General features: G+C 45.2%; 1 long non-coding RNA gene across 2 annotated transcripts; it reads right to left on the bottom strand.

Moving 5' to 3' along the window:
* Window positions 1–25,680: 25,680 nt before the first annotated feature.
* On the bottom strand, window positions 25,681–71,468 carry LOC137535032 (uncharacterized). Of its 2 annotated transcripts, none has more exons than XR_011024393.1 (3): window positions 71,400–71,468; window positions 28,892–29,024; window positions 25,681–26,152 (listed from the first exon to the last, which is right to left on the bottom strand). It is a non-coding gene; the product is annotated as an uncharacterized lncRNA (long non-coding RNA). The 2 variants fall into 2 exon arrangements; XR_011024392.1 differs by lacking the exon at window positions 71,400–71,468 and adding an exon at window positions 37,886–37,959.
* Window positions 71,469–72,089: the final 621 nt, after the last annotated feature.

The following is a 72,089-nucleotide window of genomic DNA, read 5'->3' as shown; positions in this document are numbered from 1 at the left end:
CCAAAATCAGCTGATTGTCCAAATCGTATTTACCTATGAGCGTAATTGCAAAAAAGTATGGAGTTAGCAGATTAGGAAGATCTGTAATATGGAGTTATGCTGGGTCCACACTAGACACAGTTGCAGGACGGACACTGCAGTCCGGATCAGGGGAAGATTAGGGGAAGTACCACCGTACTGCAAACTGATGAAAGTGCATCAGTTTTGCATCAGTTTCCGTTCAGTTTTTCCCTGACAGAAAACGTCTCCATCATTAGGAAGGAGTGGGAGGATTTTTTTGGGCCAATCATAAAGCTCAGGCTATCCATTTTCACATCAGTTTTTTGCCTGTGGAGCTGGAGATGCGTTTTTCTCATTGCTTTCACTACCCCTGCGTGGATCCGTGGTCCTGATCCGTTGCGTGAAAATGCAGCAGATCCGGACCTTCCGTTCAGGTTTTGAAAACGGGTCCCCGCAAACGTAGACGGATCCGTTTTTTACTTGGGTGTGGCTGCTATTTTGAACATTAGTATCCGGGACTCCGTTTTTCATCAGGTTTGAAAAACGCAGCCACGGATACGTTTCCGGACCTAGGGCCATATGCAATTCATTTTTTTACCTGACTTTTCTCCCAGGAGATAATTTTTAATCTTCGATTAAAATAACTTTTCAGCACTTTACAACTAAAAAAGTACCAAAAAGTAGGTAAAAAGGTACTATAAAAATTAGTAAAAAGTAAAAAAAAATCACCTAGGAGAAAACTCAGGTGAAAAAGTGAATTGCATATGGCCCCTAGTGTGGACCAGGTCTTAAGCAATAAAAATAAATCAGTACCCATGTTTTGATCTGGTGGCACCAGTCATGGATACATGGCCATTTTTTGACAATGGCCATCAATAATCGGATACCCCAAATCACAAATTCAAGTAAATCCGGCCACGGCAGAATCGAAATCTGGTTACGCTGTAATCGGGATTTGAATCGAAGCTCCGGATTCAACTCGGATTTTAGCCGTGATTACATGTAGAATCCGTGATAACGGCAGTGGATTTTACGTTAACGTTAATAGCAAAGCCCCCATATACATGCTACAATCACCAAAATTGCATGGATTATAAAGGTGATCAGTGGCTACCACGTAAAAATGTTTTTCAAAAAGACCTTATAGTTTTTGAGTAAATCGATTTTAAAGTTTCAAAAAAGTATTTGTGGTTGAAAACCCGCCAAAACCCGCCGAATTTAGAGGTTAATAGCAGAGCCCCCTTACATGCTAGAAACACCAAATTTGCCAGATTAAGTAGAGCAGTGGGAACAAGGGGAAAACCTTTTTTTCAAAAAGACCTTATAGTTTTTGATAAAATCGATTTTAAAATTTCAAAGGTAAAAAGTATACATGTAAATGCGGTGAATACATTAACTGTCATTTACTGCATTTAGATGTATACTATTTTCCTTTGAAACTTTGAAAGCAATTTTCTCAAAAACTATATGGTCTTTTTGAAAAAAATGTCCTCTTGTTCCCACTGTTCTACTTAACATATCCTGCAAATTTGGTGTGTATATCATGCAAAGGGGCTTTGCTATTAACCTGTAAATTTGGCGGGTTTTCAGGTTATTAATCACGGCCGTGACCACGGCTAAATCCATGATCGTGAGCCGGATTTGGACCACGATCACGAGTGCATTCAGAACTGAATCTGTGGTCGAGAGGATGACTGAGCTTGTGATGAGCCCCACCAACATCAGTCCATGATTAATGATGGAAGAACCCGCTGTTTGTTTCCTCAAAACAATAGCCTGTAGCATTCCTTTTGCGTTAGACTTTTCATCAATATGACGTTTCAGGGACACAAAGGGCCCCTTTCTCAAGGTCAACAATACAATCAAGCCATGGGCCCCACCTGGGTGCTCCAGCACTCACTCTGCGACGTGCCTTCTCTATGCAGCAGCAGCCTACATTTTATGATAAAAAAAATACAGCTGTGTGCATATGACTGACAATAGAATGCAACTTTAGCAATTAAAATTAAATTGTTAGTCTTTCTACTTTTATGGATGAAAAAGACAGCGAAACAGAGATGAAGGTTGGTTGAAATCATGCATAGTCTAATGTTATTTTGAGGTGGAACAAATCAACTGGTGGAACGCTCGAATAGTCTTTTTATTCAATAAAAACACATAAAAATTGCACTTACAATAGTGAAGTGGAGTATGCACATGTCTGAGGCCACCTGTCACAAAGTGACAAGTGACGGCACGCACGTGCAGAGGTCTTCCCTCTCCCAGGTACCTCCACACTAATAACACTCTGGAGCCCTAGAGAGATATTCCGAGTGGACTGACAGGTGGCCTCAGACACGTGCATACCCCACTTCACTATTGTATTATGTTTTTTGTTTTTTTAATAAAAAGGCTAATACACTATTGGAACGTTACTCCATTTGTGTTCTACAGCTGGCACCACCCAGTATTTTGGAGCAACACCGAGTGTGACAACCAATCCCGAATCAGCTTACAGCTGTCACAAGCCATTGTACTCAAAAAGGAGCACAAGACTGGGCCGGGCCGAAGCAAAGGCTAGAGAGGCTCCAGCCTCAGGGCGCAGTGTAGGAGGGGGCGCAAAACTCACTCAGCTATCATTCCCCTATTGTGTCTATAGCAGAGAGAAATAAGAAAAAAAAAGGGGATACACGGCAGTGACTGCAAACCAGATAACTAGAGATTAAGGTGTTAGGAGGGTTGGTGGTCCTGAGGCCCCTCTTATTCTAATAGCAAACAGTGTGTGCTAGGTCGGCTGGGGTGGGAGGAATGGGGGGGGGGGTCAGCCTTGAGTGCTGGATGATCTTGTCCCGGTTCTGGCACAAGATATTGCTAATTTTTCTCTTTGGTTATTTTGAGGTGGAGGGAGAATGGTTTACAGAACACATGTATTCTTAGTAAAATTCCATAATACAAGTACGTACAGTTTGTACCGAGTCATCAGAACTGATCTGCTACCCTGTAGAGGAAACCTGATTGGCCAGAAGTTACATCCCACCCGTAGAATTAATCACGCCGTCTAACAAGGTGTCTAAAAAATCGGCATAACTCACAGAGCGAAAAATATCACCGTCTCATGGCTCGAGTCGGAATTCTCAGTGTAATTAAGAGAAATCTAGGTCAGCCGCAACTCGACTCAGATAATGATATCACTAGGAGAATACAGTCACCAGAAATAATTATCCACCAGTTCTATTAAATAGTAATAGTTCTCTCTCAGCATTGCCATTTCAAATGAGTGTGTGTGTGTGGTGGGGGGGGGGAGGGGGGCATTTTCTCTACCGTCCCTATAGCCTATCCAAGGCTGCGCTGTAATGAAAGCCTATTCGTTTCTTCCCCGGCCTAAACGCTGCCTAACAAACATGTAAGCATCCTAATTACCGGGCTTAAATTTAGCAACTGGTAATTAAATTGTGCGCTTTCACCGCTTTAATTGGCAGTTAATTTATGCACCTGAATTTTCAGGTGCTTATAAGCTACTCATTAAGAATGACCTCTAAGTAAAGTGGTGCCATAGGGAAAAAAAAAAAAGGTAAATGACAAGTTTGCTGATGCTATGTTTAGCGGGCCCGGCAATAGGAGATGTGTTTAAGTACGGTAATTTGTACCGGTTAAGCCGACCAGGAAGGACTTTGCAGTAAACGATGTGTATTGCTTGCAGGAGAGGCAGAGATGTTCCCTGACACAGAGTGACTCTGCTTTCCCGGATCACAGCTCTCAATAATTCCCTTAATCGTGCCAATATAAATAAGTAAAAACAGCTCAAGTCCTTTAGTCATCTTAGTAATAATGGAAAGCAAGCCACAGAAATGTAATTCATTAATATACAGGTATATTTTCTTATTTCACGGCTTTACTACTGCTAATGCTAATCCACATATACTGTGTATATATATATATATATATATATATATATATATATATATATATATATATATATTGGTATATATACAGTGCTGCCCATAATTATTCATACCCCTGGCAAATTTTTTGACTTAAGGTGGATCCGAGATGAAAAACGAACTAAAACAAGTAAGTTGGCTATGTATCTTATCTAAAGTTTAGATAGTTTACACAGCATATCTAGCTGCAAACAGCTTCAAAACTTTATGATTAGTTATTCCTGTGATACAATGAGGGCAGCCATGTTCTGTTTGTCACATTGTCACTGACTGATGGCTGGAGATGCTATCAGCTTGCCTGTGTGTAAATTCAGTCCCCTCTCCTCCTCCCTCCTCCCCTCTGCCTCTGAAATCTCTGTCTAGTAACCTGCTCCTCCTGCCCAGACTGAGCTCCCATAAGCCCTTGCCACAGTGCCAAGGCACAAAAGGAGCTGTGGGCGAGGCTTGTTTAGGTTATAGGGAATTAGAGTATTAAAACAAAACAAAAAAGTATTTGGCTTGAGGAATGCCCTATAAACTATATGAAAGGAACATAATTATGCAATGAGCAAAAGTTTATCACGGAGCCACTTTAAAGCTACTTTTATTCATACCCCTGGCAAATTTTGACTTAAAGTTACTTTTATTTACTGCAACCAAAGAGACTGCCAGGCAACTATTGATAAAAAGGAATTAAATATGGCAACCTCCAAATCCCTCTCAGTTCAGGGGTACTTTAATTTAGTAAAATATTGCACATGCATATTTCATTCATATCCTTTGCAAGTGATGCTCAAACCATTTTTAATGTTTTCCCATATGTTTTGCAAAAGAAGTAGAGTAGTAATCCATATGCTTCGGAGTCTCCGTGGGGTGGGAGTCTTACCTTAAACGACCAGTTGGGTCAAGAAGAATGGAAGGACCATCCTCTTTTTCATTAAATACACAGATTTGTACTATTCTGGGATCCCCCAATTAGAATGTATTATAAAGGCCCTGCTTATTGTGGTTGCTGGGTAAGGCCAATAGTAACAATACTAATGGTAATCAAAACAGTTACCAGCAGGACCAGTTCAAGCTCTGAGGCAAAGGTAACCCCAAGCTTCCCCTAGCCCCCCCACACACACACACACTGCAGTACAGGTAACTCCAGTGTGGTGGTGGTAGAGAGATGGTGGTGGCCTAGTGTGGTGGCCCAGTGTGGTGGTGGGGGGGCAGCCCAATGTGGTGGTAGGGGGTGGCCTAGGCCTAGTGTGGTGGCCCAGTGTGGTGGTGGAGGGGGAGGTCAGCCCAACGTGGTGGTAGGGGGTGGCCTAGTGTGGTGGCTCAGTATAATGGTGATGGGGTGACCAAGTGTGGTGGTGGAGGTAAGAGGGGCGGCCCTGTGTGGTGGCCCACTGTGTTAATGGCCCAGTGGCAGCTGCATAAACGGGGGCATCTGGCTTCTGGCAACCTATACTGAGGGGACATCACTGACTACCTATACTGGGGAACATTTGGCTATCTATACAGGGAGTACATCGCTGGCTACCTATACTAGAGGACACATTTGTGTATCTAATACTGTGGCCACCTATGGCTACCTAATATCATTGAGGGCACATCTGACTACCTGATACTTTAGGGGAATACATTCAGCTGCCTACACAAACACTGGGCTCTGTATGGACTGCCCAATGGTGTGATCTTAGCGGCATACACTGACTTGAATAAAAATAGAAAATCTAGCTCATTGGAGCAAAAGATACTGCAAAGGCTATTAACATGCATTAGTTTGGCACATTAATGTTAAGTGGTCTCATTAAAATAAACGAGTTTTAAAAATGAATTGTACTTTAGATGGGTTGAATGGTGCCTTTTAAAGCATTAGTGTGAATGGATGAACCTCATAGTCAGCAATATACTGTGATTTGTTGAAGAAATATAGCTGGAAAAGCCACAGTATTGATAATCATTGGGTATTAGTAAACCTGATAAGAGGGATGGCAGGGTTGTATTATGACCCCCGGGGCCCACATCTCTGCAGGGATCCCGACTGTCTGATTCATTGTTGTTGGCAAGACAAGAGATTCAGATTAAAGGGATCCAAGCAGTTTTTTTCTGCAGTTTGTACTGGTTTCTAATAGCTGTAGGAGCTGCCATTTCCCCCCTACCCTTCCCTCTGCCCTTATTTATCCAGGGGAAGGTGTGAACATAATCAAGTGTGTTTTCTCTAAACTGTTTGAAGTACAGTGTATTATTTCCCCACCCTCCCTGCTGATGAAAGCTTTTGTTTGTTCAATGCTACTGCTAATTACAGCAGTCCTTATCTGCCTGCGCTTGCTTTGGACAGCAGGCCACAGAAGAGAAGTAGGGCAGTAAAAGTCTCTAAGCATATCAGCTGCTTTGTTGGTCAGTGTGTACATGACGTCTGAATGACTTGTTGTTTGCACTTCAAGTCGTTCAGACGACCATTTTAAACGACAATCAGGCGTAAGGTTGGACATGTGTACGCACCTCAACAAACTTTTAAAGGATATGTCCGAGGAGATATATATATATAAAAAAATTACTTACCCAGGGCTTCCTCCAGCCGCAGCTGTCCTGTGCCCTCGCCGCAGCTCCGCTTCCTGCCTGTGGCCCAGGATCCCCTCCAGTGCAAGATGCCAACCTTGGTAGGTCAGCATCCACTGCGCTTGCGCAAGAGCCGAGGTCAGCATCTTGCACCGGAGGGGACCCTGGGCCACACGCAGGAAGCGGAGCTGTGGCGAAGGTACAGAATGGCTGCAAAGGGTGGAGGAAGCCCCGGGTAAGTAGATTTTTTTATATATATATATATATATATATATCTCCTCGGACAATCCCTTTAAATGTAAAAAGAAGAATTATTTTTTAATGTGCTATTGAGATGCCCTGGGGGCTAAAAATGCTCCTCAGTTTACTTTAAGTAGTGCCACGAGGGCATGTAGATTCATATTTCTTTACTGATATAACTACTGAAGGAAATTGACTTACATTACAGTCAGCATTGCTGCCAGTCAGGCCTGGATTTACCTCACAGGTGCCTGTAGGCAGAGATGTCCTGGCATCTTAAGTTTCACCCTCCATGAACCTATAAAACACCCAACGCACCGCAAGTGTGCAGGCTGTCCCAGCTGTCACTTCTCCCATCATAGGTAGCTTCAGGTGCCCCGTAGTATTAGGTAGCAAGAAGTACCCTCAATATTAATTAGCTAGAGGTGCCCCCAAGTATTAGGTAGCTATAGGAACCTAGGTATTAGGTAGCTAGAAGTGCCCGTGACTGAAGGAAAATCTTGTCAGTGGACTGCCAGAGACACTCTCATCAGGACTCTGCATAGGGAAAGAGGGAGGGAGGATGGGAGTGGGCCGCCTGTAGGCATGTGCCTACAGTGCCTTATGGTAAATTCGGCCCTGCTGCCAGTGGTAAGTGCAGAATTACTCCGCAACAGGTCATTTGGGCAGGTGATAGGCAAGCATCTATTAGACTCCTGTCTATCTATAGTGATCCCTCTCAAATCATTATTTGATCAAATAGAGATTTATCTGATCGAATCCTTCCACACACTGTGCACAGATTTTCAATGGATTTGGTATGGTGATGATATTAACTGAAAATCTGTGCACATTGCCTGCTGGGTCAGTCCTCCCTAGGCATGGTCAATGTGATGATTGGATGTAGGGTTATGCAAATTTTGTATGCAATAATATGCATCTTAAAACAAGACCAAGGTTGAATTTAGATGGTCATTTTTAAAGCTGCGTACATTTGCATATGAAATTTGCATAATCCTGCAACAACTTAGAATTATTTGCATCTCACTGACCATTCCTAGTTCACTAAAAATCAATTTGAAATCATTTGCGGCAAAAATTTCTAGCAGATTCAATCAAAATATTGAATTGGCATGGTATTGATAAGAAAAACGTAGCCAAAGGACCCAGAGCAGTAAAAAATCCCCAAAATCTCTTAAGACTGAACCACGTATGCGCAGGATGCTTACGGTGATCAACGTAATACAATACAATACAATACAATAACATTTGTAAAGCGCTTTTCTCCCATAGGACTCAAAGCGCATAGCTGTGTCTCAGATTAATACAGGGTTGCAGGCTGGGTTGTGTTACAGAGGAGATAGTCAGATGTTCATGAATGCCAGACTGAAGAGGTAGGTTTTCAGTTTAGACTTACATGCTTCCAGGGATGGAGCTGTCCTGATCGGGTGTGGCAGGGAGTTCCAAAGTGTAGGGGCAGCATGACAAAAGGCTCTGTCTCCAAAGGTTTTGAGGTGGACTCTGAGGGTGACCAAGGTGTTACGTCCTTTTGATCTAAGATTGTGGGGGGTGTGATGTAGTTGCAACAAGTCCTTCAGGTATCCAGGGCCCAGAGTGTGCAAGGATTTAAATGTCAGTAAGCCAATCTTAAACAGAATTCTCCATTTTATCGGTAGCCAGTGGAGTGAGCTCAGGGTTGGTGTTATGTGGCAATGGCGGGGTTGGCTCGTTAACAGCCTTGCGGCGGCATTCTGTACTAATTGCAGGCGGCGTAAGTCTTTCTTATGCAGGCCTGTGTAGAGGACGTTGCAGTAGTCTAACCTTGATGTGACGAAGGCATGGGCTAGGGTTGGAAGATCCTCTGAAGGAATTAGGTGTTTAATCCTTGCAATATTCCTTAGGTGAAAGAAGGAATGTTTCACAACAGCTGAGATTTGATTCCTGAAGGTTAATTTCCCATCAATCAGTACTCCCAGGCTGCGCACACAGTCTGAGTTGTTCAGGTCTGAGCTCCCTATCCTTAGCGGTGTTGGTTGAGACTGGGGCTGCTTTGCTGTTGAGCCCTGGCCCTCGATAACAAGAACCTCAGTTTTGTCAGCATTAAGTTTTAGCCAATTATTATTCATCCACTCCTGAAGCTCAGCTAAGCATGCGTTTATTTGTGGAGTAGGGTCTGTGACGTCAGGTTTGAATGACAAATATAGCTGGGTGTCATCAGCATAGCAAAGATATGTCAGGCCATGTGATGATGGAGCAGGAGCGATTTCACCCGAAGACCGGAGCCGCCTGCGGGACCGAGGAAGAGCAGAACCGGATGCTGGGTGACCTTGTGGGCTACAGGGGCTAGAGGAACTTCTAGATAAGTCCAAATTTTTTTTTTTACTGCTCAGGGTCCTTTTAAGTCTCCATGATGCTCGGCTCACACCAAAGCCTACAACGGTCCGATTCATGGAACGTACCACAATGGACATGTCAACTGATCCTATGTTAAAGGGACTCTGTAATAAAAATAACAGTATTATTACTCACTGGCTCCAGCCTGCTGATCACCTGACTAGAGTTGGGCCGAACCTCCGATTTTAGGTTCGCGAACCGGGTTCGCGAACTTTCGCGGAACGTTCGGTTCGCGTTAAAGTTCGCGAACCGCAATAGACTTCAATGGGGATGCGAACTTTGAAAAAAAAAAATAATTATGCTGGCCACAAAAGTGATGGAAAAGATGTTTCAAGGGGTCTAACACCTGGAGGGGGGCATGGCGGAGTGGGATACACGCCAAAAGTCCCCGGGAAAAATCTGGATTTGACGCAAAGCAGCGTTTTAAGGGCAGAAATCACATTGAATGCTAAATGACAGGCCTAAAGTGCTTTAAAACATCTTGCATGTGTATACATCAATCAGGTAGTGTAATTAAGGTACTGCTTCACACTGACACACCAAACTCACCGTGTAATGCACCGCAAACAGCTGTTTGTACTAGTGACGGCCGTGCTGGACTGGTGCGCACCATGGCGAGAGTGCAGGTTTTGGTGGCTTTACAGCCCATATGGTCGGCCTGGCTGATGTAGCTGAATGACAGAACAGTGACTGTCCAGCTGATCAAATTTGGTCTGACCACAATGAAGCAACGACCTTATTATCTTTTGTGTGCCCCCCGAGACACTCATCTAGGCGCCGGTCATTGCTTCATTGTGATACGCAAGCCCCTTCACCACGGCAAGGTAATGATCACGAAGGGGAATGGGCGCATGTTCATGCCTTTTCTTTTGTTGTTGCAGCTGCCCTCAGTGCAGCCAGAAAAATTAGGCAGTCATGTACACGCACCATAAAAATTATTACAGCGGCCGCTGCTAGCAGCGGCCTAAAAAATTCAGCAATCCGCCTGGAGTCCCGGACCCTGTTGGTGGTGGCGGAGAAGGTAGTGAAGCGGCCTGCAGGCAGGCATGCTGTGTGGAGGGACTGGGAGCGACTTAGTCTTTTTGGGGCAGGCCAGGCAGCCAGTCACACGGCGTGCAGGCAGAGATGCTGTGTGTGCGGGGACTGACTTAGTCTTGGGGCGGGCAGCAGCCCTCCGGGATCCATGCCTCATTCATTTTGATAAAGGTGAGGTACTTAACACTTTTGTGACTTAGGCGACTTCTCTTCTCTGTGACAATGCCTCCAGCTGCGCTGAAGGTCCTTTCTGAGAGGACGCTTGCGGCAGGGCAGGAGAGAAGTTGGATGGCAAATTGGGACAGCTCTGGCCACAGGTCAAGCCTGTGCACCCAGTAGTTCAAGGGTTCCTCATCGCTGTTCACAGCAGTGTCTACATCCACACTTAAGGCCAGGTAGTCGGCTACCTGCCGGTCGAGGCGTTGGTGGAGGGTGGATCCGGAAGGGCTACGGCGAGGCGTTGGACTAAAGAACGTCCGCATGTCCGACATCACCATGAGATCGCTGGAGCGTCCTGTCTTTGACTGCGTGGACACGGGAGGAGGATTAGTGGCAGTGGTACCTTGCTGGCGTTGTGCTGTCACATCACCCTTAAAGGCATTGTAAAGCATAGTTGACAGCTGGTTCTGCATGTGCTGCATCCTTTCCACCTTCCGGTGAGTTGGTAACAGGTCCGCCACTTTGTGCCTGTACCGAGGGTCTAGTAGTGTGGCCACCCAGTACAGCTCATTCCCCTTGAGGTTTTTTATACGGGGGTCCCTCAACAGGCAGGACAGCATAAAAGACGACATCTGCACAAAGTCGGATCCAGTACCCTCCATCTCCTCTTGCTCTTCCTCAGTGACGTCAGGTAAGTCAACCTCCTCCCCCCAGCCGCGAACAATACCACGGGAAGGTTGAGCAGCACAAGCCCCCTGCGACGCCTGCTGCGGTTGTTCTCCTGCCGCTGTCCCCTCCTCCTCCTCCTCCCCCAAAGAAACACCTTGCTCATCATCCTCTGAGTCTGACTCGTCTTCTGCACACGACCTCTCTTCTTCCTCCTCCTCCCCCCTCTGTGCTGCCGCAGGTGTTGAGGAAACAGCTGGGTCTGATGAAAATTGGTCCCATGCCTGTTCCTGCCATAACGGTTCCTGGTCACGCTCATTCGCAGCTTCATCCGCCACTCTACGCACAGCACGCTCCAAGAAGTACGCGTAGGGAATTAAGTCGCTGATGGTGCCCTCACTGCGGCTCACCAGGTTGGTCACCTCCTCAAACGGCCGCATGAGCCTGCAGGCATTTTTCATCAGTGTCCAGTTGTCGGGCCAGAACATCCCCATCTTCCCAGACTGTTTCGTTCTACTCCAGTTGTAGAGGTACTGGGTGACGGCTTTCTTCTGTTCTAGCAGGCGGGAGAACATGAGCAGGGTCGAGTTCCAGCGAGTGGGGCTATCGCAAATGAGGCGTCTCACCGGCATGTTGTTTTTACGCTGAATTTCTGCAAATCGTGCCATGGCTGTGTAAGAGCGCCTCAAATGCCCACAGAACTTCCTGGCCTGCTTCAGGACATCCGCTAAGCCAGGGTACTTTGCCACAAACCTTTGAACCACTAGATTCATGACATGTGCCATGCAGGGTATGTGTGTCAGCTTCCCCATATGCAAAGCGGCAAGCAGATTGCTGCCGTTGTCGCACACCACGTTGCCTATCTCCAGGTGGTGCGGGGTCAGCCACTCATCCACCTGTTTCTTAAGAGCAGCCAGGAGAGCTGCTCCAGTGTGACTCTCCGCTTTGAGACAAGCCATGTCTAAGATGGCGTGACACCGTCGTACCTGGCATGCAGCATAGGCCCTGCGGAGCTGGGGCTGTGTAGCTGGAGAGGAGAACTGCCACTCAGCCAAGGAGGAGGAGGAGGACAGCGAAGAGCATGTAGCAGGAGGAGAGGAGGTGGCAGGAGGCCTGCCTGCAAGCCGTGGAGGTGTCACAATTTGGTCCGCCGCTTTCTGCTTGCCATCGTTCACCACCAGGTTCACCCAATGGGCTGTGTAGGTAATGTAGCGGCCCTGCCCGTGCTTGGCAGACCAGCCATCCGTGGTCAGGTGTACCCTTGACCCAACGCTCTTCGCAAGAGATGACACCACTTGCCTCTCAACTTCACGGTGCAGTTGGGGTATGGCCTTTCTCGAAAAATAAGTGCGGCCTGGCATCTTCCACTGCGGTGTTCCGATGGCCACAAATTTACGGAAGGCCTCAGAGTCCACCAGCCGGTATGGTAACAGCTGGCGAGCTAACAGTTCCGCCACGCCAGCTGTCAGACGCCGGGCAAGGGGGTGACTGGCCAAAAGTGGCTTCTTCCGCTCAAACATTTCCTTCACGGACACCTGACTGCTGCTGTGGGCAGAGGAGCAGGAACCGCTCAAGGGCAGAGGCGGAGTGGAGGAGGGTGCCTGTGAAGGTGCAAGGGAGAAAGCGGCAGAAGTAGATGATGCACCTGAAGGAGGAAGAGGAGAAGGAGGGTGACTTTTCTTTTGTGTGCTGCTGCTGCTTTTGCTCAGGTGGCCATCCCATTGCTGTTTGTGCCTTTTCTCCAGGTGCCTTCGTAAGGCACTTGTCCCTACGTGAGTGTTGGCCTTTCCACGGCTCAATTTTTGTTGGCAGAGTGAACAGATGGCTTTGGTCCGATCTGAGGCACACACATTAAAAAATGTCCACACCGCTGAGCCACCCTGGGATGTGGGCACTATGGGGACCTCAGCAGCTGATGCTGAAGGGCAAGTTGGCTGGCTGTACATAGGTGGCGATACATGGTGCCGGACTCTGCCACCAGCTGTTTCTGACGAAGAGCTGCCCCAGCTTCTTTCAGCAACTTCTCTCCTCCTACTACTCTCTGACTCCCCCTCTGAACTGTCCCCCTCTTCATCTCCTCTATTGGGAACATACAGAGGATCCCTATTACCGTCATCATCGTAGTCATCCTGCCCAGCTTCGCTTGCCTCAGACAAATCCAAACTTGCACCATCAGTAGGTCCTTCATCCTCCTGACATGTTACATCCATAGTGTTGCCGCGTAACTCAGACATATTAGCTGGTGAAAATTCATCTGGCTGTAACAACAATGGCTGTGCATCAGTGATTTCAACACTAAATAATTCTTGCGAAGTGTCAAATGCAGCGGAAGTGGTGCGAGTAGTAGCGCTGGTGGCTGAGCAAGATGAGGTGTTCTGTGTCGCTAAATACTCAACCACGTCCTGACAATCTTGGGAGGTGATGGGACGTGCCTTCTTCCGAGCACTGTACTGGGCCAGGTCCACACGAAATTACATTTACACGACCTCGCGCAGACCTGCCGGGTGGCCTTCCTCTGCCTCTGCCATTACCTCTTCCTCTTCCTCTACCTGTTTTGTCCATATTGGGTATGCACGGAGTGGTATATCACACTGCGTGCACTCACGTAGGTAGGTGGGTTCACTTAACTGCACAGGTATGCGCACTGATGCGGTGGGTTCACTGAACAGAACAGGTATACAGTGGCGGGTTCACAGAACAGGTATGCAGTGGCAGGATCACTGAACACAATAGGTATGCAGTGGCGTGTTCACTAAACAGGTATACAGTGGCGGGTCCACTGAACAGAACAGGTATACAGTGGCGGGTTCACAGAACAGGTATACAGTGGCGGGTCCACTGAACAGAACAGGTATACAGTGGCGGGTCCACTGAACAGAACAGGTATACATTGGCGGGTTCACTGAACAGGTATACAGTGGCGGGTCCACTGAACAGAACAGGTATACAGTGGCGGGTCCACTGAACAGGTATACAGTGGCGGGTCCACTGAACAGAACAGGTATACAGTGGCGGGTTCACAGAACAGGTATGCAGTGGCGGGTCCACTGAACAGAACAGGTATACAGTGGCGGGTTCACAGAACAGGTATGCAGTGGCAGGATCACTGAACACAATAGGTATGCAGTGGCGTGTTCACTAAACAGGTATACAGTGGCGGGTCCACTGAACAGAACAGGTATACAGTGGCGGGTTCACTGAACAGGTATACAGTGGCGGGTCCACTGAACAGAACAGGTATACAGTGGCGGGTTCACAGAACAGGTATGCAGTGGCAGGTTCACTGAACACAACAGGTATGCAGTGGCAGGTTCACTGAACACAACAGGTATGCAGTGGCGGGTTCACTGAACAGGTATACAGTGGCGGGTCCACTGAACAGAACAGGTATACAGTGGCGGGTCCACTGAACAGAACAGGTATACAGTGGCGGGTCCACTGAACAGAACAGGTATACAGTGGCGGGTTCACAGAACAGGTATACAGTGGCGGGTCCACTGAACAGAACAGGTATACAGTGGCGGGTTCACAGAACAGGTATGCAGTGGCAGGATCACTGAACAGGTATGCAATGGCAGGATCACTGAACAGGTATGCAGTGGCAGGATCACAGTACAGGTATGCACTGGGCTGAGGGCTCACTGAACAGAACAGGTATGCAGTGGCAGGATCACTGAACAGGTATGGAGTGGCAGGATCACAGTACAGGTATGCAGTGGGCTGAGGGCTCACTGAACAGAACAGGTATGCAGTGGCAGGATCACTGAACAGGTATGCAGTGGCAGGATCACTGAACAGGTATGCAGTGGCAGGATCACAGTACAGGTATGCAGTGGGCTGAGGGCTCACTGAACAGAACAGGTATGCAGTGGCAGGATTACTGAACAGGTATGGAGTGGCAGGATCACAGTACAGGTATGCAGTGGGCTGAGGGCTCACTGAACAGAACAGGTATGCAGTGGCAGGATCACTGAACAGGTATGCAGTGGCAGGATCACTGAACAGGTATGCAGTGGCAGGATCACAGTACAGGTATGCAGTGGGCTGAGGGCTCACTGAACAGAACAGGTATGCAGCCAGGAAGAAGTTAAGCCTAACTAATCTTTCCCTATATGAGAGACTGCAGCAGCTCGCCCTACTCTCACTAATGCAGGCACACGAGTGGCCGTAATGGCCGCCGCTGCCTGCCTTATATAAGGGGGGGTGGGGCTCCAGGGGCTAGTGTAGCCTAATTGGCTACACTGGGCCTGCTGACTGTGATGTAGAGGGTCAAAGTTGACCCTCAGTGCATTATGGGGCGAACCGAACTTCTTCCGCAAAAGGTTCGCGTGCGGTACCCGCACGCGAACCACCTACGTTCGCGCGAACCACGTTCGCCGGCGAACCATTCGGCCCAACTCTACACCTGACATCTAACTGCTAAACAGCAACCAGCACAACTGCCATCTTCATGCTTGCTATTTACCCGCATCAGTGTTTTACTACAGCTAACATCTAGAAATATGCCTGAGGAAGGGGTCTAGATCCCAGAAAGCTTGCATCATTTAACTTTATCAGTTAGCCATTAAAAGGTATTACTTTTACAAAACGTTGTTTTTTTTCTACCTACATATAATAAAAATAACAAAACTCTAGGAAATACTTACCTCGGGAGGGGGAATCCTCTGGATCCTAATAAGGCTTCCCTCATCCTCCTAAGCCTCAGGGATCCAGCGGTGGCAGCCCCTGAAATACAGCTGCAAAGCCTGTCCATTGTGGCCCAGGCGCCTGCAATATTTACCCTCCCCAGGTCCAGCGCGGGTGCATTAGTGGCATTCCGGTGGGCTCCAGTGGAAAAAGCCACGCCCGATCAGGTCTGCTCTACTCAGCTATTTCCGCCTGAGCCCGATCGGAAAGCCGCTACTGTGCCTGCGCTGAATTATGCTAGGCAAATATTTACCTAGCCAGTGCTGCATCCTGGAGGGTGAAGAGGATGGGGGGAGCCTCAATAGGATTCAGAGGCTTCCCCCTTCCGTATAGGTTTTTTTAAGGATTCTCTTTAAAGGACAATTGTAGTGAGAGGTAAATGGAGGCTGCCATATTTATTTCCTTTTAAACCATACCAGTTGCCTGGCAGCCCTGCTAATCTATTTGGCTGCAGTAGTGTCTGAACCACTCCAGAAACAAGCATACAGATAATCTTGTCAGATCTGAGAAACACCTGATCTGCATTTGCTAGTTCAGGGTCTATGGCTAAAATCAGCAGGACTGCCCGGCAACTGGTATCGCTTAACCTCCTGGGCGTAACGGACGAGCTCAGCTCGTCCAGTAACGCCGCAGTGTATTGCTCAGGCCCTGGTGGGCCGATTTGCATAATTTTTTTTCAAACACGCAGCTAGCACTTTGCTAGCTGCGTGTTTGATCCGATCGCCGCCGCTCGCCGCCGATCCGCCGCTACCCGCCGCGAAAGAGGCCCCCCCCCCCTTGCAGACCCCTTGCGCAGCCTGGCCAATCACTGCCAGGCTGCACTATGGGGTGGATCGGGACTCCCCTTTACATCATGACGTCATTCCGATCGTCGCCATGGCGACGGGGAGCCCATGCAGGAAATCCCATTCAGAATGGCTATATGACCAGCAGGGGGCACCAGCGTGCAGGATATTCCCTCTCATCTACCCCCCTCCTAGCTAAAGTGCATGGGATACTACAATAATTAAAAACAATGGTGCATGAGCCAGCCTGGGGCCCCGGGAACTCTCACTGCCCGGAGCCCCAGAACCAGCATCTAACACCATATGTGAGCGCAGTCAAAACCTTGGAGCTGCCACCTCCAAGGCCTGTCTCCTACTGCTCTAAAAAAACTTACCAAACACACAATTGGAGAACCTCACTCCCAAACAGTTCTCTGCTGCTTTATAAAGCCTGCAGGCTGCTTATAAGCCAATGAGAAGTGCACACATAATACACCTAGCTTGCAGTGATAATCAAGCAAAAGCTGAGCAAGTCAGCCAATTAGTAGGAGAGGGCTTCAGTTGCATATAGACAATGGCTATATGACCAGCAGGGGGCACCAGCGTGCAGGATATTCCCTCTCATCTGCCCCCCTCCTAAGGCCCCAGGCTGGCTCATGCACCATTGTTTTTAATTATTGTAGTATCCCATGCAGTTTAGTTAGGAGGGGGGCAGATGAGAGGGAATATCCTGCACGCTGGTGCCCCCTGCTGGTCATATAGCCATTGTCTATATGCAACTGAAGCCCTCTCCTACTAATTGGCTGACTTGCTCAGCTTTTGCTTGATTATCACTGCAAGCTAGGTGTATTATGTGTGCACTTCTCATTGGCTTATAAGCAGCCTGCAGGCTTTATAAAGCAGCAGAGAACTGTTTGGGAGTGAGGTTCTCCAATTGTGTGTTTGGTCAGCATTCCCATTGTGTCCGTTGCAGCGACAGTAAAAAAACACATATATCCAGGCACATCACCTCTAGTTAGGACATTTAAATAAGTTATTAAGGAAAGGGAGGTGCTAAAGGGGGTGTGGTCAGAAAAACAGCAAAAGCATTAACCCTTTGCACACTCGCATACAAATGTCCAAACAAATGCATTCACGGATTCACTCACCCAGGCACCACAGTTATCCCTACAGCTAAGTTAAAAGCTGGGGTCTTCTTTACAAAGGAATGCAGGATGTGCGCGCCTAATCTCTAGATAGGTTTGATGCAATGAATGTTTGCATGTCTGCACTATGCATGTTACAGGGCCAGAGTTAGGACACCTACGTTTATCTGGGTACTTCTGCGCAGTGTAGGTGACTAAGCAAGAGAATGCATTCCTTTGTGAACTAAGACCCCGGCTTTTAACTGTGGTGCCTGGATGAGTGAATCTGTGAATGCCTTTGTTTGAACATTTGTATGCGAGTGTGCAAAGGGTTAATGTATTCACTGCAGCGACAGAGCGCAAAGTCCTGACCTGCATTATTTGTTCAGTGAATGGTGTCTCCATTGCAGAGCACGAATCTGTCCTAGTGTGGACCGATCCTAACAAAGATTGCATCAACAAATACCTTTTTCTTCTGTTTAAATGTGAACAAATATTTGACCGATAAAGGAAGTCAGCACTTAGAAAAATAAATAAAAAAATAAGAAAAGAAAATGGTTACACTCTAATAAATTGATAGCAAAGGAAAATATTTATCTTTACATCCTTCTCCTAACAACAGTAATCCTATTAAGCCTGGATGAACAATTACACTCCATAAAGAAATGCGTTTATGTTGCTGCGCACCAAAATATGGGACTACAATATCGTTTATGTATTAAGGCATTAGCTAGGAAAACAAATACAATTATGCTTTAATGTTTGTTCTGATAATAAAACATCATCTGGAAATTCACAGACCATTAAAAAATACACTGCATAAACAGTCAATTATGACGGGAGCTGCAAAATGTAAAACAGGCGCTATAGGAGCACAATGCAAATTTCCCTGCATAACACAAGTTTAAGGTGGAACGCCAAGCTACCAATGAAATAAAGTCCTGGCTATAACTGCATTTGCTGACTGTTTTGAAAACATTTTCTTAAATAATGTTTGCTTTTACGATGCCTACAGAGTTATTCTATGAAGTCTCATAAACCACTTATTCTATGAAGTCTCATAAACCACCTGGGACCGGATGATTCTAGCCTCTTAAAGGGAACCTTAACTGAAGTTGAAAGCAAGAGTTTCACTTACCTGGGGCTTCGACCAGCCCCCACAGCCGTCCTCTGCTCACGCCACTCCTCTACGCCTCTCCGTTCTCCCACCGCGGCTAAGTTTCGTTTTACACCAACTGGGAGTCGTAGCTTTGCTCGCATTCCCGTCTGCAATTGCGTCCTGTACATACGGACGGCAATGGGCGAGGGCCGCGCAGGCGCAGTGGCCTGGCGACTCCCAGTCGATGTATAACGAAACTTATCCACGATGGGAGAATGGAGGATCATAGAGGACAGGACGGCTGGGGGGGGGGGGGGGGGGGGGGACACGGGACTGGTCGAAGCCCCAGGTAAGTGAAACTCTTGCTTGTAACTTCAGTTAAGGTTCCCTTTAAAGGGAGTCTGAAACAAAATTAATAAAAACAAACAACCAGATAAAGTGTAGAGAAACCGAGAGCCCAATATAGTGTAGTATGTTAAGCATAAATGAAGTAAAGGTTATCGTGAGAAAATTATACTCACAAACATGGGTTACCACACAGGCAACCACTGTATAGGCAGGTGAGGAGATTAGACCTGTCCTCACTCAGGGATAAGAAGTCGCTCTCTGTAGATGTGAAAGGGGGTAGATCACCCCTCCACCAGGGGTGGACACGGTATAGCAGTAGGAGAACAGAGGCGCCAGCAGGATAAAAGTGGATAAAAGCTTTAAAATTTGCTGGGAGGAAGTGGTGGACTTACCTCCATAAAGCAGACACGAAAGACTGTCTGAATAGTAGTCACATTTATTAATTAGTACCCCAAAACAGTGCAACGCGTTTCGCAGGCCCAGCCCGCTTCATCAGGCAATAAAAATGGGGACAAGACAGAATTTCAGCAATAGCAGGTGTAGCGCCTTAGTGAAGTCTTCACTGAGGCGCTACACCTGCTATTGCTGAAATTCTGTCTTGTCCCCATTTTTATTGCCTGGTGAAGCGGGCTGGGCCTGCGAAACGCGTTGCACTGTTTTGGGGTACTAAATAATAAATGTGATTACTATTCAGACAGTCTTTCGTGTCTGCTTTATGGAGGTAAGTCCACCGCTTCCTCCCAGCAAATTTTAAAGTTTTTATCCACTTTTATCCTGCTGGCGCCTCTGTTCTCCTACTGCAAAAAACCAGATACTCACCTAAGAAGAGGGAAGGTTCTGGCGTCAGGAATGCCAAATGATGGCTTTTCCTGCTGCTGCAACACTTCCCCGCAGCGTTAAATACTATTCCCTCTCCAAGTTGTTGCAACTTGGTGGGAACTGTAATTTGGGGTCCGGCAACAGCGAGTTCAGAATTGCCCTTACACACCCCACGCAGCAATACATTGCTGCTATGGGCTGCCTGCTTTTGTCAAAGATACTTTTCCCAAAGATGGGCGGCTCTGTACTGCGCATGCGCGAGCGCATGAAAACGCGTGCTCGCCCATGCGTACTACAGAGTGGCCCCTCTTTAGGAGCACTTGAGCTCCCAAAGACATCTGAAGCCTCTCGAAGCGACAGAGAGCAGTCTCTGATCCATCCATTGGAGACTGCTAACAGGAGACGTAGCATTAGAATGAAGGGACCGTAGAAGGAAGGGGAAGGCTCTATAGGACCCAGAGCCTTCCCTCTCCTTAGGTGACTATCTGTTTTTTTATTTTTATTTTACTTCAGACTCACTTTAAAGACCAGGTTTACTTTAAACCCTACAGGGGGTTACTTAGCTCGGGAGGGCGAAGCCTCTGGGTCCTAATGAGGCTTCCCCCATCTCCCTCCACCAGCCCAATCCAGTGCTGGTAGTAGCCCGGAGCACAAACCAGCAATAATATTTACTTTTGCCTGCCGGCTCAGGCGCAGTAGTGGCTCTTTGCTGGGGCTTCAGCAGAAATAGTCGAGCTTGATGGGTCCACTTTACTTTGCAGGCACAGACGGCTCGCAACTGTGTAGTAGAGCAGACCCAATCAGGCGTGGCTATTTCCGCCAGAGTTTATTGGAAAGCTGCTATTGTGTGCGCGTTTTCTCCCTCTCGAGGTAAGTACCTCCTAGGGTCACTTTTTTCCCTTCAGGTGCACTTTTAAACATGTGATTGGCTCACAGTAATCATGCCAAGGAAATTGGCTCCTGACCATGATAACAAAGCTCAGCTGTCACTGTGAGAGCACAGCGAGCCGGCTGCAGTGATGGAACAGTGCCGCGAACCATGGGAGTGAAGAGACCACGTGGCATGGCTGTCTGAAATCTATGCCCTTGCAGGGATAGCAGCACCCAAATAGTGCATACATTTCAATGAGCAAGGTCCGGCAGAGTTTAAAGAGGAACAAGAGTATAAATATATAAGGGGTGAAAGAGCCCTTAACCACTTGAGGACCGCAGTGTTAAACCCCCCTAAAGACCCGGCCAATTTTCACTAAATTGGCCACTGCAGCTTTAAGGCCTAGCTGCAGGGCCGCACACCTCAGCACACAAGTGATTCCCCCTCCTTTTCTCCCCACCAACAGAGCTTTCTGTTGGTGGGGTCTGATTGTCCCCCAGATGTTTGTTTATTTTTTTATAAATATTTTTATCTTTTATTTTTAAATAAAAATGGTTATTTCTTCCCGCCAGCCAATCAGCGCAATTGGCTGTGATAGGCTTCAGCCTATCACAGTGGATTGCGTATGAGACTCCGGAGGGGACAGCCGAGTGACACGGCTATTCCCTGTACAGCTCTGCCTTAGATCGCAGCGCTGTACCCAGTAAATAGGTGGCGGTTTCGCCGACTAACAGTCTCCTAGCTGCGATCACCACTGGGAGACTGGAGGCGGTGCGGAGCTCCATCATTCATGCGGAGATCCTGCAGTAGCCGGCCCCAGGACTTGACACCAATTGGCGTTAGGCAGTCCTGGGGCTGCCGCCGCGGTCACGCCCACTGGTGTGAACCAGTCTTTAGGTACTTAATATAAGGCTCCGGGTTACAGCTGCCAGGATTGGTGGCTGAAAGCGGTAAAACCTCACCTTTTTGCCCGTAATCAGCCCCCATCACCTAGACTACCATAGCCATTTTTATCCAAAGTCTTCCGAAGCTCTGGCTACCCTTACTTCGGCTGATTTGGCACGTCCCGACTCCCCAGATCAGCACCCTATTAGGCCACAGCTGCCACCCTGGGGGCGGGCCAAAGTGACATGAGTGGGAGTGGCCACACCTTCAGAAGACTTTAGAACCCCCAATGCCCCCACGGTTGCTTGGGAATTCTCAGTCAGGTTCAGCTCTCTTGGAACATGCCCATGTATGACTCTGTATTTCTCAAGCAAATCATTCACTGAGCAGTTTCTATGGAATCCTAAGCAGGTTCTCTTCCCACGCTCAGAAGTAGGTGGGTAGAGAGATCATTTGCAGTGACAGGTAAAATGAAGTGATGCTCACTGGCAGCCAAGAGGTTGACCTTTCCCATCCAACTACAATCAAAGCTGATTCAAACACTAAATCTCAAGAGCACATCTTTCATTTAATTTTTTTCTCTAACCAGTCTGTATTAATATATGGTTAGACACATCCGGCAAACACATCGCTGTAAGACCAAATATAGGTTAAGTGCAATTAAGCATAATTTACCTTTGGCTTGCCGCATGGGCTGATTTCCGTGGAACAGATGTTAAGACATTTCCAGGTTGTGTTATCTTAATATCTGAGCTCGGTGACGATATACACAAAGATCAGACTAGCGTTCTGCCGAATGCTGCTCGTATTTTTGTCCAGGAAAGATATTCGGCCTTTCATTTATAATATAAAATCTAAACCAAATCGGAAGGGAATCAGTACAGTTTTTTCCTAAGGAGCCTTTTAAGGGTATCACTACCGTGAGAAACTGCAGGGGGGCACAGAGCTGTAAGGGGGCCTTAAAGGAATACTGTAGGGGGGTCGGGGGAAAATGAGTTGAACTTACCCGTGGCTTGTAATGGTCCCCCGCAGACACCCTGCGCCCGCGCAGCCACTCACCGATGCTCCGGCCCCGCCTCTGGTTCACTTCTGGAATTTCCGACTTTAATGTCAGAAAACCCCTGCGCCTGCGTTGCCATGTCCTCGTTCCCGCTGATGTCACCAGGAGTGTATAGCACCAGCCCAGTATGGTCTGTGCCTGCGCAGTACGCTCCTGGTGACATCAGGGGAAGCGAGGACACGGCAACGCAGGCGCAGGGGTTTTCTGACTTTAAAGTCAGAAATTACAGAAGTGAACCGGAGGCGGGGCCGGAGCATCAGTGAGCGGCTGCGCGGGCACAGGATGCCTGCGGGGGATCATTAGAAGCCCCGGGTAAGTTCAACTCATTTCCCCCCGACCCCCCTACAGTATCCCTTTAAGTTACTACTTCTCTCCTTCTAAATGTATTGTGTGTGTATATATATATATATATATATATTCTTTATACATTTATATTTTAGTCATATGGTTTGATATATAATATTTTTATATGCATATAACCGTAATTGTTTTAATAAGCAATTTCCAGTGCACAGCTGTGCCCTTTTTTGTAGGGTCTCTCATGTGATATACATGTGTCCTAGGGACATCCACTATAAATAATCCTGTATTTTAATTCATTTTTATGCAAATGAGATAGATCTAAGTGTGCCCTTGGTTGTGACACACACACATACTTTTAACCACTTAAGGACCACAGGCTTAAACCCCCTTAGTAACCAGGCTATTTTTATAAATCAGGCCATTGCAGCTTTCAGAGCTCGCTGCAGGGCCATAAAACTCAGCACACAAGTGATACCCCCCCCTCTTGCCGGCATGTTTGTTTGTTTGTTTATTAAAAATAATATTTATTTGTTTATTTTTAAATACATTTTACTATTTAATTATTTTTCCCCCAGCTTCAGACCCCCCCCCCCCCCCCCCCGCCTGCCAATCAGTGTGATCGGCTGTCATAGGCTTCGTCCTTTTGCCTCCCAGGGGGACAGCCGTGTGATCACAGCGCTGTGCAGAGTAAATAGACAGCGGTTTCGCCATCTAACATTCTCCTAAGATGTCGGAGCGGACGTCATTCATTCGTAGATGCGCGCACATCAGCACGCAATCTCCTGCAAAACCCCGCCCCAGGACTTCACGGCATGGAGTGGTCCTTATTATATTGAGGAGTTTCAATTGTTGTTTTAGGCACTGTAATTGGCCTGTGGAAGTGGGCTCAGACCCGTGCAACGCGTTGCCTGTGCTAAATAATATTCTTTATGTATACAAGAATTTCGTAATTGCGGTAAGCCACCTCACTGTTTTCGTTAGGGAGGCTGGCTGGTATCTTATTATTTTGGCAGTTAAACTGCCGTTGTGGAAAGTGCTTTCGAAAAAAAAATGAAAACCCTGAGAATCCCCCATGAGAAGGTGGACTAGTCCAAAACCTGTCAGATTTTAACTGCTTATTTTTTTTGCTGGAGTCAAATGACATAAAAATGTATCTGATTACTTTGAAAAAACAAATTCGATTTTTCATGCAAAACACATTTTTTATTTTTTTTTATCCTCATTGACTTGCACATTGCACAAAAAAACGGTGTCATTTTAAAATGCAGAAAAAGCATTAAACAGATATCCCATCTGATCACACGAAAATGCAATGCTATTGAAATACATTAGATGTGCAGGAAACGCAATTTCAAAAAACACAATTCGGGTGCAAATTTAAAACCTGCTTAACAGTGGTGAGCACGAATTTCATGTAATCTTAATTTTGCATCATAATTCGCACGCAATTAATTTGTTTGTAACAGTAATTTCCCTTCATTTTCATGTAATTTCCTGCCGAATTTAGCGGTTAACAGCAAAGCTTCCATACTTACTATCATCACCAAAATTACTATACATGTTTTTAAAAAGACCTTGTATTTTTTAAAAAAAATAGATTTTAAATATGCAATAGAAAAATGTTTTTTTTAAATGTCATTTTTCTGAGTTTCAAAACCATTTTTACTTTGCACTGAACACTATAGCTTTTTTTTTTATAACATTGCATCATTCTCTAATATTTGCAGTTTACACACTACTCAGCATTCTAAATGTGTTTACAGAGCAGTCTTGTGAACTATTGACCTGTCCTCTGGGAAGAAAAAGAAAATACAGTGACTGACAGTTGAGATAATAAGCTTCAGAAGACAGAGCTCTCTGTGAGGAGCTCAATGGCTTTTTTGCATAGATAACAACTGGAGTTTCTTAACTCTTTCTGTACTGGAAATAATATTAGACTCATATCTCTGCTGCTAATGTGTTACTGTATTTCTTAGCTGTACTACACATACAAATCACTATATCATATTTTTTTTTCCTCTTCAGTGTTTCTTTAAAATGGATGTCCTCAAAAACTATAAGATTTTTTTTCCCGACATTATGGAGACTTTGCTATTAACCGCTAAAGTTGGCACAAAATTACGCCACATTTAGCGTAAATACGCAAAATTACGAATGCGGTCGCAACCTCTATACCCTTTATTGCTACGCCACTTGTACATGGAATATCAACAGATGACATCGGTGGAGCGGGGATGAATGGGGAGAAGACAGGACAGGCTCTAAGGGACCCAGATCCAATATGTATTGCCAAACATGCTGCTCTATCAGGTATAATCGACCTGATTGTTTGCCGGTGCCAGGTCTCAACCGGACTGCTCACATGGTTTCAGTAAACTCCAAAGAAGAAAAAAGAGACGGCCCACCACTGGCTGCAATAACTTGCTGTTTATTCACGGAACAAGAACACCATCAGGTGTTAAACAGCGACAAAATGCAGTTACACAGGTATATGTACCCTCCCAGGTGCCCCACCCGAATAACCACATACTCCACCCTCATACCAATTAACCCTAAAAGTTCATGTCCTCCACCTAGTGCATGTGCTGTACAGTCCATAATAGTGTAATGGTCACTTGGCACTCCTCACAGCCTAGCAATATAGTAACATCAAATAACTGACCGTCAGTGTTGCCAACTCATCCCTTTAATTACTGACACATATGAATTATACAGGTTTTGTGGCTAGGTAGATGCAGTTATGACACTGATTATGTGCAAATAGCCCCAGAACCTGTATAACTTAGATGTGTCAGTAATTAAAGGGATGAGTTGGCAACACTGCTGACCGTGAATCTAGGCACTTCCAGCAGGGACTACCACATAACAACCTGTAGAGAAAACGTGTGGTTAAAATACAGTACAGATAAAATCGCATTCAACTACAAAAGAGTCGACATTTGAGAGGTAACCTCTCATTCATTCCTCTAGGAGATACAACGTCCAATAAATATATCCACTTAGCTTCTTTCTGTTTCAACAATTTCTCAAAGTTGCCACCACTTCTAGAAGGACTTGTTCCGTGAATACACAGCAAGCAGTGGCGCAACTAGAAATCACTGGCCCCCCCTCCGGATGCATCTCTTGCAGGGTCTATTGTTACGAGCCTGACAGCAAGTTATTGCAGCCAGTGGTGTGCTGTCTCTTTTTTCTTCTATGGGACCCAGAGTCTTCCCTCTCCATAGGTGAGTATCTATTTTTTCAGCTCGTTTCACATTTGCTTTAATACCTATAAAAGAAAAACAAGTGCAGTTATCAGCGTGTTTTTCCGCCTGGCTTACTGAGAATGTTAAATACTGGAACATTTCCTGATGGCTACATGACATTATAAGAGGAAGCTGAAGCCTCGAACATGTTTGTGTAATTTCTTCCCTGCTCTTTCTGGCTCTGACAGCTTGGCGCTGTGTGTTTTCGGTGCCATGCTGTCGGCCTAGATACCTGCTGATGATTTCTCAGCAAAAAGCCAACCCTTGTTCTTTTTACTGGTGCTAAATATTATTCCACCTCTTTATTACATAACCCCTATGGGGCCTATTACCAACCCCCAAGCCTAGCATAACCACTCAGGTACTGTAACTATTACTGTATATACTCCAGTATAAGCCTAATTTTTCAGCACACAAAATGTGCTGAAAAGTTACCCTATTGACTTATACGCGAGTCAGTTGAGCAGAATGGGTGGTGGAGCAGGTTTTGTTATGGGCAGAGGAGCGTAAGAATCATGCACTAGTGATCCTGCTCTTGCCAGCTGGCACCTTGCGGTGTCAGTGCCCCCCATCCCCAGCAACATGGTGTGCAGAGTGCGCTCCTCAAGACTACCTCTGTGTCCCCCGGCTTGTGGAGCAGAGCCAGTGGTGCAATGATCAGGGATTTGTCCTGTGTGGTATTTGCTGTCTCATATCTAGGATGCCATCTAGCCAACCATCATCCATGGGGCACATCTAGCTATGGGGAGGGTTGCCAACTTGTACTGGAGGCACATCTGACTACTGTGGAGGTGGTTATACTGGGGAGGGGGCTTATATGCAACTCAATCCTTTTTTTTTCTGGATTCTGAGGGAAAAGTGGGTACCTCGGCTTTTACGCGGGTCGAGCATATACTGTACCTTTCCAAACCTAACATCACCATCTGGTGCTAATTACTGTTCCCCCTAAACATGGGAGGAATAGTAATTCTTCCTATGGAATAGTAGGAATAATAGGAATAGTAATAGGAATAGTAATTCCCCCCACCCATGCTTATTAGTATTCTCCTCCCCAAGATGCTAAACGCTCCTCCAAATGTAACCCCCACCCCTAATTATTGCTTCCCAACAGAGAAGGATCATCCACCAGGGAACCCAGGCAGGTGCATGGAGCCAAGGGGGTGTCAAGAGGCCCACCTATCACCTTCCTTGACCATTCTCTGCTTCAGCTTACCAAAAGGACCACAAGGGAGCCCCAAATCTACTACCTTGCCTAGGGCCCCATTACATTTTAATCCATCGCTGCTCCCCACTACTTGCTGTTAATATTTACTCCCCCAAAGCGCTGAATACATTTCTAATGCTAAAAAAAATCCCTTTTGGCCTATTACCCCATTGCTATGCTAACCCAGACACCTAGCAGAACCCCTCTGTACTATCACCAGGGCCGGATTTACCATAAGGCACTGTAGGCACGTGCCTATAGGCGCCTAATAGTGGAAAGGCAGCTCACTCCCTTCCCTCCCCAAGCACCTCCCTCCCTCCTTCCCTATGCAGAGTCCTGATGAGAGTGTAAATGTGAGGCTACTCATCCTGCTCTGCATACCACCTCCCATCAGTCAGGGGCAGCTCAAGCACCTTAATACTGAGGTTCCTCCAGCTACCTAATACTTGGGGGCGCTTCTAACTACTTAATGTTGAGGGTATTTCTGGCTACCTAATGCTAAGGGGCACCTGTAGCTACCTATGAAAAGGGAAGTAAGTGAGAAGTGACAGCTGGGCCAGCCAGCATACATGCGGTGCGGGTTCGGTGGGAGTTTGTAGGTTCATGGAGAATAAAGTCTAAGGTGCCAGGACAGCTGTGCCTATAGGCTCCAGTGAGGTAAATCCAGGCCTGACTATCACTATTCCCCCTCCAAACCTACTATGTTATCCTGGCACTATGATGATAATTACTACTCCACCCTCCCCTGCTGCCAATTGCCAAATACTATTTTCCCATGCCCCTTTCACTCACAGGTGTTGAATCCCACTCCTTCCCCCACTTTTAAACTTAAAGGAATACTATCAATACGCAAGTGTTCTAAAATGACAATGTACAAATAATGTCTAAGTAGCTGTGTAAACATTTTCCTAATTTTCATGTTAAATATCAGAGGCAAAAGCTTTAATTCATTGTGTGTAGGATTTAGCTCTATTGGGACAAATTATTTGCAAAGGGGTGTCTGCTTCAATGCACAGCCACTGTTGTTTTTGCATATCAGACTACAGAGTATTTTTCCGTGAAACAAAAAAAGTATGAAAAGCTGTTGAGTCACTGACAATTATAAAGCCTCTTTCACAGTAGGACGTTGCGGTTTGATGCGAAATTAAAGCCGCAACGCAAATTGCAACGGCCCAAAAACGTCACAACTCAACGTAATGCCCCGTTATTGTCGCATACAGTAGAGCATACAGGCAATGTAAAGTATGCTTCCAAGTCATTACTGAGCATGTGCAAACAGTCCACTGCAGCTAATAACGTGTATAACGCACTGCATGCAGCACTTTCACTTAACGTGCAGCGTTAGTCACCAACGCAATGTGTGCACTGTGAATGGGGTATTGATTTTTCATTACAGTGAGTTATTCTGCGTTAAATGTTGTTTTAATGTGCAACTTTAACGTTGCACTGTGAAAGAGGCCTAAATGTTTAAAACAAGTTACATTTCCTCTGCTCTCCTGCAGACAGCTCAGAAATCTGTAGCAGCGCCCTAATTTGAAGAAGTGGCTGCTTCTTCTACCTCTTGCTGGTACTGCTCTTCATCCAAGATGTGTGGAAGAGGTCCATTGGTGGAAGAGGTGTCCAGGTCATCCTCCTCACAGCATGGATGGTCCTTTGAAGTTTTGAATTGTCGCTTGTGTGGACTGGAGCACCTGTGTACCAAACGAAGACAAAGCTTTAAACACACAGCTACATATCTAATTTCTCTGCAGTCAGCAGGACTACCTGTACGGTCTTCACCTGTGTATCTTGGTATCTCGGCTTTTTCACTGTGGTGCACACAATTTAATACATTTCAGTGGAGCAGTCATGCCACCAAACAGAACAAGTGTCAGCCTGCATGCGCTGGGACTCTTCGACCTAAAAACTCAGTGTTGCCGGTCTAAATGGCAAAACATTTCATTAATCAAAAATGAGTTTATTTATTTTAGTTCCAGGCCTTTGGTCTATATAACTTGGGAATCAGTATTTGTAAGCTTTAGGAAGCTATATTTAATACTCCCCTTTCTAAGGGAAGAGCTTCACCTTAGCTGTCAGATTTCACACGTTAATTTCCAGCCTTTGCCAGTGCAGACGTGGTCTGATCTCCGCTAGAGGCCGGCTATCAGGAGACATGCCGAACGCCAACAGCTGCTCTGACCAAGCTTGCGTATCTTTTGTTCTGATAGGAGCTTCAGAAATATCACTGATCAGTCTGTGTAAACATTCTCTTGTTACTTGGTTTTATTCATTCCTCTTCACGTATGCCTATGCCAGTATGCTGAGACCTTCAAGAACAAAATCAATTAGGATGGAAGGTAAAATAACGGGAAGAAACAGTTGCCTGACTTTCTGCTGATCTTTCATGTTCTAAGCGGATAAAACAGAGGTGCCAATCAGAATAAAACCCGTTCAAATAGTTAAAAGAAGGGAAAGTAGAAACCTACATCACCATAGAAGAATCAACAAAAATATTGTCATCAAAATTCTTTTATTGTGTACTCCAAAAATTGCAACGCGTTTCGTGGTTCTTAACCCATTCCGTCAGGCAGTGAAAACAGGAGCAGCTGCTGCTTATTTCAGAACAATTTTTTGGGTGCACAATTAAGGAATATTGATGGCAATTTCCTGCTGACAGATTGTAAATGATTCCCTCTGCAAACATAAAGTAACTTCTGCCCAGTGTCTGCTACAAAGTCAAAATAGAGGGGGAAGTATAAACTTACATCCCCATAGAAGAGTCAGCAAGAAATTGTCATCAGTATTCTATTACTGTGTACTCCAAAAATGGATGCCTCTCCACTGTCCTTGCTAAGCACTATCTAGTGCCTGACCAGTGCACAGGAGCAGATGACAGGAAGTGAATTCATCACCTTCCGAAGCAGGTAATTTGTGAGCCGGCAGCCAATGGGTGCCACGTAGACTGCCTTGTTAAAGTGGATCCGAGATGAAAAACTAACTATAACAAGTAACTTGTCTGTATATCTTATCTAAAGTTTAGATATTTTACACAGCAAATCTAGCTGCAAACAGCTTTAATAGAAAATGATTATTTCTTCCTGTGATACAATGACAGCAGCCATGTTGTTTGTAAACATTACACAGAGGTAGGCTTATCTGTATCTTGAGCACTCAGCCTGTGAAAAAAAACCAATTCCCCCCTCCTCCCTCCTCCCCTCTGCCTCTGAAATCAATGGCTAGTAACACCTCCTCCTCCTCCTGCCCAGACTGAGCTCCCATGAGCCCTTGCTACTACCAAGGCTCTCTGAAAACCTGTGGGCGTGGTTCATTTTGTTTATAGGGAATTAGAGTATTAAAACAAAAACAAAAAAGTATTTGGCTTGAGGAATGCCCTATAAACAATAGGAAAGGAACACAATTATGCAATGAGTAAAAGTTCACCTCGGATCCACTTTAATTGCAGCTAAATACTCTTTAGTTTGGGAGCCGTCTAGCACAGATATTGGCAGAGGGAGTATTTAGCGGTGGAAGGCAGAGCTAACTAACAAAGAAAACCCTGAGAATCTCCCATGAGGAGATGGACTAGTTGAAAACCTGTTGGTTGATTCAGTTCTGTCAGATTTTAATGGATTTCTTTTTTCGCTGTAGTGGGCCTTCAACTACAATTCTTCTGCTACGTAGGTCACACTTTAAAAAGCACATGCTCTCCACTTGTGCATAAAAGTGCTAAATGATAGTGGCGGTAAAAGGCCGGAACAGGTGCAATCTAGCATGGAGCTTTTTCTCTCCTAACAGTTTTAAATTTAGCTTGTACTATGTTTACAATATGCAGGTGCTGTTATTGCTCATTGTTATGTTATATGTTAGTTGCAGGTGCAAAGGCTTGTACTGTAGCCAGCCAATGTTACTATAAAGCTTTGGTTGCAGTAGTCTTGCGTAGTTGCTAACCAATGCCACTGTAGCAACGACTTCAACTTGAGATTTGTAGCTTCTATAGAAGTCTGTGTGTGACAAAACTCTAAGGTGAGATTGTAAGGTATTAAAGTTTAACTATCGGGCATAAAATAAAAAATCAATTCTTTATTTGTATCTAGTAAACAAGTAATAAGGATGCTAACCAAGAAATCCAAACGTTAAAATCACTATTACTTTTCTTATTGATAAATGAACATTCCCCAGTTCACCTGACTCTTATTTGGTACACACACACAATTTGGTACACAAAAAGGAAGTTGCAGGGCATGCTGGATTCTCCTTTTTTGCTTCTCTACTTCCTTTCAGACTTAACTAATGCAGCCTGATTCCTCTTTCCCTCCTGTTTTCCCCTCCCACGCCTCTGTTCCTTTCAGATTGGCCGATATTTCTCATGCTGAGACAATGCACTTTCTATTGTGAAGGGCTGGCAAATGAGGCATAGGAGAGTAAGGGAGGAAATGACATCAGGATTGGCTTCAAAATGGCCACTGTAGAAAAATCACTAAAATCAAAACATGGACAGTGCAATACATCTGTTATTTAAGTAGAGCAAGTATTTATCTATTTGTATATGTGTTTTTTTCTGAGATAGTATGGCTGACAGCTCCTCTTTAAAAGTTTCCCTGCAACACCACCCCTATCCCCCATGATACCTGCTGGGCTCTGGAATCTGTAAGAGATGAGTACTGTATCACCATATTGTCTTGCTTTAGGGCGGTATAGCTAATACTGACACTCTCCCTCCCTTCCACTGTACTGAGAGGAATTGAGGGGTGGCACAGGCTGCCATTTGTTTTCCATCCTACATCTCTGAGGCAGCAAATACTTCCTAGTCATCATCATATTGTTAACCTCCTTGCCGGTTATCCCGATTTGCTATATCGATTTGCATAATTTTTTTTCCTACATGCAGCTAGCACTTTGCTAGCTGCGTGTAGTACGCGATCGCCGCCGCTCGCCGCCGATTCGCCGCTACTCGCCGCGCCGAACCGCCCCCCCCCCCCCCTCCCCGCCCCAGACCCCTGCACAGCCTGGCCAATCAGTGCCGTGCAGCGCTGAGGGGCGGTTCGGGATTCCCTGTGACGTCATCCCGCCCCGTCGCCATGGCGACCGGGGAAGCCCTGCAGGAAATCCCGTTCTCAACGGGATTTCCTGCATACTCTGATCGCCGAAGGCGATCGGAGTGGGTGGGGGGATGCCGCCGCTCAGCGGCTATCATGTAGCGAGCCCTGGGCTCGCTACATGATTTTAAAAAAAAAATGCGGCACTGCCTCCTTGACGGATTTTTTAGACCGGCAAGGAGGTTAATAGTAATAGTAATCACTGTTTCTCCACAAAGCCACACAAGATCGTCTTCCCCGGTGGCTGTAACACTTTCCAGTCACTGTCTGAGTGATGGGACCAAATGCGTAACATAATCAGGGATCTTGAACTGCAGTCAACAAGGGCCAAGCTCCTCACACTTGTATGGCCCTGCTCAAATGAATTGATGGGACTGAATCAGGAAAAGTGTGGTTCATCAAGTAAAGCACATTTCTCCATTCCTCAGTCTATCCTAAACACTGGCATGGATATTGCCCTTGAGGACTGGGGTTCAACACTTGTGAAATATATGGTTACGAACGATGCAGTAGGAAGTTGTGACAACCATCTTTATAGTGGGCCATTATGCAACTGTTTGATTCACAAACATGATTTCACTGCATAAAATATGAGAGATTGGAAGGGTCAATTTCAAATACATTTTTTTTTCTATGGTCCATTTCCTGTCTCCAGCTAATCTAACAGAACACTCTCACTCCCCAATATACCACTATACTCATCTCCAGAGATCTTGTAATTCAGAGTCATGTCTCTACAAAATCAAGCCATACATCCATAGTTTATGGTTGTAACAGCCAAACCTCCCCTCCAATCAGTGGAGAAGGGAGGGGTGAGTGAATAAAGCACCAAACCCGCTGCTGGACATTGCCTCCAGAGGCCAAGCCACTGCTATGACGCAGGCAATGGAACCCTCGTATGATATTATCACCAAGGTCGGATTTATACTTGTTCTACCCTAGGCCAACTTATTGCTGCTCCTTATCCATGTGCAATAGCTCCCCTTGCATTCCACATGCAGCTCCCTCTTCCATGTTTGACATCCATGTACTCCTGTTCCATGTCTTTCATAGACAGCTCCCTTGGGCAACACGTCTCCTCTTCCATATGTAGCTCCTCAGTTGCTGCCTCCCATTTCCATTTGCAGGCTTTCTTACATATTCAGCAACCCTTTTCCACGTCAAGCCGTCCCTCGGCAAGCAGCCGCCCAAGGCCAGGGCCCCCTGATCATCACTGCAGTTTGCAGGGGGTCTTGTTGAGTATACGTGACCACGTTTCAGTTAATTGTCGGGAGCGAAAGGAAGGGGGAGAAAGCATTTGAAAATATAGATAGGCTTTTGCCAGGTACCATCTGTAAACTCTTGCTCTTCTATAATACCCATATTAAAATAAAAATCGTATTTCTTGTACTTCCCATAAATGTTTATAAAGCTGACAGCTGAGTTCATTCAACAGCAACCGAAGGAGATCATTTTAAACTGCATCTCACAAAAAACCCCTTAAGCTCGCCTTTGAATTGAAAGCAACTCCAATTCCGGTCACCGTTGTGTTACAGCCCGGCGGCGTCCTGCCGAGCTGCTCATCACCTCTGGAAATTCAAATAGTGCAAGCGTAAGAAGAATTGCGCGGTATTCCCGCGCTGGCAGAAGACGATAACATTGTGCATCTTCCCTGAGATTTCTCCGCTGGGTTTAATTAAGATACCTCTGTGCTTAGCGCGGGAGTTTCTGTGTACTCAGTAATAGAATATAAAGATCGCCTCTTCAACAAGAATGTTTTTATAGGTCAGAAATGAAATATAAGGTTTACATTCGGAAGCCAGTTTTAATGGGGGTGGGGGGGAGAAAAACCTCGGCGTAAGCAAAGTGTCAGGTTACTTTATGCTTCTGCTACGCTGTTTACCGCTTAAATATCTCAACTTATCCCGGGAGATTCACAATTAAAAAAGAAAACCAGCACATAATTATATTAAATACTCCAAAGGATTCATTCTGCAGTTAATTAACGATATGATGACTGCGAGTATGTGTGTCTGTATATATACAGAGTTCATCTGTTTGTTTTGCTTTATTTTCACGGAAACGCATAAAAAATGTATGCTGGTGTAAAGCCGGAGAGAACTGTCGAAGCAATTAGAGCAAACAGGGAAAAATCGGTGTCTATCTATTGTTTTGTTTGAGATAATGTTTATTTTTTCCCTGCAGATCAAGTGTGACAGACTCAAGGGAATAATCAAAGTACAAAGTTGTTAAAGTGGACCTGAACTCTTGCACAGGACAGAAGGAAAACAGAGAGAAATGCACCCTGTATGTATTTAGAAAGTTTAGTCTGTCTAATTCCTATATCGTCTGTGACTAATCGCAAGTGTAATTTGATCTATCAACTGGGTCAGCCTGGCTACCTCGGCAGAGCAGCTATTTGTAAACACAGGATGTTAACCCTATGTCTGCTTCCATGAAGGCAGGAAGTAGACACACTGCAGATTTATTGCAGGATTTCTATCAGCTGTAACAAAGTAATGTTTTCATCTTTCCCGCTGCTTCGCCAACCATCTCCCCCCCTCCCCCTCCCCACTTTACTGCATTTGGGCTGATCATAGGGGCAGTGCTGCCGAATGTTGATCAAAGTGGCGGACAAAGACTGACACTTTGATCCCCTCCAGCAGCGCAGAGCGTTGCATAATGATGAAATGACGCTGTTGCTTGTGTAATAGAGCAGAGCTACAGTGCACAAGCTGGCACTGGCCCCGCCCCCTACCACTGACGCTGGGTCACCTCCTCACTCTAGATAACACCTGATCATCCACAACCCCCCAGCACAGCAGAAAAAAACAAAGTGCCGGGGGGATCTGGGTAGAAAAAAAATATTGAAAAGTGCTAATTATGCATTAAAGAATATACATATACCTGCTACACCAATTTATAGATCTTTTTGTTCTCCTCAGTCACCCACAGCGCCTCCTACCGAGTCTAAAAACACTCCCACATGGGCATGGTGGGGGGAGACTTACTGCTCTCTCAGCCGAAGCCACACCTCCTCAATGAATGTTGACGAGCACTGCCCCTGGGATGACCACCTGAGGCAGTGCCGGGACAAGGTCTACCACCAACGGAGGCTGAGCTGCCCAAGTGCCCCCCCTCCCCCCCCAATCAGCCACATCTCAGTTATTGTTCCTCTTTACAGGGTGGTTTATATAGTGAGCTGCTCCACAGGACTGCATTTGGCACGCATACAGTAATCATTAGTAGTGGGGATCACTTGAAGTCTTTTTGTGCTATAAGTTTTAGGTAACCAGTTATAGGTGCCCCCTGGTTAGGTAGCCAGGTACAGGTATAGGGGCCCCCAGTATCACTCCAGGTATAGGTTCCCCCAATATAGGAAGCCAGATATAAGTGCCCTCAGATTTCATTCAGATACTTCATATTCTCCTACATCTTCAAAACATACTAATAAGTCAACTGGTTTCCCCCCAAACAATCCTATAGTGAAAATATTTGTCTATGACTATGGCAGGGATTAGATTGTGAGCTCCTGTGAGGACAGTCAGTGACACGACTATGTACTCTGTACAGTGCTGCAGAAGACGTCAGTGCTATATAAATATATAATAATAATATTGTAGGGAATTAGACTATGACTGTGGTAGGATTAGATTGTGAGCTCCTCTGAGGACAGTCAGTGACATGACTATGTACTCTCTACAGTGCTGCAGAAGATATCAGTGCTATATAAATACATAATTATAATATTGTAGGTTATTAGACTATGACTATGGTAGGATTAGATTGTGAGCACCTCTGAGGACAGTCAGTGACATTCTTACCCTGTAAAGTGCTGCAGAAGATGTCAGTGCTATATAAATACATAATAATAATATGGTAGAAGATTAGATTATGGCTTTGGCAGATAATAGAAAGTGAGCTCATCAGAGGACAGTTAGTGACATGACTATGTACTCTGTAAAGTGCTGCAGAAGATCTCAGTGCTATATAAATACATAATAATAATATGGTAGGAGATTAGATTATGACTATGGCAGAGATTAAAAAGTGAGCTCATCAGAGGACAGTCAGTGACATGACTATGGGCCTGATTCACAAAGCGGTGCAAACTGTTTAGCACGGGTGTGCTAAACAGTTAGCACGTGAAGTGGCGTTCACGGACTTTTGTGCGCGCAAAGTGCCGCGAATCGCGGCAAATTGCGCGTGCAAAAGTCCGCGAATGGCACTTCACGTGCTAACTGTTTAGCACGCCCGTGCTAAACAGTTTGCACCCCTTAGTGAATCAAGCCCTATGTACTTTGTAAAGTGGTGCGAGTGATGGATGCTTCAAAACCCCTGGTGCTGTTCCCCCAAATGTATAAATGTGCCCCCATGTGTGCATTTATACATTACCTGTCCTGTGTCGTTTACCACACGGTGCCCATCCACCTTCAGTTTCTTCTGTTCCATTTGTGGCTTATATGCCACCAGCATATAGTGTGTGGCGCATTTGTGATGTCACGTGTGCTAAATGCCAGCGGCATGTGAAGCGCAAATGGAGGAGCGGAAGATGTATGGGCACAGCACGGTGGGCAACACAGGACAGGTTATGTATATATACACACTGGGGGCACATTTATACACTAGGGGGCGGCGGTGGATGCAGCAGAAGCTGGGGATGCACACCAACAGTGTGTCTAAGCGTTTTTCAAATCGACAGTGATTTGAAAAGCGATTGGCTATTGTTACCCTATGACGGTGTTCTCACAGCAGCATTGTGATTTTTTCAAATTCGCAAACACACTGCATTCATTAAAAAAAATCGCTCTGAAAATCGTTTCACAAAATCACACTCACAACTTTCTAGCGATTGCTATTGTGATTTTGGCGTGCACTAGCCCAGAGAGAGGAGGAGTGGAGAGAGACTGAGAAGGAGCAGAGAGCTTATCAGAATTGCAGTCCCACATCACACAGAGGCTACTTGCCTTTAATTTGACTCATGTCCCTGCCAGTCTTTCACACAAGTCAAAAAACAGCCCTCCTGGAGTCTAGGGACTGTCAAAAACTTTTCAACTTGTTTAACACCTTATTCACACATGCAGTCATTATAACATAGGGGAGAGACCAGACAGATTTTTGCCCACAGACCCTCCAGGCAAGCTCTGCATCATGCTGTGTAAATTTACCAACTTGCCTGCCCTCCAGTTGCACTTTTATCAGCTAGCCTAGTGTTTCAGATTGCCTTACAACAAACCTGAATACACCAGACCCGCCCTAAATCATTGAATGAAAGGCAGCCTGGGGGGAGATTGCCCCCCTTCCCCCCTGGCCAGTCCGCCCCTAATGTATGGCTGCCTTTACTCTAGCATGGCAGCATTATGACACTGCAGTGTCATTTCTGTAAGTTCAGGTCCTTTTCAGTACTAGGAGTGGAGGGGGGTAGGGGGAAGTACAGAAGCCTTTGAAGCCTGTCTCCCTGACTTCCAGAGCACAGGTTCAGGATGGAGGACACATACCTTTCTCCGTTAGAATTCCATTCTCCATCAGACAGCCATGCTTGACTGGGCGGCTTCCTGGAGGAGCAGCTGGATGACATCACTGACAGAAGTCAGTGAATAAGATTTAAATAAACAAACAAGGAACTGTCTACGAATGTTAGTAATCTAAACTATGCATGACTCATTAGTTGCAGTCTTTCAGAACAACTGTGCAAAGAGCTTTTTATCTTCGCTCCCTTAGCTGTGTCTCTCAAGACTGTAAATTTTTTTTCCTGGACTGCCTGAAGATTGGAATGACTTTGAAAGCACCCTATCCTGACCTGATGACCTTCCACTCAGAGGCCGGAGCCTCTCGGGCCTGTGTGTCCTCCCGGCCCTGACCTGAGGAAAAGCAGCACACAAAAACAAAGCCACACACTGCAGTAGAAGATACCAGGCCGCAATTATTTCCCAAAAAAGGCGATACCTAAACTGTACCGTGATGTTGAAAGGCAAGTGGTGACATCTCTGGCACACAGCGTTGGGTCAAGGGTCCATCTGACCATAAATGCGTGGTCTGCAAAGCACGCTCAGGCCTGCCCGAAGACTAAGTCAGTCCCCACACACAGCATCTCTGCCTGCAGGCCGCTTGACTGCCTTCTCCGCCACCACCAACAGGATCCAGGACTCCAGGCAGATTCCTGAATTTCTAAGGCCACATGTACATGCCTGCCTAATTTTTCTGGCTGCACTGCAACTGCACCAACAAAACAAAAGGCATGTACATGTGCCCATTCCCCTTCCTCATCATTACCTTGCCGCGGTGAAGGGGCTTGCGTATCACAATGAAGCAATGACCGCCGGCTATATGAGTGCCTCGGGGGGAGGGCACCCCAAGATAATAAGGTCGTTGCTTCATTGTGGAGAGACCAAATTCGATCAGCTGGACTGTCACTGTTGTTCTATCATTGAGCTACCACAGCCCGGCGACCATATGGGCTTGAAAACTGCCACAGCCTGCACTCTCGCCATGGTGCGCACCAGTCCAGCACGACCGTCACTACACAAACAGCTGTTTGTGGTGCGTTACACAGTGACTTTGGTGTGTCAGTGTGAAGCAGTACTCTAATTACACTCCCTGATTGATGTATACACATGCAAGATGTTTTAAAGCACTTTAGGCCTCCAATTTAGCATGCAATGTGATTTCTGCCCTTAAAACGCTGCTTTGCGTCAAATCCAGATTTTGGCATCTATCCCACTCATCCATGCAAAAACTCAGATGTTAGAACTCTTGAAACATCTTTTCTATCACTTATGTGGCCAGCATACTGTAAATGTTTCTAGTTTTCAAAGTTCGCCTCCCCACTGAAGTCTATTGCGGTTCACGAACCTAAAATCGGAGGTTCGAGCAATCTCTAGCCGCTGATACACACGCTGCTTCCAGCAGGAAGCAGCATGTGTATCAGCGGCTAGGTAGAGGAGACCAGCGGCAAGTGAGCGGCGATTGGAACGCAGGCAGGTGAATTGCTGTCTGTATACAGCACTTCCCTGTGCTCACTCTGCAGTCAGACTCGGAGGTGGGAGCACGGAGGGTGGCCCGCGGAGAGGAAGGGAGGGAGAGGTTGAGCTGCCCTCCCCGCGGCTGACTCCCCCCTCCATTACAGCGCCCCCACTCCTTCAGTTCTCAGGGTGGCCGCAGGGGCGCATGGCCCTAGAAACGGGACTGGACAGACTGCAACACTTGTGTCGAAATAAAAAAAAGACAAACAATAAGTTAAAGAGGAACCGTGACCAAGAATTGAACTTCATCCCATTCAGTAGCTGATACCCCCTTTTACAGGAGAAATCTTTTCCCTTTCACAAACTGATCATCAGGGGGGTCTGTTTGGCTAATATTGTGGTGAAACCTCTCCCACAGTGGGATGTCAGGACCATGGTCCTGACAGTTTCCTGTCTGTGAACCTCACTGCATTGTTGGAAATAACAGCTGTTTACAGCTGGGTCCAACTGCAAAAAAAGCAAGCAGCATCTCCTTCCACTGACATCACCTGCCAGCAGTAAAAATGTCACCATGTGGTAAATGTCAGAATGGAAATCAGGGAGAGGAAAGATTTTACAATGGGCAAACACTGACTAAATCATTTATACATAATTATTGTAAAAACAAAGCACTTTTTTTATTACATTATTTTCTCTGGAGTTTCTCTTTAAAGCCATCAGATTGCATAACATAGCCAAGTGATGAAGGTGTTAAGGTGTGCACATAATGTAAGAGATAATATATTCCTACAACTCCACCTACTGACTGTTGTGATTGCGCTCACAGCTGCAACCTACAATACTTAATGAGCTTCTAGGCAATGCCGGCTTATATCACTTTCCCATTAAAGATTTGTTTTGTGCCAGTAATGTTATACAGACCTCAATGGGAAAGCAAAGGACAAGATACAGTCTATCCTGATTATGTAAATTCCCAAGAGCAGATTCATGTCCACATGTTTCTGCCATCTCCAACCTTCAGCTGGAGGAAGATAAGCTGATTCCATCTGAGGAGGAAGGATTGGTTTCTGATGAACTAATCTTTGTATAGAAGCATCAAAGGAGGCCAGAATGACCACCAGCCTCTCTGCTTGTGTTTATGTGGAGCAGGTTTTTAGATCTGAACATGAGAAGGTGTGAATGGAGTTGTTATTATTATTAGTATTATTATTATTATGCCTCCACATACCACTGACATCTTTTGCAGGACAGGAAAAGTACAAAGTTATGGGGAAGCAGTTGGCCCGGTTCACATCTGCGTTTTTGCCAAAAAGGATCCGGTGAACGGATCCGGTCTCCACTTCACCGGATCCGGATGGCTCAGCCCGTGGTCCGTTCACATAGTGAAAATGATTGATCGGATCCGTTTTCACTCAGCAAATACATACCTTATCTTCATGGGCAGCCGGCGGTAGAGGCTTCCTCTTCTTCCGCTGTGACTACACAGCGCATCATGTGACTAGTCACATGACGCGTCATGTAGTCACATGACGCAGAAGAAGACGGAAGCCTCTACTGCCGGCTGCCTATGAAGATAAGGTATGTATAAACCCTCCCTAGCCCACCCGCCTGGCTGCTGCACCCTCCCCTCACCCTTCCGTCGATAGATTTGCGTCAGCCCATGCCCCCATCCCCCGAGGAATGGTCCGTTTCTTCACTAGTGTAAAGAAATGTTCCGTTCCCCATTGCCCCCAATGCTGCAATATTTTTGTCTGGTTCCGTTCCGCTAGGCAGAATGGTCCGGAAAATTAGGGCCTGTGGCATTTTTCAGATCCGGGGACCGGAACGTACGGAACGTATCCGTACCAATGGACGCATGTGAATGGATCCATAGGTTAAAATTGGACCCTTTCACATCCGTTCCGTTTGTACAGTATACGTTCCGGAAAAAAACGCAAATGTGAACCGGGCCTTTATATTACAAATCTACTACATGAACAGAGTGTGTTGTTTTTAGTAAAAATAATAATCCTTTTTAGTAAATCAAAGTTTATCAGCCCCGGGCAAAACCTCAGTCCCCGCCCAGCGGCTCCTCTGTCTCAGGTCTGTGTCCCCTCCTCTTTCTTTCTCCCTCGCTCTGCGTCCCATCTGGAGCACTGGTTGGGTGTGTAGGTAGAGCATGGAGGGGAAGAGGTGGAGTCTTGTCCAGCACAGTACCTGTACCGCTCTGTTCCCAACCTGGCCAGAAATAACAAGTCATTGTCGGGAGCAGAGCATGCCATATCAATCCACGATGACGCGGGCATGAAAAACTAGTCCCCTTTCACCTGCCTGCTTCCAGCTTCAATGAGCCTAGGCTTGGGGAGGGGGGGAGCAAGGGGGGAGTGAGGGTTAGTGCCGACCATGGCTGAGCCTGGATGAAAGAAAAATAAAAGCAGGCAGCCAGGAGCGGTGGGCCACTTGTGGCTTCAGGCCCCATAGTGGTTGCTATGGCTGTTATGGTGGTTCCTACACCACTGCTTCCACTTGTTTCTAAGAGACAGATCTGACATAGTGGTGTAATAGCATTAAATGGAACATTCCCCCATTAGGAACATACAGTTTTTCACATATATTGCAATTAACCTTAAAGAGGAACTTTAACCAAGGATTAAACTTCATACCAATCAGTAGCTGATACCCCTTCCCCACAAGAAAGCTTTACCTTTTCTTGAATTAATCATCAGGGACATCTCTATGGCTGATATTGTAGGGAAACCCCTCCCACGGTGTGATGTCAAGGCCATGGTCCTGACAGTTTGCTATCTGTGAACCTTGTTGCATTGTGGGAAATGAGGACTGTTTCCAACTGCCAAGCAAGCAGTATCTCCCTCTGGGCAAAGAACTCCCAGACACAAACATTTTACAGAGCTGCACATGACAGGAGGACTAAAGATGTTACCACCAGTGATAAATCAGGGAATGTAAATCAGGAAAATTGTATTCATTGTGTTATTTTGACTGCAGTTCCTCTTTCAAGTTAAACTATAAAAACAAAAATCTCCCCTAGGGGGTGCTCACCCTGGGAGAGGGCAGCCTCTGGATAATAAAGAGGGTACTCCGTTCTCTCGAACCTGTGCTGGGACCCGCAAAGTGTGGCCTCCCTGCACATGCGCGCTCGCTTGTTCCGCCCCACTCAGGCTCCAGTGGAAATAGCCGAGCCCAATTGGGCCTGTGCTACAGCTCAGTTACAGGTGGATTGTGCCTGCACAGTGGCGTGGATCCTACCCATCCCAACTTTTCCGAAGAAAGTCAAGAGGGACGAAGCTACTGCACCTGCACAAGGCACTGACAAGTGGGATTTTGAGGGTCCCAACGCTGGAACGGAGGGACGGAGGAGGACGGGGAAAGCCTCTTTAAGATCCAGAGGCAGCCTGCTTCCAAGGTGAGTACCCCATGGGGTCACTTTTTTATTTACAGGTATGCTTTAAATACTTTTTTTTCTTGCTTATTATCTATTTTTAATATTTTAATTAACTCTTGTTTTCTTCAAACTCTCTATGGTCCCTGAATATATACATTGTTTCAATCCTCCACAGTTAAGTTAATCGTGATAAGTATTTTATCTTATGTATTTGTTATTTTGCAGGCAGTACCCTCCCACTCTATTATTTTGTTTGTACTGTGACTGTTGTATTCAGAGATGTCATTCAGATATTAGAATAAGCCTGTTTAATTCTCAATGTCTTATCAGGGAGCTGATTAGACAGGCAGCTTAGAGGAGATTATCCGCAGTTGATAACATCGAAAGGACAAAAGATTTAAAAAGGATATAATTTGCAAATGTTATTCGTATTTCATGCCCAATGTGATACAACTTTATGAAGTTGTCCTTTAAGGAAGACATTTGTTATCCCAAAGCTTCCAATCTCAACTATTCTCCGTAAAGAAAATGTTGCATTTTGTTACTTAACTATTGGTGATCAAAAATGCTATTCTCATGTGGCCAATAGTAGTGGTCGTCCAAGATGCCAAATGGACAGCAGGTGCCTCCATTGGGTTTCTGTGTGCCAGTGATGTCACTACACGTTTCGGTGTGTTCATGCCTTCATCAGGTCTGACTTGACGAAGGCACAGACACACCGAAATGCGTAGTGATGGAACACGGAAACCCAATGGAGGAATCTGCTGTCCATTTGTCATCTTGGATGACCACCGCTGTGGGCTGCAGGGGGGAGGGAGAGGCTGCTTTCCGAGGATGCTTGTTGGGGAGATTCCCCTTGAGATGTTGTCACACTGTGCTTTCTAGTAAGTGATTTTATTTTTTCTCCTCTATTTTTTGTCACCTGCAGATGTGCAAGTACCGTACAGCCAGGGTAGAGGATCTGCTAAAGTAGTTTGTTTTCTGCCTACCACAGTCTGTGCTTTTAGCACAAGATTGCACATCATAATCAAAAATGTTTCCTGCTGACCCAGCCAGGGAAATAACTTGAGTACAAATGGCTCGAACTGTTTGTCCGGCAAATAGTTAGCGGCGAACAACGTGTTCATGTTCGCATCTATTCGCAAAAATGTGGCATGTTCAATTTACCCCCTATACATTATAATAGAGACAAAAATGTACCCCTCACCCTAGAGTCAGCAGATACATGGCAGCCAATCAGCTGTATCTCCCACCTGGACTGCCCCCCCACCTACCAGAAAGCTAGAGACAGAGCTGTTCTGCTATTAGGGAAAGCGTTAGTTAGGCCTGTGTTCTGTGTCCCCAGTGGAGTTTCTTTCTGCTACAGTACCTATTCACCATCTACATAACCCCAAGAGCCCTTCTAAAATGCTGTGTTTTCATCTTTTGATAATGCTGTTCAGTGTGTCCACACAGTGCACATTAGCTGTTGCAGACAGGTGCAGTCAGTGCTTAGTGCTACAGTAGTTCACCCTTCTAAGGGCTGATTTTCTTTTTCTTGCTATTATATTGCAGTTTTGTGTGTCTAGTACATAGGTTAGCTGTTGAAGACAGGTCTGCTGGTCCTAGTAGTTCACCGACCATAACCCAATAATCCTTTACCACCACTACTGGCATCTAGTATCAACTACTGCCCTCTGTATAAGGCCTTAGTGCAGAATCAGTTTTTTTATGGTCACTTCATCTGTCATTGAACTACCTCAGCCCGACCATAGGGGATGGAAAACCGCGATTGCCCACACCCCTGCGAACCTGCGCATAAGCATAGCAACCACTACACAAAGATTGCCGCTGAGAGGACTAACATTTATGTCCTGGAGGTGTCAAATAGCAAAAACAATGATTTGTTCACCTAACGTTATTACTATAGCTCGTTGCGGTTATTTGCTGTGCGTTGAATGCAGCGTTTTGTCTATCAGTGTGAACCGGGCCTAACCCTAAGGGCTCGTTACTGCCTAAGCGGGTATTCAGCGATTCCCGCTCACCACAAACCACTAGCTTTTTTAAAAAAACGCTTAGCCCATGTTATCCTATGGCAGTGTTCTCACTGCTGCAATCGCAGTTTTTTTGCAATTAGCGATAATCGCAAATGCGTTACCTGCAGCATTTTGGCGGCAATTCTGGAGCGATCACGATTAGCATGTATAGAACCACTAATTGCGGTCGCTCCCAAAGCGCTACTTTGTCCAGTGATTTTTCTGCATTATTCGCTAGCGTTTTGCGGTAATCGCTAGCATTTTGCGATTTCAAGTGTGAACGGGGTCTAACACCTTATTGCTGTGTACACACGCTGGGTGTTTTAAAGCACTTGATTCCACAAATTTAGGACTGTACTGTGATTTCTGCCCTTTGGAGATTAAAACATGACTTTGCGTTAACTACGTAACTTTTGGTGGGACTTTTTGCCATGGATTTTTTGTGGACAAAAAAACAGTCCCTCTAGGTTTTAAAATCCGCCTGCCCAAGTCTATGGCGGTTCGCCCGTTCGCATACTTTTGGGGAAATTTGATGTTTGCTACATCACTAAACTTGAGCCAAGAAAATTATTTCGCTAATTAAACAGGTGCCAACTAATTGATAAACAACTTATGACTTTGGTTTGCTCAATTTCTTTCTCTTGCTTAATCTTTTAAAATTTAGTTTTAATGTGGTATGAAATTCAAATCTCATCAATGGTCTAAAACATTAAACACAGCATAAAATTAATAAGAACATATTTTTCCAAGTTACTGGAAGGGTTAATACTTAAACCTCTACTTCCCCCAGAAGCGTTTTGATGAGCTTGCCTTTGCCATACCAAAATTATCAGATAGACCTGAACTATACTAAACTGTGAAAAACTATGCAGATTAGTTTCTGCTGTATCCAGGGGGGTAAGCAGATAATTTTCTATACTTTGTTTGCACAGTAATTGCTTAATTGCAAAACAAGCTGATGCTTTGTCCTGCAATTGGCAATGTTATCAATTAGCTTTAGTGAAGTGTCAATATCTTTTCAAGTGACATAATATCAGTCTTTTACTGTTTTCTGTTGACTTTTTGCTGTGTTTAAAGTTTTAGAGAAAAATTGTTGTTTTGAGTTTTATAACACTTTAGGAGACTTTCTTACACATTAGTATAAAATTCACAGATTGATGTATGTGGAACAACACAACAAATGGCAGTCCCAGGTCCAGCTAATCAGATAAATGTATGTACACACACTATTAGCATTGAACATTAGGATCAAGCTTGATCCTGTGGGGGACCCTGCAGGAAAAGAGCACTGCAAAACATGTCACTCTGGCATACCTGAGTGACGTGTATTGTCTCTGTGGAGGAGGAAAGAGGGATCCCATTGCAGTGCCTGTTCTCCCATTGATGTTATTACTAAGCTATTTAGTTATGCAGCCTTCTCTTCCTAGTGCACTTTGGGAGACCAGGGCCTATATGCAATTCTTTTTCAATAAAGGAAAGCAAGATTGTCTATTGGGTAATTGGTCAATATACCCTCAAAGATAGGGGGTGGGGCCAACCTTCGTAACATTAGTACAGCAAATTTTGTATATACATAATAAGGTCATAAGGCCACCATAATCTTACCAATAAAAGTCAATTTATTAATTCCAATTAGACAAAATCCCCTCAATACAAAACCCTCAATACCACAATTTCCCTATTCAATTTAAAAACTAGAGAACAATGCAATGCAATTTAGCCATATCACATGGGGTAATAATCTGCAGATATAAAGATAGCTTATCTCTGGCCAGAGAGTATCGTTGACATATCATTCATCCGCCCGCGCACTATGGATGGGTCTCACCCGTTAAGACAGTCCCCGTTGTAATTAGAGTGGCTCCACATTCACTTGCGTTGATGTTATAGCCAGGATTCCATCTAGCGTGTTGCGGATTCCGGGGTGGGCGGTGCACTAGCCGACACAGCGGATACCAATTGGTGATACAACACCCTGGCCGCACGAACCCCGGATAGAGGAACTAGCGTGCTGGCGTGGATGCGGAGACACACGCGGCGGGCAGTATGTCAATATCTAAGGTGACGGAATCCGCAACACGCTAGATGGAATGCTGGCTATAACATCAACGCAAGTGAATGTGGAGCCACTCTAATCACAACGGGGACTGTCTTAACGGGTGAGACCCATCCATAGTGTAACCTTATATTCTTAAAGCTGAAAACACACAAGCTATCCGGAGTCTGTATTCTGAATCGGATTTTGGTGTATTCATACGGAAAACTGGCTCTGATTGGATGCCAATGGTAGTCCAGTCCAAGGTGATAAAGTGGGGGGCCCCCAGGACATTGGGACAGTGTGGCAGTGTGGATGTTGTACGCATGCGCGGGCGGATGAATGATATGTCAACGATACTCTCTGGCCAGAGATAAGCTATCTTTATATCTGCAGATTATTACCCCATGTGATATGGCTAAATTGCATTGCATTGTTCTCTAGTTTTTAAATTGAATAGGGAAATTGTGGTATTGAGGGTTTTGTATTGAGGGGATTTTGTCTAATTGGAATTAATAAATTGACTTTTATTGGTAAGATTATGGTGGCCTTATGACCTTATTATGTATATACAAAATTTGCTGTACCCATATGCAATTCACCTTTTCACCTGAGATTTCTTCTAGGTGAAATTTTCACAACTTATAAATAAAATGCATTTTAAATCACCAGCCAGCAAGAAAATTCTCAAAATAATTTTGATAGTCGTTTTTCAACTACTTTTGGTACTTTTCGAATTGTAAAATGCTGAAAAGTTATTTTAAATACAAGATGAAAAATTATCTCCTAGGAGATAACTCAGGTGAAAAAGTTAATTGCATATGGGCCCAGGTGTTGTTTCTGCTCCCTGTGGAACATACAACAAAACAAACACTCCACAGTGATGCACCTTGCCAGCAGGAAAGATCGCCGCATGTGATACATTTAAGAATGAAAAGATCTTGCAACGGGCAAACATTGCTAAAAATTTTTTTGGATGAACATTGTAAAATATAAGCAATTTTACAGGGATGGTCGTAGTCAGCCAACTTCGCTACGCTGGAACTACGCGTATTTTTACGCAAATACGCTTCGCAATCTACGACTCTGAAATCAGCCACTTTGCTAAGTTAGCATACCGTAGACTACGCATTAAAATATGCAAGCTGCACGTATTGCGTAGCGTAGTTGATGCGACCGCTTATGCCCTTATGCGGAAAAATTTCCGCAATAATCTGCTAACTATGCCCATACACAAACTAATATAACCATACATTCCAACATCCAATGCGGAATTGTATGCGTATAAAGGGCAATAAAATTTCTGTGCATGCGCAATGACCCATATAAATGCAGTTACCGCACGCGTAGTTGACTTCGCAATACATACGTCAACTACGCGTAGCGGGCGAAGCTACGCATAGCGGGACTACGACTACGCGGAAATGCGTACGTGTAGTTCTTAAACTTCGCCTACGAACTACGATGCGTAGTTGCGTACTACGATGCGTAGATTCGCGCTGGCGTAGTTTACGAGCAACCCTGCAATTTTAATCCTTAAAGTGTACCCGAGGCAACATGTGACATAACATGTATGTACAGTACAAAACATATTAATAACCAGGCTGTTTTACTTGCTTTATTTTGCTGCCTGAAAGAGTTCATTTTAGGCATGGAAGTGGCACCTTTTGTCTTGTCAGGTACCTTATCGGGAATATAGCAAGGGCCTATTTCCACTACACGTGGATTCTGGATGCAGAAAACTGACTCCAATGAATGCCTATGGGAAATCTGCATCAGAAAAATCGTGTGTAGTAGAAACAGGCCCTAAATCCCACTGATAAGCAAATTACAGCCATCAAAGTTTTTCTGGCAGAATACAATTTCTGAGAGCAGAGAGAGATAGAAGGTCAATAGTTTATGTATTTTCACTTAGGGGCACTTAATAGGCTGCCACTGAGCAGAGAAAACAAAGCAGTCAATGTACTTTGCAAATGTTTAAATATACAATAAAACCACGGGATATCTAAAAAGATAATGTTTAGGAATAGGAGGATAAATACAATTGTTTATCTCATTTAGTTTATTTTTACTTCAGGTTCACTTTAAAGTGTACCAGAGCTGAGTAATAATAACAATTTTATACATACTTGGGGCTTCCTCCAGCCCCATGCCACTGTCCTCAGCCTGCTCCTGCTCCAGTACCGGGTCCCGTAACTTTGGCCAGTCTGACGCAAGAGAAGTGCGCTCTTTACGTATCTCTCCAGCAGCCGCCCGAGAGATACAGAGAGGGCGCACTTCTGTTGCGCAGACTGGCCATGACTAGCTGGAGTTACGGAACCCGGTACCGTAGCAGGAGAAGGCTGAGGACAGTGGCATGGGGGCTGGAGGAAGCCCCGGTTATGTATAAAACTTTTATTATTATTCAGCTCTGGTTCCCTTTGAGTTACATTAAAGGGCTTCTGTAGGGTAGTTTAAAAACAAAAACTAGACGAATGCAACTGCACCTGGGTGGAATCCTCCCTCCTGCTCGCGTCTCTGGGAGCTGCCTGCTGAGTTTGAGAAAACTTCGCACTGCATCTGCGCAGGAAGTTCCCTGCGCGGCCGCGCAGGCGCAGTTGCATGCAGCTAGTTAGACGTAGAAATGGACGGTGACTGGCAGGGGGTGGGGGGGGGGGGAGGATCGTAGAGGACAGTGCAGGACAGGACAGCTACAGGGGGCTGGTAGAAGCCCCAGGGTAAGTGTCAGTTTCCTTAAAGGAATACTGTAGGGGGGGTCGGGGGAAAATGAGTTGAACTTACCCGGGGCTTCTAATGATCCCGCGCAGACATCCTGTGCCCGCGCAGCCACTCACCGATGCTCCGGCCCCTCCTCCGGTTCACTTCTGGAATTTCAGACTTTAAAGTCCGAAAACCACTGCGCCTGCACTGCCGTGTCCTTGCTCCCGCTGATGTCACCTGGAGCGCACGGTGTAGGCACAGACCATACTGGGCTTATGCTATACACTCCTGGTGACGTCAGCGGGAGCAAGGACACGGCAATGCAGGCACAGTGGTTTTCAGACTTTAATAAAGTTCTCTTTAAAACTCTATACAAATGTAAACATATATATATATATATATATATATATACACTATATATATATATATATATATATATATACACACACACACACACACACACACACGTTTTTGGCACGGCACACATACAAGTTGCAACGTACATTTATAAGCTATTAAACAGAGTTTATTCCCATTAGTCATATGTCGGTCATGCTCCGCACAGAGTTTGCCCTGATTCTCCATCGTTCTGTACTGACCTGAATTTCAAACTTAATGAGTGCCATAAAACTTAGAACCCTCTCTGGAGAATGGTCGGAGGCCATTAGGGAGCACATTTCTATTTTGGTCACATCTTGAGCGTGGAGGGAAAAAAAAAAAAGCAAATACCCCAATAATATATGATGATGGCGATGATGATTAATAATCTACAAAGTGAACGTCTGAGGAAAAGGCATGGTTGTTGCATCAAATTACTGCTGATATTTTTACTGGTACATGAAAGGTGGCTTCAATCCATTTTGGTGCTTTAAAGGACTAGCAATACAGCCTCGTATATAAGTCAACCACAATATTCAACCCTCTTAAGATGGGTTTTTATTGACTCAAGCATAAGTCTACCCAGCAACGTTAATTAACCCCTCCTGTCCAATAAGTGCAGCCAATGACTCCTCCAGGCCCCCAAGTACTGCAATTATTCACTCTCTTTTATCCAGCCCAGTATGCCCTCTCCCTCCCTCCGCCCTTTCCATGTTTATTGCTGTGGTCACGACCTTCAGACCTGTGTTTTCTTGGCATTTCCTTTCCGCAAAGTATCACTTACCACAGGGTAAATTGCTGCAAATGGGAATGTCACTATTAGTACACACATTACTCAGTGTGCTCAGTGTTGCCCGCCACCCGTGTATAAGTCGACCACTGTACTTTTATGAAGTGAATCAGACCTACATTTCTAGACTTATAGTCGAGTATATATTTACATGGGGCTTTTTCAAGCCCCGAGAAGTCATTTGGGTCCCTCAGCGCAGCTCCAGTCCTCTCCGGGGTCCAACTGTCTGCCTGTAAGGATCACCGACCCCGATGGGTTGGCACCTTCTGCGCATGCGCAGTATGCTCCCAGTGACATGGGCTCGTGTGCGGGTGCTCACATGCTCCCGACCATGCGCAGAAGGTGCCGACACACCCAGGGTCAGTGATGCTTACAGGCTGCCACCGGGACCCTGGAGAGGACCGAAGCAGCACTGTGGAACCCAAATGACTTCTAGGGGCTGGAAGAAGCCCCAGGTAAGTAAAGCTACATTTCTTGTCTGGCCTCATGAGTCCTGTAAAGCAACACTGATGTGAAAAAAAAAGATAAAACAACAGATTCTTACCTAAGGAGAGGGAAGGCTCTTGGCTCTATAGAGCCTTCCCATTCATCTCACAGTCCCCTCGTTCCAGCACTGTCAGCCCCATTTTAATCTGCCACCACGGGAGGCTTTCATTAGCACGAATGCTCCTGCAGACAGGCGGGTCCGTACTGCGCAAGCGCGAGTGCGCGCTTGCAGTACGGAGATTTTGAACAGAAGTGAGCAGACAGTACATGGTGTAAAGTGCCTGTTTTTATGCAGTGATTTGTGTCAGCTATAACATGGTGGAGTACAGAGGGTTAACTTTATTCTGCAACATTTGGAAGGAATATCAGAAATGCTGAAAATCCTTCATGGGGAGATGGACTTGTCCAAAACCTGTCAGATCTGTCACAATTTTGCTGCTTACCATATGCGACAGCAACACAGGAAAAGGGTAATTTAGGAATGGTTCACATAAAGAGCAAGAACACTTTTGAGCGCTTTTCAAAGTGCCAGCACTTTGAAAAGCGTTTGGCTACTGTAACCCTATGAGGGTGTTCAACTTCCCACAGCAATGATTGTTTTTTTAAATTCCCAATCCCAACATGCTGCATGTAGCATTATCTGGGGCAATTCAGCACGGATGAATGTGCAAAAACACTCATTCATTCATAAATCGCTCTGAAAATTGCTGTCCAAATTCGCCTAGCAAAATCACCAAGCTGGAGCGATTGCGATTTTGGAGCTTGATTCACGAGACCGTGATAACTCAAATATCACACCTTATCAAAGATATCACACTTTATCAAAGTTAACATGCCTTATCAGAGTAGCATAGCGAGCGCTACCAACTTATGCCTGCTAATTGGCAATGGCACTCGTCCTGCCCTAAGCCCCTGCGGGTTCGTAGTGCTCGCTATGCTACTGGGGCCTTGATTCACTAACCGGCACTAAGCCAGTTAGTGTGCCTTATCACTTAGTGGGCACAAACTACAGCGCTAACCTTATCTGAGGTTAGTGTGCCTTATCTGAGTTAATGTGCCTTATCTGAGTTAGTGTGCCTTATCTGAGGTTAGTGTGCCTTATCTGAGGTTAGTGTGCTTTATCTGAGGTAAGTGTGCCTTATTTGAGTTAGTGTGCCTTATCTGAGTTAGTGTGCCTTATCTGAGGTTAGTGTGCCTTATCTGAGGTTAGTGTGCCTTATTTGAGTTAGTGTGCCTTATCTGAGGTTAGTGTGCCTTATCTGAACTTAGTGCCCCTTAAGTAGCTTTGTGCACACTAAAAGATGCACAAAGCTACATCGCACACTGCACTGGGCACAGCGCGCACAGCGTACTGCGTCGATCTTTACGTGCGGTGCGACGATAATTTTGGGCCAAAGTTGGTTGCATGTGTTGATCGGACATGCTGTAAGATGCTGGGCCAGCTGGTCGATTTGGTGCGCAGCGGTAAGGGCGAGCAACGAACCCCCCCTGCACTGTTCCACCAGTGTATAAATGTGCAACCCATGGGGCACATTTATAAATTACAGGGGCAGTGGCGGATGCAGCGGACTCTGCCAATTCCCTAAAGTAACGCGGTTGTCAAAGCAAGTTTATTTTAATGTCCGTGAGGTAATGTTAATGAGCACATGATATGCGCGGTTCTAGTCTGCACAATAGTGACATAAGAGGACCAGGGTATTTCACTTGCGCGACCACTACTACGTTAATTAAATTTGTATCGGACGTGCTAGTGAAGTATCGCGGTCACGCTACATCGTTATTGCATGGCATTTGTAGCAGACATGGGGAAAACTTTTTTTTTCTTTTTAAACAACTTTAAAGCGGAATATAACCCTGCATTTCAACTTTGCTCTAAAACATTATTTACAGTATATTATATGCAACCAGCATTTTTTTTTTACTAGACCAGCATTGGAAGGGTTACACAGGGCTTTAAAGTTCCTGGAGATTTCTGCAGACGCACCTGAAGCTGAAATAGATACATTTTGTTTACATAAATGTATCTAAGTGTTGAATGTGACTCACTCTCTCTCACTGAGAAGGAGCTTGGAGGACAGCCAAAGAGTGTGTAACATTTATCAATAGATACATTCAACTAAATAGAATGTATCTATCTGAACTTCTGCATATCTCTCCACGGAACTTTAATCCTCTGTGTTTAACCCTTCCAATGCTGGTCTAGTAAAAAAAAATGCTTTTTGCATATAATATGCTGTAAATAATATTTTAGAGCAAAGTTGAAATGCAGGGTATATTCCACTTTAAGTTCAGTCAAAACTTTATACTTTATCTTTAAATAGAGTTGGGAAAGGGTTACACACTACTGCTGGGACAGGTTTGCATTGGAAGGGATTACAGCAAACGTATGACAGCTGTGTGAATCGCGGGGGGGATTGGAACAGTTACCCGCTACTTGCTGGCATGGTAATAGCACAGGTGCAGAGCTCCTTGTCTCTTTCTACCTAATCACATCCTGCTAAAGGGGGCCATACACTAGGCGACCAACCAACCAATCGACCATCCAATTCGATTTTTATAATGAAATTGGATGAAAATTGGTGCTGCCAAGTGCATACCTGACCGACAAAGCGACCAATTTCGGGACAGAAATAGTCGATCGCGCATGTTGGAAAATTTCGGGCTGAGGTTGGTTGGTCGGGTGCGCGGCGGTACGGCGGCCGATTTGCGAACGAGCGACGAGATGATGAAACCCTCGCCGCAATGTACAAATGTATGCAGTGTGTAGTGCATTTATACATTACCTGTCCGGTGTCGGCCTCCACATGGTTTTCGTCCATCTCTCCGGGTTCTGCATACACACCGGCGGCGCTCTTATGTCACGAAGGCGCATAGCGGCTGACATCAGACGCTATGCGTCACTAGCCTGTATGCGGCTTACCCGGCGAGATGGACGGATGGACTCGGCCACCTGCTACAGGACAGGTAATATATAAATGCACTACACAACATACATTTATACATTTTGGGGGCAGCGGCGGGGCGGACGCGGCAGCTCAGCCGATTCCCTGATGATTTCATGCTGAATCGGTCTGTAGTGTATGGGCAGATTCGATTAGAGACAAATTTATCTCTAATCAGATTCGATTAGAGATAAATGTGTCTCTTGGTGGAATCTGCCCATACTCGTTCTAATGTATGGGCTCCTTTAGACCTGTATGTGAAGTGGAAATTATAGACAATCATAGGTTGTCCACTAATGCTATGCAAATAAAATGGATGTGAGAGATCTTTGTAGAATACAAATGATTATTCTTGTTGGCGTGATAATAACTACGGGACTCCACCAACCCCTTGCACATTGTAGGTCATATTCAATAAGCTCAGTGCTCATCCAGACTTTTCAGAATACTCATAAGGATGGAGACACCCAAGTGTAAAAATATTTATAAACTTCTAGTAGTTAAAGTAAGAACGAGAGGTGACCTCTTATCTCTCCTGCCGACAAAAATGCCAGTAGTACTGGAATGCGTTTCACGGGGACTGGCCTGCTTCCTCAGGTCAATACTTGGTGCCCTTCAGCAAGGTGAATAGGATATGGGCGCCTCTGATAGTTTTGGAGGGAATCGTTTGTTTGTTTGTTTGTTTTTTCTCTTAAAAACTACAAATCCAGAAGAGTGACCATCCAGCTTCCCCTTCCCTTTTTTACCCCCCCAAAGTATCATATTTCTTGTTCTCACTTGACTTATTTTATCATGTTTATACATTACATGTAAGCAATATTTGTACAGATCTCCCACTTTTTTCGGGGTTATTATGGCTTGTATTATCTTTCTCTGTCATTAGCAGGTATATGAGAGTACCGGTCGTTACCTGCAGGGCAATACCCATGTAACCAGTCCCCTCTGCCCAGCACACAGCTCTTTCCATTTCCTCATATGTTTTTTTTGTTCTTATTTTTATTATTCTATCACCATATTGTGAGGCAATGTATCAACTTTACATTTGTACAAGTTTGGGTTGTCTTTTATTGTTCTGATATGTCTAACAGCTCAATGTTTCTATTATTGGATCTAGTTTTATGTATTTCGATATGCCTGATGATACTCATTCCCTGTTTACGCTAAACTTAATAAAAAAAACTATTGAAAGTAATAATTAAAGCACTTTTGAAGTGAGAGGGATAGGCAGGCTGCCATATTTTATTTTATTTTCCTTGCTGTTCTGCTGATCCTCTGCCTCCAAAACTCTTAGCCATAGACCCTGAATAAGCAAGCAGTCGAGATGGTCTGACTGAAGCCTTAAAACATTCCCACAACCCCCCCCCCCCCCCCCCCTCGCCCGTCACTAGCACATCCCACCACACACACACACATGCGCCCCCTGTGGTCAGTATTTTTCTGGATATTAGACACACTTTTTCTTTCCCAAAGCTGGGGGGGGGGGGGGGGGTATTTTATATTCAGAAGATACTGCAGACGTGGATGCTGAGTGCACAGAGAGGCATTTACCCATCCTGCCACCATTCTCCTCCCCCCTCACTCCAGCCACAGTGAGGCAGATTGTGATTTAACAAACAGATACTTAGGAAGAAGGGTCTTCTAGAGCAGCAGTCCTCAAACTACGGCTCATGGGCCACATGCGGCCCACTTAGGCTTTTTCAACGGCCCCCACACACAAAATGTATTACTTATCGATGCGGTCCGCTGCACCTTTAAATATCAGCGGCCCGCATATAGAATAGCAGTGCTGGCACCACCAATCCGCATAGAAGCCAGGGAGCAGTCATTTGCTGGCTACCAATCTAATTACGCATCAGGTGACGTTGCTGTCCAATTGGACGGTTGTCACCTGGGTATGCTTCACTGTCTGGTGCACAAAGACAATCTTTGGGCATTGCGTGACTGAATGGCCACTGCTGGGAGTTCTCCTCCAGACATGATTTGTTTTTGGGGGGCAGGGAATCAATACCTAGATTCAATTTAATTTTTTTAACATCATTTTATGTATGCTCCGCCCCCCAGCAATCTGAAGTATGTTGAGCCGGCCCTTGACCAAAAAAGGTTGGGGACCCCTGTTCTAGAGGCTTCCTGCGTCCTCCTTCAAACCACTTCTGCTGCCCTGGACCCTATTGAAGTTTGCATCCGTGCTCTCCGCTGTGCACGAGGGCAGCCATGCTGCACCGACACGAGTCGCCCAAACATAGTATAGATGCGCTCGTACATAGTGAGGAGCGGGGTCACAATAACATATCTGACAAGCTCTTGTTGGATATGCTCTGGGGGTCTGTGCTCAGCAATGGTGGGGATGAGGAAGATATGGGAAGCCTTTGGAATATCCAGAGGCTTCCCTCTTTGTAGGTAACTAAGTATGTGTGTTTTGTGCCACAAACCACCTGGGGTACACTTAAAGTAGAAGGATTAGCCATACTATGCCAGGGAAAAAAACACATATATAAGTAGATAAATACTTGATCTGCTTGCATAACACATGTATTGTGCTGCCCACATTTTGATTTCAGTGAATTTTATATAGTAAATTAAGATAATTCTGTTCCTGGTGGCAACCATGTGCTTTGCCCACAGTTTAAGGCTAAATCCTGATGACATTTCTGCCCTTAACTTTTTTTCTTTTCTCCTCAAATCGCTGAGTCACCTCAGCCTTGCTGGTAAACACAAGTGAGCAGAGTATCATGTTTCAGCTACACAGGTAGGCAGGGAAATAAATGGAAAAAGAGGGATATATTATAGATAAAAAGAAACCCCAGCATGCAACAGTTTGGCACGGACTATTAAAGGGCCAGTGCTCCTAAAGTACATGATAACTCCAAACCATAACAGCAGAACAAGTTTTGCAAGTTTTGAATGCAGGATTAGCATCTTTATCACTTAATACACTCAGACCAGTTGCTGTTGAAATTTGATTTTGATGGTGACAATCCCGTTTTTTAGTGTAACACCTCTTTTGAGGAAAGAAACAAACAATATGTACTAAGATTTGCCGCTGGAAAACACAGTAGCACAGGTTCCCTGTAAGGATGGAAAGATAAGAAGTAAAATTGCAACACAAGATGGGTGTTGCAACAGGACAACGACCCAAAGCATAGAAGTAAATCAACAACAGAATGGCTTAAACAGAAGAAAATACGCCTTCTGGAGTGGCCCAGTCAGAGTCCTGACCTCATCCAGATTGAGATGCTTTGGCATGACCTCAAGAAAGCGATTTATACCAGACATCCCCAGAATAATGCTGAATTTGAAACAGTTCTGTAAAGTGGAATGGTCAAAAATTACTCTTGACCGTTGTGCACGTCTGATCTGCAGCTACAGGAAACGTTTGGTTGTTGCTGCCAAAGGAGATTCAACCAGTTATTAAATTCAAGGGTTCACATACTTTTTCTAGCTGCACTGTGAATGTTTACATGGTCTGTTCAATAAAAACATGGAAACATTTCATTATTCGTGTGGTGTAAAGGTGTGTACACACGCACTACAAAAGGCAACGACGGGTCCGCCGGACCCTCCCGCTGTGCAGTCTTTTAGCTGACAGTAGCGCATGTCGGTGGACTGATAAGGCTGTTTCTGAACCTTATCAGTCCACCGACAGCATGTACACATGCACTACTGTCGGATAAAAGACCTCTCAGTGGGAAGGTTCCGGCGGACCCGTCGTTGCCTTTTGTAGTGCGTGTGTACGCACCTTTAGTTTAAACAGACTGTGATTGTCTATTGTTGTGACTAGATGAAGATCAGGTCACATTTTAAGACCAATTTGTGCAGAAATCCATATAATGCCAAAGGGTTCACATACTTTTTACTGTTGCTGTATGCTATTTAAATATTGTTTAAAAAGCTATGAGCCATAGGTGGTCGGGATTGGATTGGGGTTTTGCCATCTGTAACTCTTCCCAAGATGTCAGATAACAGGAGGATGCAAGTGACACCTTTATTATCGCTGCATCTCCTAGCAGGAAATGCTGATTCTTGTGGGAAAAAAATCATATTCGCGTTTATTTTTAAATTGCCATAGCATTTCTTAAATATATCGGTGTAGCAACATCGGGGGCTGTTTTCAATACGTTTATTCTCTGCTGTGGTGGCGACAATCTCTTTTCACTCAGAAAAGAGATAAAACATTTCATTTGACCAGGAATTTTTGCCAAAGTGGGTCTGGTGGTGACCAGACCACTTGATACATGCTTGTGGCCCACCAGAGCTCCCCAGTCTACTGTATGAGAACCACTGCTCTAAGCGGGTATATACCGTATTTTTTGGACTATAAGACACTCCGGACCATAAGACGCACCTAGGTTTAGAGGACAAAAACCAGGGGAAAAATATATACTTAAAGAGACTCCGTAACAAAAATTGCATCCTGTTTATTATCATCCTACAAGTTCCAAAAGCTATTCTAATGTGTTCTGGCTTACTGCAGCACTTTCTACTATCACAGTCTCTGTAATAAATCAATGTATCTTTCCCCTGTCAGACTTGTCAGCCTGTGTCTGGAAGGCTGCCAAGTTCTTCAGTGTTGTGGTTCTGCTATGAACTCCCCCTTCCAGGCCTCTCTATGCACACTGCCTGTGTATTATTTAGATTAGGGCAGATTCTCTCTTCTCTCTTATCTTTTACAAGCTGGATAAATCGTCCTCTGAGCTGGCTGGGCTTTCACATACTGAGGAATTACAGACAAAGGCAAAGCTGTTTGCAGGAAGAAACGAGCAGCCTGAAACTTCAGTGCATGAGAACTGCAGGGGGAAAGAAACACACAAATGATCTCTTGAGATTCAAAAGGAAGGGTGTATACAGCCTGCTTGTGTATGGATGTATTTTCTATGTGTGGACATACTGTACATCAACCTACTTCCTGTTTTGGTTGCCATTTTGTTTGTTTATAAACAAACTTTTTAAAACTGTTTTTAACCACTTTTAATGTGGCGAGGAGCGGCGAAATTGTGTCAGAGGGTAATAGGAGATGTCCTGGTACTGGTATGTTTACTTTTGTGCGATTTTAACAAGGACACAGGACAGTTGGAACTGTGTCTCATGCTCCCTGTCACCTCCTTTCAACCAAAAAGATAATGAAATCAAACATTTGTCTGTTCTTTTAAAACAGGGTGGGTAAGAAATTATATTACCTATCTATTTTAATTAACATAACTAATGTAACTTAATGACAGTATGTTTGTTTAGGCTGGAGTTCCTCTTTAACCTGGTGCATCCATGGTGAAGGGGCATCTTATGGATTATGCCCCCTTTGTACCTCGTGTCACCCTTGTGTCCTCCTCTGTCCCGCTTGTTTCCCCCATGTGTCTGCCTCTGTCTTCCTTGTGTCCTCCTCTATGCCCCTTTTGTGTCCCCCTGTGTCCTCCGTTTGTCCCCCTGTGTCCTCCTCGGCATGGGCACAGTACAGGGAGTCCCCGACATTGCAGCGGGTTGGAGGTTGGTATTGGCAGCGTTCACAAGTCAGGAACTCCCTGCATTTGGACTATAAGACGCAGTGACTTTTTTTACCCACTTTTGGGGGAGAAAAAGTGAGTCTTATAGTCCAAAAAATACAGTAGGCTGATTTTACAGTGCAAATAACACAGACATCTTGATTAAGGTTGGTGTTTGCATTGGGCTTCACTGAGAACTTCAACCAAAATATGGCTGTTCAAATTCAGGCCTTGATGACCCAAAAATGGCAATTTTCATTGGGCAATTGGTATCTTTTGGTGCCATTCCCATAATGTCCAGAAGCCCAGGCGAACTACTGCATGGTGACTGGGATGTTCCAATCACAGAGGGAATCCTCTCCTACATCTTGATTGTGGCAGGCAGCCAGGCCCGGATTTACCTCACAGGAGCCTATAGGCACAGATGTCCCGGCAACTTTACTCACCATGAACCTACAAAACCCCCGCCAAACTGCACCACAAGTGTGATGGCTGTTGAAGTTGTCACTTCTCCCTTACTTCTCTTTCCCATCATAGGTAGCTACAGGTACTCACCGCTGCCTCTAAGCTCCAAGGCGGCGTTAAATACTATTCCCCCTCCGAGTTGGTGCAGCCGCCAAAGCCCCGAATTACCACTACTCGCCCCCTGCAGCACAGTAATTGCTGCTGTGGGGCACCCAGTTTCGACGCTCGGCTCTCAGAGCTCTCTCAGCTGATCCAACCTAAATCATGTGATTCAGGGGGGAAATCTAGGTGGCGGCAAACAGGGCCGGGCCGAGGCATAGGCTGGAGAGGCTCCAGCCTCAGGGCGCAGTGTAGGAGGGGGCGCAGAATTCATTCAGCTGTCATTCCTAATTGTGTTTGAAGCAGAAAGAAATAAGAAAAGGAGATACATGGCAGTGACTGCAAGCCAGATAACTAGATATTAAGGTGTTGGGGAGGTTGTGGGCCCTGTGGCGCCTCTTAGTCTAATAGCAATCAGTGTTTGATGGCTCGGGTGGCAGGGATGGAGGGGCGCACTTTGGCGTCTCAGCCTTGGGTGCTGGAGGACCTTGTCCCGGCTCTGGCGGCAAAGACAATGGCCTCAATTCACTAAGCTTATCTCTGGTCTTTAATAATGTTTCTAGAGTTATAACTATGGTGATAAGGCATGTAGTAAACTTAACTCTTCTGTTTAACTACTTGAAGACCGCCCCACGCCAACGGGCGTGGCCACGGCGGCAGCCCCAGGACCGCCTGACGCCAATTGGCGTCAAGTCCTGGGGCTGCAGTTTGCAGGAGATTACGCGCAGGCTGTGTGCGCATCTCCTGCTCGGGGGAGGAGCTCCGCCCCGACTTCAGTCTCTGAGTGGTGATGGGCGCTCGGGAGACTTGGATGGCGAAACCGCTGTCTAATTGCATAGTACAGCGCTGCAATCAGCAGCAGCGCTGTACTGGGGACAGCCGTGTGACACGGCTGTCCCCTTGGGACATTAGAGAGTTATCGTCTCTCATAGGCAGAAGCCTATGACAGCCAATCGCCTGATTGGCTGGCTGGGGAGAGGGAGGAGTTTTTCAAAATAATAATTATTAAATAAATTGTAAAAAAGACAAAAAAAACGAACATAAATATTTGTAAAAAAAAATAAACATGAGGGGGCGATCAGACCCCACCAACAGAGAGCTCTGTTGGTGGGGGGAAAAGGGGGGTGGGGGAATTACTCGTGTGCTGTGTTGCACGGCCCTGCAGCTGGGCCTTAAAGGTGCCGTGGCCAATTACTCAAAAAACAGCCTGGTCTTTAGTGGGGTTTAGCACTGTCGTCCTCAAGTGGTTAAGTTAAGGAGAGATCTCTAAAGTTAACATTTCAATCCTTAAAATAACTACAGAATTCTAAAGTTAAAGACAGTCTGTTAATTAACTGCATGTGAAAATAACTACAGAGGAGGTAACTTAAAGAGACACTGAAGCGAAAAAAAAATGATGATATTATGATTTGTATGTGTAGTACAGCTAAGAAATAAACCATTAAGATCAGATACATCAGTGTAATTGTTTTCAGTACAGGAAGAGTTGAGAAACTCCAGTTGTTATCTCTATGCAAACAAGCCATTAAGCTCTCCGACTAACTTAGTGGTGGAGATGGCTGTTATCTGACTTTTATTATCTCAACTGTAAGTGAACTGTTTACTTTTCCTCTGCTAGAGGAGAGGTCATTAGTTCACAGACTGCTCTGAAAGACTAATTTTGAATGCTGAGTGTTGTGTAATCTGCACATATTAGAGAATGATGCAATGTTAGAAAAAACACTATATACCTGAAAATAAAAGTATGAGAATATTTTCTTTGCTGCTAATCTTCTAGTAATTATTCATAGTACACAACCAATTCACTATATCATATTTTTTTTTTCGCTTCAGTGTCTCTTTAAGGTCTGAAGTGATAAGATAACTCTCTCACTGTGAAAATGTATCTCTACACCTTAAGGCGCGTACACACGTGCTACTGTCAGCAGAACGTCCGCCCAATGGGAGGGTCTGATGGACCCGTCGTTTGCTATAGTATGGCGTGTGTACGCGCCTTTAATAAGGCAAGATCTATGTGTGGTGGTAAGTTTCCTCTTGCCTTATTATCTCCAGCATGATTTTAGTGAATTGAGGCCATTGATATGCAAAGCAGGTGCAGCGGAAGCCAACGACATCATTCCCTCCTCTTCTCTTCTGGACTGTACATCTCCTATCACTGCATGGCAGCGTCTACCCAGTGCTGCTTCTAGGCCTAAAACTCATCCAAAAGTCCTTCCTTTACTAACTTTGCAATAAAAGTAAATAAACTCGAAAGAGAAAACACAAATATTCAGCTTAAACAGTAATTTGTAAAGATCAACAGTGTTCATTTTTCATGGGCTCATACATAAATTCAACAATTAAAATGGTAAATGTCAAGTTTTCTTATAAGGTCACTTTTTATTATTTGCTTCCATTCATTCCTTTTTTTCCACCTCCCAGTTTATGTAAGTGTTCATGGTACCATTTAGAAGAAAGAGTGCTCCTGGCATGTGAATAATGTTATAGAATGATTCAGCCATGCCCTTTACCAGGGAAACTTGATTTAAGTTGCAGTCTAGATGAAATTATTGCTAAAGCTTGCTGTTTTAGCATATTAAAAGGTCAGATTTAAATAAGCTCCGGTGGCACCAGCGATCCTTCCCCTGGTACGGGAGAAATCAAGGGCTTGCTCGGCTGGGATCATTTACATTCATTTTCACAAACTATGTCCTTGTTTATGTAAAGCTTTGACTTGTGGCTGTTTAAAAAAAAAACCTGCAGGGCCCTCATGCAAAATTGAATAGGAGCCCTTCTTAATTCATACAAAATCATGAGGGTCTTGTCGGGTCCCTAGGCTGCTAATTACATACTATACTAAAAAAAGACAGTGATATGCTCCACAGATCCCAGCGTAAATAAATATTAATAAAATGTGAAATTCTATCTCTTTTTTTCTTCCCTTAAAGAGGAACTCCAGTGAAAATAATGTAATAAAAAAGTGCTTCATTTTTACAATAATTATGTATAAATGATTTAGTCAGTGTTTGCCCATTGTAAAATCTTTTAAATCCCTGATTTATATTCTGACATTTATCACATGGTGACATTTTTGCTGTTGGCAGATGATGTAGCTGCTGCATGGTTTTGTTGGCAGTTGGAAACAGCTGTAAACGGCTATTTCCCACAATGCAGCAAGGTTCACAGACAGGAAACGGACAAGAGTACGTACTCATAATTTCTTTGTGGGAGGGGTTTCACCACAATATCAGCCATACAGAGCCCCCTGATGATCTGATTGTGAAAAGGAATAGATTTCTCATGTAGAAGGGGGTATCAGCTACTGATTGGGCTAATATTTATCGGGTACCCAAAGTTCTTCTTTTGCGCCCAATAGTTGATATTTTGCATTAGCGCCTGTAGGGCACCCAAATAGTCCATTAGTCCCAGGTGCCCAAATTTCCATATTCCATAGCTGAGATGTGCTTGGGATGCAATGGTCACCAACAGCCGCTGGGAAGCTGATGGCCTGCCTTCAAAGGAAGGTTAACAGTACTTGGAACAAGAAAATGTATGCGTGCTCAAACAACAAGTTTAGCCCTAACAAATCTGGCTTTGCAAATCTGGCATAATTGGCTTATCATGAGGAATAGCTCATGGAAAAAAATATGTATTTGCTTTCGCGTGCCAAACTATGCAGGGTCAAAAAACAATACCGTAAAGCGGTTGCCCTGCGGGAATTAGTTCTAAGGTTAACAGTACAATAGAGGGGGAAGAGGCCCCCCCATGTGATAATAAAATGTCTGAAAAACAAAAGATGACACTATAATGCAAGATAATTATGAGGCGCTCAAAGCACCATTTGTTTTTTGGCTGACTCTGTATATTGGCTTGAAGAATTTGACGTTTGTTCCCCACACAATGTATCGCCCCAGTCAGAGCCAGACCTGCCAATCATGCAAAGGGGACAATTGCCCCTGGGCTCCGACTGCTGAAATTTACCTTTTGGCTATAGCAAGCATAGATGCCTTATGTAAATAAATGTCCCCAGTACCTGTGAGTGAGGGTGGGGGAGATGAAGTTGCTAGAGTCCTTGAATCCGAAAAAACATTTTTCGAGGTGGATCCGAGGTGAACTTTTTCTCATTGCATAATTGTGTTCCTTTCCTATTGTTTATAGGGCATTCCTCAAGCCAAATACTTTTTTGTTTTTGTTTTAATACTCTAATTCCCTATAAACTAAATAAACCACGCCTACAGGTTTTCAGAGAGCCTTGGCAGTAGCAAGGGCTCATGGGAGCTCAGTCTGGGCAGGAGGAGGGGGAGGTGTTACTAGCCATTGATTTCAGAGGCAGAGGGGAGGAGGGAGGAGAGGGGATTCGTTTTTTTCCACAGGCTGAGTGCTCAAGATACAGATAAGCCTGCCTCTGTGTAATGTTTACAAGCAACATGGCTGCCGTCATTGTATCACAGGAAGATATAATCATTTTCTATTAAAGCTGTTTGCAGCTATATTTGCTGTGTAAACCATCTAAACTTTATATAAGCTATATAGACAAGTTACTTGTTATAGTTAGTTTTTCATCTCGGATCCACTTTAAGAGTGGGTCCACACTAGACCCGGTTGCAGGACGGACACTGCAGTCCGGATCAGGGGAAGTACCCACCGTACTGCAAACTGATGAAAGTGCATCAGTTTTGCATCAGTTTCCGTTGAGGTTTTTCCCTGACAGAAAACGTCTCCATCATTAGGAAGGAGTAGGAGGATTTTTTTGGGCCAATCATAAAGCTCAGGCTATCCGTTTTAACATCCGTTTTTTGCCTGTGGAGCTGGAGATGCTTTTTCTCATTACTTTCACTACCCCTGCGTGTATCCGTGGTCCTGATCCGTTGCGTGAAAATGCAGCAGATCCGGACCTTCCGTTCAGGTTTTGAAAACGGATCCCCGCAAACGCGGACGGATCCCTTTTTTACTTGGGTGAGGCTGGCTGCTATTTTCAACATTAGTATCCGGGACTCCGTTTTTCATCAGGTTTGAAAAACACAGCCACGGATACGTTTCCGGACCTAGTGTGGACTGGCTCTAAGATGTAGTTCTAATGTACATTTAAAGCATTAGAAAAAAAGACATGTTACTACTCAGGTTTCCATAAAATGGAAGCAGCCCACAAACTACCTGTAGCTCACAGTGAGGCATTACATTGGCTTACTTCAAAGGCCAAAGTACCAAGTATATAGTTAATGGAACTTCAGACACTTATGCTGGGAATACACGGTTCGTTTTTGCCTTCGTTTAAACCTTCGTTTCGATTGTGCCTTTTGTCCTTTTCGATCCCGAAATAATCGGTCATACGGTTAATATCACCACCCACGGTTTCGTTTTTTTTTTCGATTCTGATGGTTTCGTTTTTCCAATGATCGAAGGCTGCAAAGAAACGAAACGAAAATCCCTTTTTACAGGGACGGACTAGCATAAACGAATATATAATCGATCTGAACAGCCATCAAGCCTACCAATGGCTCGATTAGATGGATAAAGAGAGATAATATCAAACATGTTCGATCACTAGTCGTTCGTTTTTGGGGTCTATTAATCGAAACTATAATGAGATTATGACTATTTTCACATACGTTTTCAACACTCGATTCGTTTACCGAACGAATCGAAGGTTTAAACGAAGGCAAAAACGAACCGTGTATTCCCAGCATTACACCAACATCCACTCAAGCTACTTCTGTTATTTCTCCTGTTATTACCAATGACTAGGACATTGTCACACCGTTATCAGAAAATCTCTGCTGCTCAGTCACACCTCCACTTTCTGCCAAGCTGTCCTCATAGAACGTCCTTGTCTCCTCATAATTAGTTATAGTCTCTAAAAAGAAGGTGTCTCCTTCAATAGGCTGTTGCTGTTCAAGGGGCCTAGAGGCGTGAGCCCAACTGCTAACCATCCCTCCAATAAAGGGGTCCATCGTTCACCTCAGGTATTTTTTGTTATGAGTGTGAAGATTGTGATGTCCAAACTTGTTATCTGACCCCTGTAAGATGGATGGGCCCCAAGCTGTGAGGGTCACCAGGGAAAGGCAAAGAAGGGTGTGATCATTGGAAGGTCCTATAAAGGTTTTGTGGGGGTGGGCATGATGTGTATTGATTTTCAGCTATGTTAGGGCTAGGTTGAGACTAATCTAAACATAGCACAGTAAATTTAAGCTGGGAATGCAGTTATTGGGTAGCTATGTAGACGGTACAATAAGTAACTTTGAAAATAGCACTCATTTTCTGTTTTGCACCTTTATGCTTTTACAGAAAGTTATATTTTAACTTAGATTATTCATAGTTTGCTTGTTGCCCTGAGGGAGCCATAAAAACAATGCAATGCTGTATGTGAGTGAACATTCCATAATAAGCTGTAGAAAATGCTTTATTATTCCCAGTTACCGAAGAGACAATAGAAGTTTTAAAATGCTGTACAAATGTAACCATGCTAATTAAGTCATAAATATTATCAAGGAAATGTATTATTTTACTGGCTTCCTTTATAGTATTTTGCAAAAGTGGAGTGATCATTTAAAGCAGGGGTCTCAAACTCAATTTACCTGGGGGCCGCAGGAGGCAAAGTCAGGATGAGGCTGGGCCGCATAAGGGATTTCACAAAAAAAGTCTATCAGCAGCTCCCTCCCCCCCCCCCCCCCCTGTCCCTTGCATTGATTTTTATTTCAAAATCAAATTCACACTGAAGCGAAAATTTTGCCTATTTTACCTTATAGTTCGCTTCAGTGCTCCCATTACAAGTAATCCGCCGTGTCCCCGCCGCAAAAATGAAGGCTGCAGAGTCCCAAAATCGCCCGGGGGGCAATCCGCCGGCATTTCCTGGAAGGGGCAGAGCTTTCAGCTTCAGCTCTGCCCCTCCTGACGTCAATCGCGGCGCATGGCCGCCTCTCCCCGCCTCTCTCTGTGAAGGAAGAGTGAGAGGGGCGGGTAGAGGCGGCGATGCGCCGCAATTGACGTCAAGAGGGGCAGAGCTGAAGCTGAAAGCTCTGCCCCTTCCAGGAAATGCCGGCGGATTGCCCCCCGGGCGATTTGGGGGCTCTGCAGCCCTCGTTTAGCGGCGGGGATGCGGCGGATTACTTGGGAGCACTGAAGCGAATTATAAGGAAGCTTTTGCCGGTGCAGGCCACAAAATATTGTATCGAGGGCCGCAAATGGCCCGCGGGCCGCGAGTTTGAGACCCCTGCTTTAAAGCAACCCTTTAGCAAACTCATTGATAGAAACAAAGAATATAATGTAAGAATGACACAATTAGAGTTGAACTTGTCCCGATATTCATTAGCTCTGTAGCTTTTAGCTGATGTAATAAAGTAAAGTGGAACTTAGAGTCACGCATCTTTATTGGCTGGTGAAGCTATCCATCATATTGAAGAACCAACAGGGAGACAGTAAGTTATTTAGTTAGTTAGTTACTAGTTAGTTAGTTAATTATTTAGTTAGTTAGCTAGCTAGCTAGTTACTGTAGTTAGTTAGGTGTCACTGTTAGTAACAGAAATATTTTGCATGTCATTCTCTAAAGCAGGGCTTTTCAACCTGTGGTACGCGTACCACCAGTGGTACTTTGCTGTTGGCCAGGTGGTACATTCCAAGTTTGTCTGCTACTTAATTGCCCACCTGCCACTTGTTCTGGTCCCGTCCTGCCTCCACAAAGTTTGGCTACCCCTCACTCGCTCCTCTGCCTCCCCACCAATGCCTCCTGCTATTCCCCTACCATATGCCCCCCTTTCTTAAAGTGTACCTGTAAGAAAAAAGTGCCCCGGGGAAGCCTCTTGATCCTAAAGAGGCTTCCCCCTTCCTCCTTAGTAGAGGGGATCCAGTGCTGGAACCCTTCGAAGATCTCCTTCTTGGTGTGAGTGTATGCGCGGTATCGGCTCTCCGCTCGGGCTCCTCTGGAAACAGCCGAGCCTGATCTGGTCAGATCTATTGTGCTGGCACACTGGTGGTACTTCACATTTTTCAGGTGATAAAAGTGGTACAATGAGTGAAAACATTGAAAAGCCCTGCTCTAAAGCATGTCTTACGAACAAATCCTTTTGAAATGGTAAATTTGGGGGCCCTGGGGCACTTCTTAGTCTAATAGCAATCAGTGTGTGACTGCTGGGGTGGGAAGGATGGAGGGGTGCCCTTTGGTGTCTCAGCCTTGGGTGCTGGAGGACCTTGTCCCGGCTCTGACTGTAGGCATGTGCCTAGCCTACAGGTGCCTGATGATGGAAAGATGACTCACTTCCCACCCCGCGTGCCTCTCTCCCTCCTTCCCTGTGCAGGGTCCTGAGCAGAGTGTAAATCAGAGATTACATGAATTGGTCTCAGCATTCCATTAACAAGATCTCCCATCAGTCAGGGGCACCTCTAGCTACTTAATTAGAGATGTAGTGAACGGTTCGCCGGCGAACGGTTCCAGGCGAACTTTGGGGGTTCGCGTTCGCCTGGACCAAACGAACTTTTGCGGAAGTTCGATTCGCCCCATAATGCAGTATGAGGATCAACTTTGACCCTCTGCATCACAGTCAGCAGGCACATTGTAGCCATTCAGGCTACACTAAGCCCTGGAGCCCCACCCCCCCCTTATATAAGGCAGGTTTGCCGGCCATTAGCCTCACTCGTGTGCCTGCTAGAGACAGACTAGGGACAGCTGCTGCAGACTTGTTCTCCTAGGGAAAGATTAGTTAGGCTCTTGGTCTTGGCTTGCTCCTGGCTGATTGTTATTGCTAAAATAGCACCCCTCAACAGCTCTTTTGAGAGATAATGTTTTCCAGATGTGTTTTTTTTGTGTGTGTTGCTCACTGACATTATACAGCCCTATCTGTTGCAGCTGGACCTTGGCAATTGTTATTACTGTGCCAGCCAGGCCCTGCCTAACTATCTATACTGGGACACCTACCTATGCCTACCTAACTACTGGGGCACCTACTTACCTATACGGGGACACCTACCTACCTACCTATACTAGGGGACCTACCTATGCCTACCTACCTATACTGGGTCTCCTACCTATGCCTAGCTAACTACTGGGACACCTACCTATGCCTACCTACCTATACTGGGTCTCCTACCTATGTCTAGCTAACTACTGGGACACCTACCTATGCCTACCTACCTATACTGGGTCTCCTACCTATGCCTAGCTAACTACTGGGACACCTACCTATGCCTATCTACCTATACCGGGTCTCCTACCTATGTCTAGCTAACTACTGGGACACCTACCTATGCCTACCTACCTATACTGGGACTCCTACCTATGCCTACCTACCTATACTGGGACTCCTACCTATGCCTAGCTAACTACTGGGACACCTACCTATGCCTACCTACATACAAGAAGATAATAAGGTTGTTGCTTCATTGTGGACAGACCAAATTTGATCAGCTGGACAGTCACTGTTGTTCTATCATTGAGCTACCACAGCCCGGCGACCATATGGGCTTGAAAACCGCCACGGCCTACACTCTCGCCACGGTGTGCACCAGTCCAGCATGGCCGTCACTAAGCAAACAGCTGTTTGTGGTGCGTTACACAGTGAGTTTGGTGTGTCAGTGTGAAGCAGTACTCTAATTACACTCCCTGATTGATGTATACACATGCAAGATGTTTGAAAGCACTTTAGGCCTGCAATTTAGTATTCAATGTCATTTCTGCCCTTAAAACGCTGCTTTGCGTCACATCCAGATTTTTCCCTGGGACTTTGGGCATGTATCCCATTCCGCCATGCCCCCCTCCAGGTGTTAGACCCCTTGAAACATGTTTTCCATCACATTTGTGGCCAGCATAGTTTTTTCTATTTTTCAAAGTTCGCATCCCCATTGAAGTCTATTGCGGTTCGCGAACTTTGCCGCGAACCGAACCTTCCGCGAAGGTTCGCGAACCGAAAATCGGAGGTTCGTGACATCTCTATACTTAATACTGAGGCTCCTCTAGCTACCTTATACTTGGGGACACCTTTAGCTACTTATGATGGGCAAGGGATGTAAGGGAGGAGTGACAGCTGTGCCAGCCAGCACACTTGTGGTGCAGTTTGGTTGGGGTCTGTAGGTTCATGAAGGGTGAAGTCTAAGTGCCTGGTCATCTGTGCCTATAGGCTCCTGTGAGGTATATCTGGGCCTGGCTGCAGGGACATTACTGATTGGGTGGTTGAAGAACATTCCGTATTACTCTAGTGAAACATAATTACTACAGCACACATGCTCTATCACAGTTGTGCTGTTTGGACTGTGTTTTTGCACTTTCTATCCTGTGAGTCTGATAATGGAACAATAAATATTGCCTATTCTCTCCACAGTGACTTCAGCTGATGAATCTGTTCTCTAGTTACATTGTCAAATCTGCTGAGATTCTCTATCGTGTCTGCGGCGGTTTCAGAAGCCGGGATGATTTCGTATGCGGGAAATCAGCATATGCGGTTCTGAAATCAAACTTAAAGAAGTCACCTTCGCGGCCGAGCGTGAAAGAGAAAAATTGTCTTGTTGTTCAACTAAATCCTGCTGAAAATGGAAATCGCATTTCGGCAGCGCCCGGAAAAGTCAACTTATGCAAGTCTTACACATCTCTTAAACATCAAATAGAAATAGAAATTCAAATGTACTGCTATTTTTTTTTTTTCGATGATAGGCTTGTAGGCTGTGTGCTTTTCTTGGTGGAAACATGGAGTATAACAAATTATGGAAAGTTATTGCAGCAAAGCGTTGTAATGTGTTCTGATGTAGCCGGCCACTCTTCTCTCAGCTTGAAGAAGACTCGGTATTTTGGCTTGCAGAACAGGCAGCATTGTGTATGATGAGTTTTCACACCTGGCTACAGAAAGTCTCTATCAGGTTAAATATATGAAAAACTCACCATAAATAGATATAAAAAATTGCATCTGTTTATTTTTGTCATTGGCATAATCTTGGCACTCTACAATTCAGGTAAACGGGGTAAGTGACAGAAGCCCGATGTTCTGATTTTGTTACAAAATTGTCATTAAATTTTCATAATATAGCATTATACAGACACGTGCAAATCAATTGCAAATCAAAACAAAGGAGGGTGGAACAAGTGTTTAGGAACAATTAATCACACGTGATCTCTAATTATACTCGCCAAAGGCTACACGTTTGTAATAAAGTTATATCGCTATATAAGACACAATCTTCAGAGCACAGCTCCAACCATATGCATATCCAAAAAGAAAATAAAGAAAAAAAGTAATGTCAAACTCCCCAAGGGTTTGTAAAAGACAAATACCAACATGCAGTGTTCCTTTAATGGACCTATATAAAGCTGCCAAGGGTCCCTTACCTGATCAATTTCTCAACGTTGTCCTCCAATGTGCTTGCCATCTGATCTTGGACCATGAAGGCAGTGACCCTGCTCTTTTCCTCCTCTAAGGAAACACATTTTGTCCTCCAAGCCCGTGCAATTGTCTGGGTAGCTGCAACAAAGATAAAATGAGCAACATTTTGAAGCTTAGTTAGTGGCTCAATCTTGTGGTGTACAAGAGCCAACCAGGGGTCTTTTTGAACAGTTTTACTAATGAATGAATCAGCCTATATATACCAGACAAGAATCTAGAGAGCATCGGGCATGTCCAGAAAACATGTAGCATGTCCCCTTTAGTCCCACAACCCAGGAAACAAAGGCCTGTATTCGTGGCAGAAAGGTGAAAAAGACTGGCGGGCACCCAATACCACCTTAGTAACACTTTATAGGCTGACTCAACCATTGCCAGGTCAAGGTATACTTAGGGCCCGTTTACACTTAATCAGTTGGTGTGCGTTAGTATGCGTTAGTACGCATTAGTACGCGTTGGTACGCGTTTTTTTCCATAGCAGTGCATTGTGAAAAAGATTTCAGTTAAAACGCGTTAAGTGTGAAAGGTGCCATAGAAAAACATGGGCATTACTTTGAAAATCAGTTTTCTTTCAGTTATAACTGAGAGCAACTGATTAAGTGTAAAAGGGCCCTTTTAGGAACAATAACACGGCCTGA

Source organism: Hyperolius riggenbachi, chromosome 10, assembly GCF_040937935.1.
Source record: "Hyperolius riggenbachi isolate aHypRig1 chromosome 10, aHypRig1.pri, whole genome shotgun sequence".
Lineage (NCBI taxonomy): Eukaryota > Metazoa > Chordata > Amphibia > Anura > Hyperoliidae > Hyperolius > Hyperolius riggenbachi.
The sequence above is the reverse complement of the archived record's forward strand: the minus strand, read 5'-3'. Positions and strand labels throughout refer to the sequence as shown.